Source organism: Pinus tabuliformis, chromosome 9, assembly GCF_031772625.1.
Source record: "Pinus tabuliformis cultivar Carrire ecotype Pingquan chromosome 9, CPIR1, whole genome shotgun sequence".
NCBI classification, from domain to species: domain Eukaryota; kingdom Viridiplantae; phylum Streptophyta; class Pinopsida; order Pinales; family Pinaceae; genus Pinus; species Pinus tabuliformis.
This window is the reverse complement of record NC_142307.1, coordinates 1,591,339,878-1,591,411,966: the sequence shown is the minus strand read 5'-3', so window position 1 is coordinate 1,591,411,966 and position 72,089 is coordinate 1,591,339,878.

The window sequence follows — 72,089 nt, the reverse complement described above, 5'->3', positions numbered from 1 at the left end:
AAACACAATTATATTTGTTGTAATGGATCCAATGCTTCCTTTTATATTCAAAGGAAGTAGAGGACTTTAGTCATGTTATGTATTTACTTAGAATAGTAGCATCATGACATGAAAAAGAGTAGAATTACAATGAAAATAATAGGAGAAGAACCATCATATGAGTAGAAAAATAACATCACAATATAAATGGAGTAGCATCACATTGTTGTAATTGACATAGCAATCTACTTATGCCAAAATAATGTGGGGAAACAACTTGTTATACACCATTTCTGTAAGTGCAAAAAGGCATATTTATCCTTAATACAATAACATAATTCAACAAATGATATGAAATGTGGTAAAAGTGTGGCTTAGAAAAAATGCATCATTATAGAGAATGGTAAGCTCAAAATTTCTTTTCAGTGATAGAAAAATGTAGTGAAAAGATAAAAAAAAGGTGCATAAAAAGTGGCATTTCTAGAGTTGAACGTGTACGTCGATCTAAGGGTGTTATGTGCACTTGTCAGGCCAAGCAGTAACTCCTAAAAGCAATTCATGTATTTCATTTAGGTTGGTGTTTATTATATACATGAGGGAGAGATTGTTCATTTCATCTCCTGGTGACTATTCATATTCTCTATTATTTATTTACATCAATTTTAGTTATTCACCCAATCTTGATGATTCAGTGTGAACTTGCCCCCCTTAATATGAAGGGATGTTCGTGAGTCCAAGCATCGTTCTGAATCTTTCAAGCTTTTATCTTCCAAGCGCTTTGGTGAAGATGTCTGAAATTTGCTCGCTCATGGAACAATGGCAGAGATGGATTGTTTTGGCCTCAACATGATGTCGAATTAGATGATATTTAGTATTGATGTGCTTCGTTTGATCATGGAAATTTGGTTTCTTGGCCAACTTTATTGCAGAGGTATTTTCAATCATTAGTGGAGTTGATTGTACTTATTTTATCTGCAAATTTTCAAGAATTTTCCTGAGCCACACAATTTATTTTGTTGCCTCAACTGCTGCCACATATTCTGCTTTTGCTGTGGAATTTGCTAGAACTGATTGTTTGCATGATCTCTAGGAGACAGCTCCTGATCCAAGACTCATAGCATATCCTGAAGTAGATACCCCAGTTTCTTTGTCTCCATTGAAGTCTGAATCAAAGTATCCAATCAAGCTAAAGTCGTCCACCTGTGTATACTTGATTCCAAAGACTTGAGTTCCCTTCACGTACCTTAAAACTCTTTTTATAGTAGACCAATGTCCCTCACAAGGATTTTTCATAAACTTGGAGAGGATTCAAACAACAAACAAAATGTTTGGTCTGGTAGTAGTTAGGTAGTTGAGACGTCCTACAAGCTGTCTATACTTTGTTGCATCCTCAAATTATTTTCCTTCAATAGATGTGAGCTTTAAGTTTTGTTCCATTAGAGATTGCATTCTGTCATGTCAAACCTGTTCAACAAATCTCCAATGTACTTCTTTTAAGAAAGAAATATGGACTTTGCATGTTAAGTTACTTCAATACCAAGATAGTAATGAACATAGCCCAAATCAATCATTTCAAAACTTTTCCCCAATTCCTTCTTTATGGATGCAATGTAGCTTTCATTGTTCCCTTTCATCAAAAGATCATCTACATATACCATAAGATATACAAATGTTTTGCCAACTCTCTTGACAAATAAAGTTGCATCATCAAGATCATAATGTTTGAAATTGAGTTTTAGAACATGCTCAGTTAGTTTTTCATACCAGGCTCACAATGCTTGTTTGAGGCCATACAAGGATTTCACAAGTTTTCATACTTTTTGTTCATGTCCTTTCACAGTAAATCCTTTAGGTTGGGACATAAAAACATTCTCTTTTCGATCTCTATTCCAGAAAGTAGTTTTTACATCCATTTGATGGACTTTCCAACTGTTATGAGTTGCTAGGGCAAAGAGTGTCTGGATGGTAGCCCATTTTGCTGTGGGGGAAAAAGTCTCCTCATAATCGATCCCTTCCTTTTGTGCAAAACCTTTTGCCACAATCCTGGCTTTGTGCTTATCAAGTGAGCCATCAGCTTTATACTTGTTCTTGTAGACCCACTTGCAGCCAATTGGTTTGGTTCCTAATGGAGGATCAACCAGCTTCCAAGTGCCATTCTTAATGAGAGCATCATACTCCTTTTGCATCGCTTCTTTCCACTCATCATGAGAAGCAGCTTTTTTGAAGGAAGTTGGTTCAAAATCTGTAGACAAGTTCAATTCACAATCATAAGAAACATCCATATCAATAGGTGAATTAGATTCATCTACATCACCTCCATTTTGCCGGTTTGAATTTATAGTTCCTGTCTTTCCAACCTCATCAGGATTTGAAAACTTTCAAGTGTCTTTATCAGCCACTTTGGGGGACCTTTCTCAGATGGTCTAGGCTTATCCGTTGATTGAGTTAGGACTGAATCAAGATTGACTCTCTCAATTCTACCAATCACATCACTTAAATGATCATCCGTTTTTGGAGTTTCATGCGGGGGAAAGAGTTCTTCAGAAGAAGATTTCACATGTTGATCTAGTATAGGAATCCCCCCTTCAAGATGTGGAATCTGATTGTCAAAATCTTGAAATGATTTTGCATTTGCAAATCTATCCAAGTAATCAAGTTTCCACTCAACAACATTGTCAGTTATGGATGATTCAAGAAAAATTACATCTCTAGATACAACAAATTTTTTATTGACTTCATCTTAGATATGGTATGCTTTGGAGGTGTTTGAATACCCTAGGAAGGTACACTTACAACTTCTTTCGCCAAGTTTGTTTCTATGTACCTTTGGTATCAAGGCATAATAGGTGGAACCAAAGACCTTGAGATGCTTTACTGAAGGAATGTGCCCATACCACATTTCATATGGAGTCTTGTTTCTAATAGCATTAGATGGACATCTATTCTTTATATATGCAGCACATAGAACAACATCAGCCCAAAACATTATTTTTACATTTTTGAAGAAGAGCATGGAGCGTACCATATTTAAGATTGTCCTATTCATTCTTTCAGCTACACCATTCTATTGGGGATTATAAGGTATAGTCGTTTGATGTTTGACCCCATGTTGGAGAAGATAGTTTTCAAATTCATTTGATGTGTATTCTTTTCCATTATTAGTGCGAATAGACCCAATATGAGATTGCGCGTCATTTTCAATCCATTTATGAAAGTTCTTGAATGTTTGAAAAGCATCATACTTGTTCTTCAATAAATAAACTCAACACATTCTGGTGTAGTCATCATTAAATGTCATCATATATTTATTTCCATTTGCAGAAGAAACAGACATTGGACCACATAAATCTGAATGAATGAGTTCAAGTTTTCTATGTGCTCTTGAATGTGAATCATTAAAATACTGTTTGCTATGCCTTCCTAGAATGCAAGCATCACATTGCTTAAATTTCCTAGGAATTGTAGGCAAACCAGCAACACCATTTTTCTTCAACAAGCGGAGGCTATCATAGTTCGAATGTCCAAATCTAGCATGCCATAATAAACTTGATGGAAGTGTACCTTCTTCATAATGAGAATTGTATGAGAAATGTTGTGCACAAGCAAAGGTACCTTACAGTTTGAGAAGCCTTTCTTCTTCTATTCCCCTCATGACAAGTCAGTGGTCAGATGATTTTCTCACCTCAAGCTTGCCATCAAACATATGAATGCAGTGACCTTGCTGGTGGATGTGGACCAAGGATAGTAAGTTTCTCTTTGGCTATGGGAGATATAGAACATGATGCAGAAGAAAGTATGGAAGACTAGGCAATTTAAGCCTAATTGTGCCAAGCCCTGATGGCTTGATTTTTGATTGGTCTGCAAAGTATACTTCTCCATCAACATTGTCAGTAAATTCTTCAAAAAAATATTTTCTATGAGTCATCTGGCAAGTGGCTCCTGAATCAAGCAACCAATCATTTTTCCAAGAAGTAAGTGAAACATTAAATAAATCTTCATTTACTCCAATATTACATTGTGCCACAACATAGTGAGCGGATTCAGGTGCTTTACCTTTGTCTGTATCATTATTTTTACCTTTGGGTTGATTTCTTTGCTGCTCAATTTTGTCCCAAGGTAACTTGCATGTGTGATCCATTTCTTTTGCAGCGTACGCAGTGCAAATCTGCCTTTTCTCCTTGAGAGTGTCTGCCCCCCCGCCTCTAAAATATCCTCTTCTTCCTCTTCGACCACCCCTTCCTCTGAAAGAATCTTGAGCAGGATGCTTTTCTTTATGAGCAAGGCACACAACCTCTTCAGAAGATTCAGGGGTTGTCTTCTTTCCAAAAGCTTTCTCTCTTTCAGCAAAGTTTTTCACAAGAGAGTCAAAGGTAATATCTTTAAGATTTCCATTTGCTTGTAATGACTCAAGATAATTGGAGTAAGTAGGCTAAAGCGCCTTGAGAAAAGTGATAAGAGGAATATCCAAATCAATATTAGTGGCTTGGATATCATGCATTATAGACTTTACATCGGATGCAAGAGAAAGAGGATCATTATTTTGTAATTCAAGAGTGAAGAGTTTAATCATGAGTTGAACAACTTCAAGTGCAGAATGTGAGTCATAAAGTTCTTTTAGCTTTTGTAAGGCTTCGAAAGCAGTTGAAAATGGCGTAATATGGTGACTCACCTCTTCACTTACAGATGATGCCATTAATGCATAGGCTTTGCTATTCTTATTTTTCGAAATGGTGAGATCTTTGTCTGAGGTAGGTTGTTCTAGCTGTTTGTCTCTGTCTCCAATACACACTCCTTTCCACAACTCATTGAAAATGAGGGTGTGTTTTAACATCCGGGACCACTCAGGATAGTTCTCCTTGCTAGTAAGAACTATTCCTACAATGGATATGATTGAATGCATATTGTAACAAAAACTTCTGTTGCAAAATTTTACTCTTAATCGGAAAAAATATAATTCTGATATGACTGGACAACAAATTCAAATGTCAATACGCAAGATAAAAAACTGTACAACGCATTTAAGTGGATAGAACTCCACTAGACAGCGCATTAAACTGAGGTATATATATATCGCTTAACATTAGGCAGCGCAACGAAAAATACAATGGAAGACCTTTGAATAAAATACCGTGGATCACAGCAATAAAATAGTGTCCTAATAAAATACCGTGGATCAAGGCAGGAGCTCAGCAATAAAATACCAATGCGAAGACATTCAATGTAATACATTCAACGTAATATGGAGCAGCGTATGCATATGGTGAGTGTAAATGTATGGGCAGCGCAAATATAAGAACTGTCGGAGCAGCATAAATATAAGCCAAGATAAACAACACATTCAATGTAATAAGCCAAGAGAAGCCCCTGGCGGTCTCACATGACAGTGATGAGTCTTCCGAAAGTACTGAGATTTCTCAGCCACGGGCTGTGGAAGGGAAGCGAATGGATAAGGACGAAGAACAAAAATTTGGGGATTCGGACTCTGAAAACAGATCGGAGTGGAGTGAAGAATCAATGGAGGCACCAGATAGCTCGGTTGGGAGAGCATATATCACACAACCTCGTTCCTTGTTGCTGCGTGGAGGCACTAGATAGTTCGTTCCTGCACCATTAAAATTTCTGACCCTTATCATAGTGTTCCAAGCCGAGGTATGGAGCAACGCCATCAACGTAATACCACAACATTCAATGAATTGCCGGGAGATATTTGAGCAATCCTCTGAATCGCAACGAGAATTTGATGGCAATCAAAAGGGTTTACGTATCAATCCCATTCAATATATCAAAACCCACAACCTCCCCAATTCTTTCCCTAAGGGACATGTCAAATGTTAGGAGAGAAGATGGTGGAGAGCCCAAAGAGCGTAGAAAGGATAATTATGCACAGCCTAGGGAGTGCAGAGGGCGCAGATAATGTCAGAGATTTGCAGCAGCGACTGTGGAGGGGCAGTAGACAAACTCCACAGGGGGCAGTGGACAAACTGCAAGAAAATGGCAGAAGGGAGTTACAAGACTAGAAGGAGATGCCAAAAAAGGAGTTGGCTCTGATACCATGTCAGGCCAGGTAGTAACTCCTCAAAGCAATTCATGTATTTCATTTAGGTTGGTGTTTATTATATACATGAGGGAGAGACTGTTCATTTCATCTCCCGGTGACTATTCATATTCTCCATTATTTATTTACATCAATTTTAGTTATTCACCCAATCCTGATGATTAGGTGTCAACAGCACTAATGAAACCAATGTGAAAAATTAAAATCATAATAATTATATGAGTGCCTATGATGAAGTTTGTTTATGTTGAAGGTATATTTTCGTTGCTCCCTATCTAGGTATTAACCAATGTTATTCTCAATATCTTTCCAACAATGTGATTCCATCTTAGGTTCCAACCTAATTTTCAAACTGATAATTTGGTGTAGGAATCCTTATCAAAAGGAAATGAAATTTTAGGCCAATCCACATAGGAACACATATTCTAATACATTCCACATATTTTTTGAACCTTTGAAATGCTATGAAAATATTGGAATAATTGAAAGCATCCATCCTTTTTGTCTCTTAGTAGGACTATCCCACCTGTGCCTAGAAGTTACCATGAAATCTTGTCTAAAATAATTAATACACACATCACATTAAGAGACTATCACTTGTTGATTTATAGTAATAATATCGATATGTATGAGAGATGTAGGAATTGCAGTGTACTTAAAGGACAATCTAACCACTAGGGTATTCACGTTTTACCCGAAAGTTGCAATCTTTCTAACTTTTCTTAGCAACATATTGAATGTATCTCCACCAAACTTGGTGAGTTATGAAATATGTAGTGAACCTAAATTCATTGACAAAGGATTAAAATTTCATTTGCAGTTGTGAAACAAAAGAATCTTACATTGATACAATTCACAAAACAATTTTTTATCTTTGTTGTTGCTACTAAAGAATGTTTCCAAAATTAATTCTACATAGTTCAAATTATGGGGCTTTCTTGTAGCCATGATCTTGATTTGAAATAAAAGATATTTTTCTTAAATAAAAAAAAAAAATGTAGAAAGGAGATGGCTTCCTGCAGCTAATGATGGAGTCAATGAGAGAGTTCATATTTCTTTTTCTTCCTTTAAGCTATTTAGTTTAGCTTTGAATCGTGGTACCTTTTCTTATCCTCTCTCCAACATTCCTATTTCGATTTGTATAGAGCTATTTGTTCGTACCATCATTTATTCAAGACATATATAGTTCCCCTATGTTATGTTCTTCTTGGGGAACCATTCCCATCCATAAGCCATGGATGTAGTCTTACATTTCAAAATTTCTTATGTTAACTAAAGGTAGTCATTTGACCCTCTAGAAATTACTTTTACTCGCATTGTCTAAACGGTAGATTCAACATACTACATTCAAGATTCCCCTAATTAAACACACATACTTTTATTTTGGATTAAAACAAGGACGTACTCATCCTCTTGAGTGGTTGTGTTGTGGTGGAATTAGTTCAAAATAATTCTAACTCTTCTTTAATAGTAGCATTACATAATCCTATTAAATAAGAACAAGGTAAGTGGTCTCCTGAAATTTCGTCATATACCTATTGAAGGTTGATTTGGTGCTTTTTCCTTAGATAATTACTATCTTTCTTGTGCATCCATTTCCGCTTTTGATCTTTATTTGCCTAGTTTTCAAGTTGGAGTCACTTGAAACTCTTCTTATGTCTGATGTTTACGTGAGAAAGCATGAATTACCTGGATTTTGTTCAACTCATGTTGAGAAAGATAAGTTAGAGAATTCTTAGTATATTTAATAGTTTATGCCCTGTGCTGCAAAGTTTTAATAATTTAATTAAGAACATTATTTTTTTAACAAATTAAATAATTTTAAAAAATGTCTTTTCAAACCCAATTGTCTTTTTAATTAATAAAAAGCAATTAAAAATAAAAAATAAAACACAGTAATTTTTAAAAATAATTCAAAATATTATTAATAATAAAAAAACAAATAAAATATATATAGATATATAACATAATTTGAAAGAAAATAAAATATCAAATTAAAGTAAAAATAAAATAAAATTTTAAAAATATATATACAAATATATATATTAAAAAATTAAATAAACCAATTAAAAACTACAATTTAAAAATTTAACACACTTAGTCTAAAAATGAGAAAATTTTATATATAAAAACGAATTAACGAACAACACAAGCAAAAGCAAAAGCAAAAAAAAATTTCTTTGGCCGAATGTGTAGATGGGCGCATCAACCACCATGATGATTCCATATTATTTGTTTTGGTTGGTTTGTGTCGTTTTTAATTAGTTTTTATGTTATTTTGTTTTTTTTTGGGTTTTATATATATATATTAAATATTTTTCCCCTTATAAAAATATTTTTTTATTTATTTTTATAAGAATAAAAAGTTGATTTTTTTTAATTGATTTTTTTTCCACGCACATTTTTAATTTAAAATATTTTAAAAATAAAGAATATTAAATAAACAAAACTTTTGTAATAGTACTCTTAAATTGATAATTAACTTCTTCTTTTTTCGATGGTACTAGTGGTTAAGGTTGTAAAGTCAATTAATTGGTAATTTTAATGGAAAGATAAAATAAAAGTTTAACAAATTTGAAAAACACTTAAAAATTGGGTATTAAAAAATAAGACTTAGAAACTTTAAGTGTTAATTTTTAGGGTTTTGTAATCATGATATTTTGTATTTGATGACATGGTTGAAAAATGTTTGCATTTAAACCCTAAAAAGGGGTGATGATGCATCACCGCGTTTGCATTTTAGCGTGTTTTTTCATGTCGTCATAGTCACAGTACTTAGATATTTAATGTAATTTTTAAAATATGTGTTAATTTAACCTTAAAATAAATAGAAGTGGTGTTATATTGCCACTTTTTCATTTCAAAGTGGTTTTTAATGTATTTCTAAATGAAAAAGGGTGATGTTGCATCACTATTTTCAAAATAAGCTTGAAAATCATGATTTCATGTGTCCTCCAAAAAAATGAGAACTCAATAAAGTGCTCATTAAGTTAGCAAAATTGTTATCTTTTGGAATTTTAAAAATATTCAAAAAAAGTTGGGATCAAAATATATAAAATTGTTATCTACATTCTCCAAAAAATCATGTGGAAAAATGCATGAACAAAACTCTTCTAGAGAGGAGCATTCTTAGTAATGGAAATTTACAGTAATATTGGTGTGTAGTAATCACTGCTACTTGCTATTTCATGAATTAGTCACTATAAGTTATAATAGATTGTAAAATTTGTGAAGAGGTATGGACAATCCATCCTTTTGATTACTCAAATTTCAATGTTTTTGGTTGTGAACCTTATGCTCTTATTGTTATAAAATAGAATTCTAAGTTAGACCCCAGATCAAACATGTATATCATTGTTGGTTATAATGATGTAGTTAAGGGATATAGATTGTAGGATCCTACTATCCACAAAATCATCATTAGTAGAGATGTGGTATTTGAGGAATCCTCTCTCATGAAATTATACAATGTAGAAGTCCAAGTGAAATATGAATAGGTACCACAACATCAAAAAATTATGTTTGAAAATCAGCCATCCACAAAAACAAGTAAGAAGAAGCTTCCAAAAAAAGAAGAAGACAAGGATATAGAAATTATATAGGGAAATGTGGAAATGCTACAACTAACACTAAGGATATCCACATGCAATAGAAATACTCTTAACAGGTATGAAGAAAATTTTTTATCGGTTGCTTTGATTACTAACGATAGGGAACCTTCATGTTCTCAAAGACAAACAAATGGTACTAATAGCACCAAAAGGAAAATAAAAATTAAAGAAGACATGGGTACCTTGAAGAAGAATAAATTATGGGACCTAGCAGAAATCCAAAAAGTCAAAAGTGTTGTTGGTGCCAATGGGTCTAAAAATTGAAGAAGTGTGTTGATGTAAAGTTGAGAGATATAAAGAAAGACTTGTTGCAAAGGGATATTTTCGAATGGAAGGTATTCAATTTCATGAAATATTTTTACATCTTGTTAAACTTGTTTTTATTCATGTTGTATTAGCATTATTTTATTTATTTTACCTTGAGTTAAGGTATTTAGATGTTAAAACAATAGTTTTACATGGACCTTTATATGAGGATATATATATATATATATATATATATATATATATATATAGATATATATATATATATATAGATATATATATATATATATATATATATATATATATATATATATATATATATATATATGGAAAAGCTAGAATTATTTCTTCAATATTGCAAGAGAATATTTGTTTGTAAACTCATGAAGTCATTATATGGCCTAAAACAATCTCCTAATCAATTTCACAAGTTTGATTCATTCATGGTGAGCCAAAACTTTACTAGAAGTGAGTGTGACCATTATGTTTGCCTCAAAATTTTAATGACATATTCATTATCTTTGTGTTATGTGTTGACTATATGCCTGTTGCAAGAAAAATCATGGTTGGGATCAACAAGATAACAACTTAGTTGTCTAGGAATTTTGATATGAAGGACCTTGGAGTAGAAAAACAAATTTTGGCCATCGAAATACACAAAGATAGGAAAAATTGTAAGTTCTAGTTATCACAACATAAATATATGGTGAAAATACTCATGAAATTAGGTATGAATAATGTGAAACGTATAGATATCCATTTTTCACCTCATTTTAAGTTTTCTTCAAGATTATGGCCTAATAGTAAAGAAGAAAAGGATTATATGTCTCATATACCATAAGCTAGTGTAGTAGGATATTTGATGATCGTAATGGTATGTACAAAACTGGATATTTGACATGCATTTGGTGCTTTTAGTATATAGATGCCAAATCTAGGAAGGGATCATTTGGAAATAGTGGAATGTGTGCTTCACTATCTTAGAGCTACAAGTAATTATTGCAGTACCTTTGAAAAAAAGGACATCTACTTCAGGGTATGTCTTTACTCTTGCAGGAGGATCTATAACATGGATATCAAATATTCAAGAAATTGTTTCTCTATCCACTATTGAAATAGAATATATCGTCATCTCACATACATGCAAAGAGGAAATCTGGTTAAAGGGTCTTTTGGGTGAGTTTGGAAATAAACCAGACAATTGAAAGCTTTATGTGATTTTGAAAGTGATATATATTTGGCTTCTAATACATCTTATCATAGAAAGACTAAGCACACTGATATTAAATACCATTTTGTAAGACAAGTTATTGAATGTAGTGGGGTAGATCTCAAGAATGTTCATACTTAGGAACATTGTGTAGACATGTTGAAAAAATGTATATTAATCGAGTTTAGGCTTTTGTGATCCATATCTAGATTATGAAAAAAAAGGTGGTACTTATCACATCAAGAAATATTCACTGACATGTTTTGAACCAATCAATGTGGTTCATCATCAGGTGAAGATGAAGAATCAGATCATGGCATCAGGTTAAATAGATAGACAAGCCATTCGAATGGCTATAAAGAAACAACTAGTTTTGACTGGGTCAAAAAATAAGAAACGAATTAATTTTTTATAATTTAATTTAAGTAAAACATATATAACTTAAGGGGGAGAAATCAAAGGGAAACAAAGAGAAATAAAAAAACTTAAGGGGGAGAATTCAAAAGAAACATAAAAAAAAGGAAATAAAAGGGGAAATCAAGAAAATCGACACACCAACTAGACCAAAAAGGAAGGACTAAGAGGAAGGGGTCGAATCCAGCAACTACTAATTTTCCATCCATCATCCCTATTTAAATTACTTGACCTCCTTTCAATTTCAATGGCTTCCCTAAACTTACGGTGATGAAAATGAGAAATCTTCACAATAACTTTAGCCTCCTCAATGCATATATGATTCTTTGTCTTCTCAGCACATTAAACTAAAGCTAAATAGTGGGTCCTCCGATGCTTAATTTTAGTTGTGTGTTCCTCATCTGATTTATGGACCAGTCAATTTCACCAATGTATGAGGTTCCACAAGAACACAGGATAACATAAACACCTTTCATGTCCATGGACCCAACGTGTCTTTAACAAATTTCAAGGAAATTATAATGTTGTTAATGGATCTAAAGGTTGAGGAAACATTATGCTTCCTTAGGATTCTCGCAATCATGTATGTGGTGCCTTGGATGAAAGGGAGATGCACCCCTGAAATTTTATCATTGGGGTTTTTCTTAACATTACGACCTTTAAAGGAAAAGATAGATAACTACTCGTATATGTATTTTCAACTTATCTTCATATAGGTTTACTTAAGTTTTAAATGTGGGTTCCTGTTAGATGTGGAATTAGATTCTCCATCCGATGGTTGCACACTCTACATACTTTTGAGTAGACCCACACCAAGAAAAAATTGAAAATAGATAAAAAATACAAGAAAGTAACATTTTCCCATGTACTTTCAATCTTTCTAGGTGTCGGTCTACTCAAAAGTGCAGAGTGTGTATTCCTTGTATGTAGATATTAATTCAACAACTAATGAGTTCCCACACTTGAAAGTTTGAGTAAACCTATAAACATATAAGTAAAAAATATGACTAAAAAAGTGGCTTTATCATTTTCCCTCCAAAAATTTTTGCATTGGGGATGACATCAACAACTTGAATCCTATTTATTCTTTTAAATATTATTTTATTAATATAATTTTTATTTTGAGGCCAATGTTATTCCCTCCATATTCCTCTAATGTAAGCCTTGGAAAGACAAATCCCCAAAAATTTCTTGAGCATTAAGATCAAATATCCTTACCCGATGATGAATTTATTTTAGTATTTTGCTTCATTTATTTGTTCTAATTTATTTGGTTTTAATTTCTTGTGTGTGGGTTGTGTATACCAATTTTTTTTGTTATAATGAAGTTGTTAGGTTGCTAAAACAACCTTGTTACAATATTTTTACTAAATTATTGCAACACTAATATTACAATATCATTGTTAAATTGCTGCAACACCCCTGTTATATTCTTGCTATTATATTTCTACAACATCCTTGTTCTAGTCTTAGTTTTATTGTTAAAATTTTTCACCACCTCTATTACAATGTTGTTATTAAATTTCTACAACTTCTTGTTTCAATATTGTTGTTATACTGATGCAGCACGCTTGCTACAAAAATGATATTACATTGTTGTAGCACTGCTACTATTAGAATGTTGTTACATTTCTACAACAATGAAGTACTCATAAAATAGGTATTGGTTACACCTATTTTTAAAGAAGCAATGATTTAGAGAATAACGAACACACATTGATAATGACGATGAGAACTATTACTAGCAATTTATTGATAATAAGATGAAGAACTCAAGAGAATGAGAACCATTTTAATAAGTATTATTAATAAGAGCTAATTAAAACCCAAACAAGGATGATTTTTAGTAATATTTAACAACTGGTTAATAACGATAACCAATTGAGAATAAGAATTCCTTGATAATAAGAACAATTATTGAGAATACCAACCATTATTAACAATTTATTGATAATGAAAACTAACAAGACCCATAATTTTTTTAATAATGAGAACTCACTAGAACGAAAGTCCTTATGGTTTGTTTAATAATCTATAATAACCAGAACCATTTTCATGATTTTTTTGACAAGAAAAATGTTTAGTAACATGTTTAGTAACAAGCTTTAATTCTTAACAAGTTCAATAATAGAGTTCAACATTCAATAACGAGTTTCAATGTTGTTCAATAATGAGATTCAATGTTTAATAACAATATTATCAATAACAAGGTTCAATATTTAATAACAAGGATGCTTAAAAACAAAAATGATTAATGACAAATAACAACAGGAACATTTAATAGAAAACGTTGTCCAAAGCAAAAATTCAATAATGTGGCTTAATAACGAGGTTTAATGTTCAATAATACTTAATAATGAGATTCAATGTTTAACAAGAATGTTTAGTAATCAAGCTATTTGGGTTTGACTGTGGAACTCCACAGTTAAGCGTGCTTGAGCTAGAGACGATCTGGGATGGGTGACCTCCCGGGAATTCTTGGTTACTGGGTGCAAGCCCTGGAAGTGATGATTGATGCTATGTGAATCAGTTCACTAGTTTCAATCCCACTTCTTCACCCCTTTGAGTGTCACCCGATGCAATGAGTGATAAGTGGACTTGTTGTAACATGATTTAGTTTTCATAAGTTAGTTGTTATTTTATCAAAGAGGGTATGGAAAAAATAAAGAAAATATGAAAATATGAAGTAATAGAAAAATAAAAAGAGATGAAATAGAACCCCATCAAAAGAAAAAACAAAAGATTTGAATAAGTGTGCTTGTTTAAATCCACTTCATGAATAAAATTCCATTTGTAATAAGAAAGTTTTGTGTGCCACTTGTTTTTTATGCCACAACCTTTTCTTCTAATATGAATCAAATTGTTTAATCTTGATCAGATCATTTAAATTTTTGTTCTAGACTAGAGAATAAATTCAACCAAATAGTTTAATCTTGGTTGAAAATTAGAAATTAGGTTAGATTAGGACAAATAAAAGGCCTAATATGCTTAAAAATTGGCCTAAAGTCATATAGATTAGGCTTAGATTAGTTAAATAGTTTAAAAGGGTAGCTAGTCTAAATGCGCCCTTAGTTAGATTAAATTTCATTATTGTTTAATTACCTTCCTAAAAAGGTGATTAATTATTGTAAATAAATATGTTTTTATGCTTTAAACCAAAGTCATAAACGACAAAACTCTTTTGTCGGCAAGTGTTAAGCTTTGGGCGGAGATCAACGGTTATTAGCCTCCCTACCCAGATCAATGGTGGGGAAGCTCTTCGCACCCCCTCGCTACGAAATGAGATAACAGTGGGGGGGGGGGGGGGGGGGGAGGGTGCGAAAAGCAGTTTTTCCTATGCGGGCCCCCTCACCTATGTCTCACTCCCTCAACACTTCGCACCCCCCTCGCTCCAAACCACTTACCACTACCCCCCCCCGAAATCTAGCATTCACACTCCCGTGGTTCCTGATACCACACCAATGATCATTCCTCCTGTGCCATCCTCATCCAAACACTACATGGCATGTTCCATCACCTGATATATCTTAATTGTTGCCGCGTATTTGTTGTTGCCATAAATTCCCTTCCCATTACTGTTATTCCTTCCCGTTAATGCATTGATTTTTTGATTTGCTAGAGATCAACGGCCTCTAATGTAATGATCATCCTAAATCCTTGTTAAATATCCATTTACCTTGTTAAATTTGCCCTCTTCTACATGTCTTTCACTATGTCTATTCACTTTTCTTGTCTGCAAATTTTCTGTTTAGCAGAGTTTGTAACTAGAAGTATCCTTTAGCTACCTTTGTAGCTTTCTGCCCTGCACCATTACAACTCTGTTATACCCATGGATCCAAAGAAAAAGGATAAACCCTCTTCCAACTTCTTTACAACTCCAGAAACCCTAAAGGCCTTCGATGCCTTGGACCTAGATCATATCCCATTAGTCGATCAATACTTCAAAGTTGCAGACAATGAAAGTGAGTTTGACTTGTTCGAATTACCCAACTAGCTGAAGAAGACCTACTTTGATTCTAAGGATGAAATAAACCTTTGGGAATCCAATTTACCCTTGTACATGTTTCCCCAGACTTATTCCTTTCCTGACCTAGTTATCTGGTGCCAATCCAAATATAATCCCTCACAGAGAACAATTATAGGTTAGAATGGAGACATTATGAGAACTATTTCTGCATAAACCTTACAATTTTTTTTATTGAAACGTAACAATGACTCCCTTAGTTTTTTCTCCACTGCATCCCTAATTGACTTGTATCACAATCTGACTTTCCCTTAAAGAGCTAAAATATTTGAGATCTTTCTCCTTGAAGATGTTGAGCTCCCCAAGAAGAATCCTCCTTACCCAGCATATATGTTCCCTGAAAGAGCCAAACACATAATTTCCCTCATTTCTTTATTGTCAGGCTATCAAGCAGACCAATGGGTAGATGAAGCTATCCTAGGCTATCTATCTATCTTTTCCAAAGAAAATAAGCCCGCCTTCATGTATAACTACCGTCAATTTTTGGCTGAAGCTATGTATGAGATATTAATGAACCTCACTACTAAAGGAGTGTTTAAATACTCCTCTATTCTATTTCATATGTTTATTTTTTAGAAGGGAGATAGGTTTCATATTGTTTTGCACAAGAAGGATGATCAACATCATAATCAATCAGTTATTCACTATACTTCATTGATTAGAATTCACCCAATTGCATATTTCCTGAGCAGTCAGAGTGAACCCAAGATCAACTTAGAAATTAAAAGGATTGTGCACCTCAGTGATCAAGTCAGAATAGGATTCTGGTACCTTTACCAGAACTACACAAACATCAGAGTATATGGTTGCGAATTGGCTCAATATAAGTTGCTAAAATATGTTCCAATGAGAATCTTTTCTCTGGAATATATTATGCGGATGATGAACATGGATGAGACTCATTTCATTTTAGGGAAAAGGAGATCATAATTTAAGATAAAGGCACAGGTGGGATCATTCATCTATAATACTAGATCAATTGGTTTAGAGGCAGATGCCATTTTTAAATAGATGGGTTTCCAACCTAGCTTTACCTGGTACTATAATCCATTCAACATCATTTCAGACATAAGGGTGGAACTCAAAACCAATCCTTATAATTGTACACCTACGCTAGAGATTGAGAAGTTTAGAAATCAGGAACAATGGGAAGAGAATGCTCTTCAAGAAGCAGAAGAATAGGTTTTACCTCCTACTCTTCAGACTCCTATTTCTCAAACTAAACATGACAAGAGGCCTAGGGAAGGATCATCATCATCAACAATTGGAGAGAAGGAATTCATTCATTACCAGAATAAATCAAGGATTGAATCAAAGGGCACGACAACTCAGGGTCAGAAGGGGCCTATCATCATCAATTTAGATGATTCACAGGTTTTTGTAGGGACAGAAGAACCTGTAATTACTATTATTTATTTTTCTACTTCACCAAATTTTTTGGAAATTACTCAATCATAAGGAACAAGTGAGATAGAGGCGTCAAATGTTTTCACTAACTTCCTTGAAATCAAGCAGAATAATGAAGCTTTGAAAGCTAATGTTTATGCAGATTTTTGGAAGAAAACTTCCACATCACAACACATCTTGTTGATAGCATTTGACAGTGAGAAGGGAAGAATACAAATGGCCTTTCTGTATTCTCAATCCCCTTTTCCTAAAGGTTCTTCTAATTATAAGAAAATTGTATTTACATTTGATGCAAATTAGTTACATCCAATTGATCAAATGAACATGCATAGGAAGTCTAGTGAGATGTTTTTCTCAACCATGACCAACACTATTATGGCATTGTCAAAGCTTAAAACTACTCTATCAAATGTGCAGTCACAGTTGAAGATTGAGAAAATATCATCTTTAGCTAAAGACAACAGGGTTAAGTCATTGGAGGACTTGGTAATTAAAATTGGATATGACCCTAGTGATGTCAAAGTTGTTGAAGATATTATGAGGAAGAAAAACACAGACATTGCATTATTGAGAAAACAGTTGAAACTGCCTTCTACAAAGGACCCACAGACCAAGGAGATAGGAGAGAATCAACAACACAAGGAAGAAATTCTCAAACTGATAATTGAGCAAAATGTACAGATTAAAACCATTGAGGAGCATATTGAGAAAATTCATAAGGAAAAAGAGTAGTTTACTCAATTAGCTATAGCTCCCATTTTTGCTATTCCTATTATAGTGTCCAGAATAGCTAGGGAATCCACATTAATCACAAGGGAATATTCATCGATAGAACAGGATTTGAAGAAACTCTCACAGGAGCTCACTCACCAGAAGAAAGAGAATGAAAGACTTCATAAGAAATTTCAAAATATGGAAGCTCAGAAAATAAAGAATGATGATATGTATGTTGGGGAAATGTTGAAAAAAAATAGGTTAAACAAAATAATTGAAGAGTTGTAGAGTCAGTCATTGATGGCTTAGACCTTGACCCAAGCCCAGGAAAGTATATGGAAATATATCAATCAGGCCATGACTGACGTATGACCTTCCATTTAGATGATTTTTGAGCAAGAGGAACTCATAAATAGATTTCAGGTAGTCATTGATCAAGGGAAACAACTACTCAAAGATAAGCCAAGTGAGGGTGCAGACATGATTAGAGTTCTTAACTCAAAAACCAGGGCTGAATTGGAGTAGATTCAAATTAAGGATAGAACAAAAACCATCCTGGAAATCAAGAAGGTGTTGAAGAAGAAGAATTTAATGACTCAGTTAGAAACCAAGTGTCAAACATTGAACAAATCTATCCAGAGGTTTCATTTTAAGTTCAATTTACTGAATCAGAGAGGAATGCCAGGATTAGTGGCTCCAAATGATAGGATGATCAGTCTAGAAAAATACTGTCAAAATCTTTATGCCATAGCCACCGATAAATCAAAATTTATAGGTATAAAGGGGCATATTATAGAGAAACAAGCATTATAAGCTTTAGATTTTGATTTGACCATTAACCATGAAATTAAACATATTTTTGTAAATAAGCCAATTTTTTAGAAATACACTAAGGTTGATGAAGTTTACAGAAAATTGGTAAATCTTACCATGCCAAGTGAAGACCGATGGATCACTTGTGTGACGTTATTGAGTAAATTTCATCAACAACTAAAGGACAGTTGGGCAACACTTTTTGCGGACCACACCATCAACATATTCCTAAAGGATAGTGCCAACACTTAGCAGTTTTCAAATTCCTACAATTTGGTACTATTTTTTTAATTTTGTTTCGAAAATATTTAGTAGAATTTTTTGTATAAATAACCCTTCCTTCTAGTTATTAAGGGTTGAACCCTTGTATGAGCATTCAGAATAGAATTGTAACCAAGCTGGAGATTTGCAAAAGCTAATGAAAGGATTTTGAATTTGCCTACTATAGTTTTGTCTTCTTGTAAGTTTTCATATGTGCTCATTTCATTATGTATTTCTTCATATATTCAAGTCTTTATGCAGAGATCTAGGTAAGATCATATTGAGTATCAGTCGGTCTTAAACCCCCTGTGGAGTCATCAACAATAACTAGGGACTAGCTTATAAGACTATTTGTTATTATAAAATTGCCTATATCAATTAAATTGTCACACAAATATGCATTTGTTTGAATATATTTTTTTCTACATGAAACATTGCTTGCTTGTATTCTTTTCTTATAACCTATCAAGTATTATGTTTGAATATTTAGCAAGTTATACCATCACATATTTTGTTATTCATTCACTTTAAATCAATTAACTATAGCTACACAAATAGCCACCCTTTCATCTAGCTTAGTAATTGTTAAGGCTTAAGCACATGTTTAAAATAATATATATCATTGGTAATCCATAAAATTCAAAACCAAAAAAATATTTTAGATGCTCTAGCATGACTAACTAACCTAGAGTCACGTCAGAGGAAAACATTAGAGTGGCTTCGTTGTTGGGGAACATAAATTAAACTTTTTTCCTGGGACAATGATTAAATTTTTTTCTTTATGGTGAATAAAGAAATTGTAGGTTAAAAATCATTCACGTGGCGACTCCACTTAAGTAATCTGGCTCCTTAAAAACATACCAGACCTCCCTCTGTCTCTTAAATTATACCTCCTTTATCTGATCCTGAGAGAATGGTGAGAGAGACCTCATTTAGAAGGAGACTTGAGGCTTCTTCTTCTTCTTTTGTACCATTACAACCTGAAGATATTCCAGCTTCTGATCCCTTTAGCATTGTTCCATCCCAATTAGATTTGGTTGATCTAACACCTAAGGTTTTAGAACTTTTATCTAAATGAGTTGATTTGTAGTAATCTCTCTTAGTCCAATCCTTGGAATCTTACAAACTTCCTCAAATATTTTCACATTCTCCTAAGTCAGAGGAAGAACTAGATCTACATTTACTGAGCTAAAACCAACTGATTTTATCCCCCCCACTCATTATACATTCCCATCCACTTCTTCCCAACCTGAAGAAACCTTCTCTATATATTCAAACCCACTGTTTGAAAGTAAAGAGCAGGTTGAAACAGAGGTTCAGAAGTTAGTAATAAAAACACCTTTGAAAACTTTTAGATCTCCTCCACTTTCCTATTCTCCTCCTCCCACTTTTACACCTCCATATTAACTCGTTGCTTCACCACCTGCTTCATCATCTTCCACTACATCATCTCCTACCTCTTCTACTGAATCATCTTCTTCCTCATCTTTAGATATGGCATTTCGACCTATAGTTCAAGCTAGATATGCTACCCTACATCTTCCCAACTAGTTAAACAATTTTCTTGATGGGTATTTGAAACACCTACCCATGTTTAATGGTGAAATTGGCATCACTATAGAAGATAATCTAACTACATTTTAGAATTTGCAAATAATATGAATATAGAGCATGTGGATGTATACTTGCGTTTAGTCATTCTGTCTTTAGAGGGAAATGTTAGGATATGGTTTCGGAAACTGAAGGTTGATTCAATTCAGTCTTGGAATGATTTAACAACTATATTCAAGAATTAGTGGGCTGTAAAAAAGGATGCATTTTATTACCTTACTAAGTTTGAAGAGCTTAAAAGGAACCATGGATAACTTGTGGCAGATTTCATTAAACGATTGAATAAAATCTACCACAAAATGCCTCCTCATTGTAAACCTCCTGTGCAACAGAAAAGGTTAAATTTTCCAAAGCCTTTGATGATGACTTCACAGTCATGCTGAGGGAAAGGATATCTCCTACACATCAAGATATGCAAACTAAAACTACAGAAGTGGAGGCTAATAGATTAGCTTCATATAAACTTAAAGCCAAAGTTGAAAACGCTGAAAGAAAATTAAAGGCCAAGGAGGAAGGATCTTCCTCAAAGTCCAAAAATGATGATAAAAAATTAGATGAGATAACATCATTACTTAGATACTTATCTAATAGGATATATAATATTGAAACTCAGCCTAGAACCATACAACAAACTACTATTAGACCACAAAACCAATTTAGAAGAGACCCTCAAATTCATATTTTACAGAGGTCTAACACTGATCAACAGATGACCAACAACGATACGATATTGGTCGTCTAATTTTCGAATATATAAATATTTATGATTCTACATCTGTACATAATTCTATTTTCCCTCACCCTTCAAATCAGTTTTCCAAAACTCAAGAAGACAATCAAATTTCTAAATACCAAGCCTTCTCTGAATTCCTAATTGGTGAATTAAATACAATATATGATATTAGACCTAGGGTAGGGCCTGGTAGACCTCCAAAAGGTCCCATTCAAAATGAACCTCATATAAAGTCCGTTGAAACCCATACAACTATCATTCAACCCTTAAATCAAATAGGTGAAATAAGTCAAATTAATAAAACTATTTTACCAACCTTTAATGTTGAAAGAGAACTAGAAAGGGTTAAAATACCAATTCCCTTAGATGAACTATAAAAAAATCTATGGTATAAGATCCAGGTTTCAAAATGGATTTAGTCATCTAGTGTGGATGCTTAAGGGGATGTGATAAGCCTGTAGGATGAGAAACCCTCAGTAGTTTTTGGTTCTAGTTCTGATATGATAGATGAAAATATAATACTATTTTATGTGATTCTGAAAATTCTTGATTTCCTGTTATATAACTATATGGTAGATTTTGGGGCTTCCCATAATCTAATGCCTAAAGTGATCATGGACCAGTTGCAGTTATAAGTCACTAGAACTTACCATGATCTTTACACTTTTGACTCCAAGAAATCTCCTTGTCTTGGACTCATTAAAGATTTGGTGGTGAGCTTAGCTCAGATCCCTATCAAAAGTGTGGTTTTAGACATAGTAGTCACTGACATTTATCCAAAATTTGGCATTCTACTATCAAGATTTTAGTAAGCTAAACTAGGAGGGAGTCTACAGATGGATATGTCTTATGCCACTATTCCAGTTTATGGGGGCGAGCATCTCAGGCTATATAGAGAGTTCATGTTTATGAACATTGTTTATAGAGCTGATCAGGATAGGAATCATCCTATTTATGTTGTCGACCAATACTTTGGGTGTTTTAAACTATTTGTAAATAATTCACAAAATACTCAACTAACTTTTGAAAATATTGTTGATCAACCTAAAACCATTGAAACTGATATTTGGAAAATGTACTTTGATCATTCTTACTCAAAAGAAGGAGTAGGAGATGGAATTGTATTAATTTCTCTAGATAAAGAAAACATTACCCAATCATACAAACTTGAATTTGGTGTAACCAATAATGTAGAAGAATATGAAGCTTTTTTGCTAGGATTGGAGTTAGCAATAGGTCTTAAGGTGCATAACTTAAGTGTACACAATGATTGTGAACTTATTGTCAGACAAGTTAGGAATCAGTGTGAAACCAAGCACCCAAGATTGATATATTATAGGAATAAAATTTGGGATTCAATTGAAAGTTTATTTTGAGCATTTAATATTACTTTTATTCCTAGAGATCAAAACATGCATGCAAATTCCTTGGCTGTCTCTGCAATTTCCTTTAAAATCCTTGATAAGATGCTTGTCCAGTATCAAATTCAAGTCAAGTATAGACCATCTATTCCTGACAATCTTAAGTACTGGAAAATTTTTGATGATGATGGGCAACTAAAATCTTTTTTGCAAGTCATAGATGTAATCTCAACATGCAAGTTGAGGAAGAACCACTTGATAATCTTGAAATTGACAATGAAAATCAAAAACCACAATTTGATTCTACAACTGTTGATCATAACATTACCCAACTCTCTAATAATTTTATTCCAAAAGGGTTGATCCCTCTTGAAAACCTCTTTGATCATAATGATGTCCCCAAAATCCACTTTTGATTCTCTTGATGAAAATATTGAAATTTATAACATTGGATGTTCTGAAGAGATCAGAAGCATTAAAATTTATGTATCCCTATCAATGGAAGCTAAAGATAAATATTTGTACCTTCCTAAAGACTACAAAGATGTTTTGTAGTAGTCTTATAGTGAATTAAAAACCTATAATACATCTCTTATTGAACACAAAATTCCATTAAAACCAGAGGCAAAACCTTTGAAACAAAAATTGAGAAGAATTAATCATGTGCTTCTTCCTGTAATTGAAAAAGAACTAAAGAAGTTATTGGATGCTAAGATAATACTTCCATTACGATATTCAGACTGGGTAGCCAATCTAGTTCCAGTGAGAAAAAATAATGGTGAAATTAGATTATGTGTGGATTTTAGGAATTTGAATAAATATTCCCTGAAGGACAATTATCCATTACCTAAGAAGGATCAATTACTTTAGAAAGTTTCAGGAGCCTAGAGAATTTCCATGTTATATGGTTTCTCCGGATATAATCAGATTGTGGTTAGTCCAGAGGATAGAGGAAAAACTTCATTTACAACTCCATGGGGCACATTCATCTATAATACAATTCCTTGTCAGTGAACTAATGCTGGAGCCACATTTCAATGTGCTATGGACCTTGAATTTGTAGGTAAGATCAATTTTTTTTTGTTATTTATTTAGATGGTTTAACTGTTTTTTCCAATTATGATGAAAAGTATTTGAAGCATTTGAGAAAGGTTTTTGACAGGTGTAGAAAATTTGGGATTTCTCTTAATCCCATGAAGTCTTCATCTGCACTTTAAGAAGGAAAATTGCTCGGCCACATCATTTCCAAAGAAGGAGTAATCATTGATCCTAAAAGAGTCTCAGCAATTCACGCACTCATATTGCCAAGGAATGAGAAGGATGTCCAAGCTTTCCTTGGAAAAACTAATTTTTTAAGAAGATTTATCCCTAACTATGCAGAAATCGTTAAGGACATAACTAATACGCTGAAAAAGAATCATGAAATCAAATGGAATTTTCCTACTAGGTGTGCATTTGATCAAATTAGCAAGGCCATTGCAGAATCTTCCATCTTAGCCAATCCAGATTATTCCCAACCTTTAAGTGTCTTTTATCTTGCTTATGAAACCACACTAGTTGTTGTTCTTTGGGAAAGGAACAAAGATGAAGATGACCAACCCATTGCCTTTTTTAGCAAGGTTATGAGAGATGTTGAGCTAAAGTATGACATCATTGAAAAACAATCCTACTCTTTGGTTCAAGCTCCAAAAGCCTTGAGAGTCTATCTCCTCCACTCTTCTATCATTTCCTATGTACCTAATAGTGTTGTCAAAATAGTTCTAACTTAGCCTGACACTGATAGAAGGAGAGGGAGATAGATAACTAAAATTTTAGAGTATGATCTCCTCATCAAGAATACCAAACTGGTCAAAGTTCAAAGCCTAGCCAAGCTCTTTGCTGGATTCAATGGAAAAATCTTAGAAATAAATTATGCTTTTGACATCCCAGCTCTGAAGAATACACAAGAACCTTCTACAACCCTTACACAGGAGAATCCACAAGAACCTTCTGAGAGCCCAATTGAGAAGAATCCACAAGAACCTTCTAAGAGCCCAACTAAGAAGAATCCACAAGAACCTTCTGCATCAGATCAAACCATTTTGATTCACATTGATGAATTTTTTTTTTATCAGATTGGTACTTTGACATTGTGAACTTTCTTAGAGAATTTGAATGTCCAACTCAATTTAGTAGAAATCAATGTAAAAAACTGAAATTGAAAGTTGTTAAGTATTGTATTGTGAATGAAAATTTATATTGGAAGGATCCTCTTAATATCATTTTACTTTTCCTAACAAATAATGAAATAGAATGGATCAATGATGAATTTCATGCAAGAATTTTTGGAGGCCACTATGCTTGGAGGGTCACAACATACAAGATCTTAAGGGAAGGGTTTTATTGGAAAGAAAAGATTAGAATCTCTTGCATTAGTTCCAGTCTTAATCCAAGCACTATTCCTTCAATGGGGCTTGATTTCATTGGTAAAATTCATCCTCGATCAAGTAGTTAACATAGATGGATATTGACTACTATAGGCTACTTTACCAAGCGGGTAGAAGCCATTCCACTCAGGAATGCAACTGATACTGTTGTGATCAATATCATTGAAGAATATATATTATCTAGATTTGGATGCCCTCAAAAAATAGTGATAGACAATGCACAAGCATTCAACAGTACTAAGATGATTGAATTCTATCAGAAATATCAGATCTTGTTGCATCACTCTACACCATATTATCCATAGGGAAATGGACTGGCAGAGTCCTCAAATAAAAGTTTGGTTAAAGTAATAAGGAAAACATTGGAGGATCATAAAAGGAGTTGGGATAGTCATCTTATTTATGCACTTTGGGCCAATGGGATTTCACCCAAAATATCAACAGGTAAATCCCCTTTTCAGCTTGTTTATGGAAAAGAAGCAATATTTCCTACACATTTAGCTTTTCATGTTTTAAAGTTTTTGCAACAGCCAAATGAAGAGACTGATGGCTTCTATCGAAGAATAAATTAGATCATAGAATTGAATGAGGATAGAGATGAAGTACAATACAAGCTTAAGAAATATCAGAGTAAAATGAAAAGCTTGTTTGATAGGAAAGCCAGGGAAAGAGATTTCAGGTAAGGTGATTTGGTACTGAGATGGGATGCTAGGAGAGGAGACAAAGGAAAATATGGAAAGTTTGACAACCTTTGGTTGGGACCTTTTAGTATTGTTGAGGTCAAGGGTAGTAACACTTTCATTCTAGGAATTTGGAGGGAGAGTATTCATCATTTCATGTCAATGGGAATTACTTGAAGCACTATATTCAGTATTGAGAGGCTTCCATTTATTCTCCATTGTATTGTACTGGAGAGTTTTATGTATTTATTTCGACAGAAGACCCCATTAGCCCAAGGAGAAGGCACATGGATATGCATGTACTCTGCATCCTGCAGGAGGAAGAAGTCCATAGTTGGAGCTGATGTTGTAACATGCTTTATTTTTGATAAGTTAGTTGTTATTTTATAAAAGAGGGTATGAAAAAAATAAAGAAAATATGAAAATATGAAAAAATAGAAAATAAAAAGAGATGAAATAGAACCCCATCAAAAGAAAAAACAAAATATTTGAATAAGTGTGCTTGTTGAAATGCCACTTCATGAATAAAATTCCAATTGTAATAATAAAGGTATGTGTTCAACTTGTTTTTTATGCCACATCCTGTGCTTCTGATCTAAATCAAACTTTTTGCTCTTGATCAGATCATTTAAATTTTTGTTCTAGACTAGAGAATAAATTCAACCAAACAACTTAATATTGGTTGAAAATTAGGAATTAGGTTAGATTAAAACAAATAAAAGGCCTAGTATGCTTTAAAAATGGCCTAAAGTAATATAGATTAGGCTTATATTAGTTAAATAGTTTAAAATGACAACTAGTCTAAATTCACCCTTAAATTAAATTTCATTATTGTTTCACTACCATTCCTAAAAAGGTGATTAATTATTGTAAATAAATATGTTATAATCCTTTTATTTAAATTCATAAATGACAAAATTCTTTTGTCGGCATGTTTTAAGCTTTGGAAAGAGATCAATGGTTATTAGACTCCCCACCCTGATCAATGGCGGGGAAGGTCTTCGCACCCCCTTGCTACGAAATGAGATAATGGTGAGTGGAAGCATGAAAAGTGGTTTTTCCCACACGGTCCCGTCACCTACGTGTCACTCCCTCAACACTTCGCACCCCCCTCACTCCAAACCACTTACCACTACCCCCCCTCCCCCCCTGAAATTTTCCATTCACACTCTTGCACTTCCTAATATTGAGCCAATGGTCATTCCTCCTGTGCCATCCTCCTCCAATCACTCCATGTCACCTGCCCTTGCTCGATAGATCTTAACCGTTCCCGCGTATCCATTGCAAACATAAATGCCCTTACCATTTCTACTCCTCCTTCCCGTTAATGCATTAATTTTCTGATTCATCGGAGATCAATGGCCTCTAATGTAACGGTCGTCCAAAATCCCTGTTAAATATCCATTTCTGCCGTTACATTTTCCTTCTTCTACAGTTCTTTCACTGTTTCTATTCAGTTTTATTGTCTTATTTTTAGCCGAGTTTGTAATTGGAAGTATCCTTTAGCTACATCTGTATTTTTTTGCCTTGCACCATTACATCTTTGTTATATCAATGGCTCGAAAGAAAAAGGATAAACCCTCTGCCAATTCCTCTGCAAATCTGGAAAACCCAAAGGCCTTCGATCCCTTAGACCTGGATCATATTCCATTACCCAATCAATAATTCAAAGTTGCGGACAACGAAAGTGAATTCAACATGTTTGAATTACACAACTGGCTGATGCAGAACTAATTTGATTATGAGAATGAAATAAACCTATGGGAATCCAATTTACCCTTTTACATGTTTCCCTAGACTTATTCATTTCCTGACCTAGTTATCTAGTGCCAATCCAAATATAATCCCTTACAGAGAACAATCCAAATATAATCCCTTACAGAGAACAATTGTAGCTCAAAATGGAGCCATTCTAATAACTATTTATGCAAAAACCATAAAAAAAAAAATTGTTGATACCTGACAGTGACTCCCTTACTTTTTTATCCATTGCAGCCCTAATTAACGTGTATCACAAGCTAGCTTTCCCTAAGAGAGCTCAAATATTTGAGATCTCTCACCATGAAGATGCTGACCTCCCCAAGAAGAATCCTCCTTATTGTTGGGATGGGGTCCCCTGGGTCAGTTTTTGGGTTAAGATAACCCAAGTTTTGGTACAGTTTTTGTAAATAATGTAAAGTCTCCATGATTTGTGGATGTGGAGTGTGTAGATGAATAGGATTCAAAGGAGTTTAGCCCCTTGTTTTATGTAAAGTTTGAGTCAGTTTTGAGATTCACCCATGATCTATTGACCATGGCATTGTATGAAAGTGACTGTAAATAGGTGTTTCTTAAAGAGTCTAAGGCAGTGATAGGGAGAAGAAGTGGGTAAGGCAGAAGAAGAAAGGCTTTGCATGTGAGTGCGTAGAGGCCTAGGTAAAGTTCATAGCTGAGTGCACGGACCCTTGCAGCTCAGTGCGCATGGAATTTTTAAGTCTATAACCTTGAATTGAAGATTAATAAAGACAGTTCCCGAAGAATTCCTGAGTATTTCTATTTATCTTTGTTAATGTTATATACTACCGATGAATGACTTATTTATGAAATATTGACCGAATGTTATGTGATTCTCTTGAATAAATATTAATAATGTATTCAATACATGTTTAAGTACTTTTGTGAAGACTCTGAGGAATTCTCTAATCTTTATTAATAAATTAAGTAAATCTGAGCGAACCCTAATTTAGGACTACTCTCTGAGCCGTGTAAGTAGACAAATCGATTGTTTAAGATCCACAGGGATTGATTGTAGACCTTTGTGAGGGTTCGAAGGTTGTTGTAACAGAGTTGCAACAACATGCCCTAAGAGTGTATCGGTCTGCGAGAAGGAAAATCTGAGGCACTGGAAGACATCACACTAGTCTTTGGATGCAGAAATTTGGTTCTTGCATCCCCCCATATTGCTTCGAGTGAGACTGTAGTCATCACTACGCAGGTTGTGGCCAAAAGGTCCAGTAGTGTAGCATTTGCAGGTTGGCACAACTAACTCTAAACATGGGTCAAGGCGCCCTAATCCAACAAATTTTTCTGTTTCCAGGACCAAGATCTACTTAAAAGAGATGTGTGATGTCGCATCCCTCGAATCTGACCAAGAAAGAAACTGAAAAGTGGTTGGATCGGAAGATTCACGAGTTCGCAGTGCAAGAAAATAGGAATCTATGCCTGTCAAAGGAAGAGTGGTTGAACAGGTATTTATATACAAAGATACATTGGATCTTCTTCTGCACTTTTCCCATTGAACTCTATGAGAGGTTAGCTAAATTGAGAGACAACCAAGGAAGGTGGAAGTTGGATAGTCTTATAGTGTGGAATCCAAAATTAGTGCAACGACTAGAAACCTCTGAAAACAAGATCATGTGGGTTGTTGATCATTGGCTCGATCGAATTCTAGGAGGATTTGTTACAGAATTTTCACTAGATACCTCAGTTAGCTATAACAAAGTGAAGCAACAATTTTTCAAAGCACCGTGAGGTAAGTATTTAAGATCATTGAATACTTGGATTAAAAATTTTTTATGAGAAAAATGGGTGATTCCATTACCTTGATATTCAGAGCTATGCGAAGTGGACGATTCTTCAGAAATCGTGAAGGATCAAGACCGGAGTATAGTCCATTGATTGGACCTCCTTTAAGTGGTGACGAAGGGGTGGAACGGACTCCGTCACAAAGCACTGTTCAGATAATCACTCAGGGGATTCCTCGAGCAAATCATCCTCCGACTCCACCTCCACCCCCACCTCCACCTCCACCACCACCCTTTAGCATGGTGAACATGATGAAGATGCCGATTTTCAGGGGAATAGGGAGTGAAGATGGAGAGCAGTTTTGGTTTGTTGGGAATGTTGTTTGGATAGTGCAACAGATTACTGATGACAATATAAAGAAGGCACAATCAGTTACGGCTCTACAAGATCGTACACTGACTTGGTATATTAAATGTTGTTTTTATTATCCTCTTATGATGCTAGTAGAGACTAAGGAAACTTTAAACAAGGAGTTTAGTAAGCCTAAGTTTGACTCACAGTCAGTAATTGAATTCAAAGAAATCATGGCGAGGGTCGATGAGATGCCTTGGGAATTAGATCAAAGGTTGAAGTGTCAGATTCAAGAAGCTAACATGCAGCTCATAGATAGTCAACATCGTGAATGGTTTATAGCTTCACTTTTGCCCCACCTAAGAATTGCTCTGTCACAACAGAGGATAGCAACACAAGAAGAAGATGTGGAAATTGCGATGAGGATGCATGCATCACCTATTCAATATACAAACTTGGGGGTATAATAGATCCACTCACAATTAGCAAGCATACACCTAGAGCTATAGAGTTTGAAGAAATAAAAGGAGACTAAAGTAGAAGTGCGCATGGAAGTCTGGTGTTTGAAGTGTAAGAGCTAGGGGCATGATAAGGATCACTTTCCCATGTATGTGAAATATATTACAGGAGGGGGACCAATTCTGCTAAAGCCAGAAGCCCCATCAGGGCTGAGCGTGGGTGTTGCACTAAGGCGTGCTATTTGTTAGGTTGTTGGACAACACTCAACAGATAATTTTCATTTACTTCAAAAGTTCGTCTAGACACCCCAACAGTTGTTCTGTAACTTCTGAAAATCGATGGGCCATGGTGAGCACCACTGTCGAAGTTATGAGTTGACGATTGAAAGAACACCTACATACCAGATGCAAGTAGAAAATCGGCCTCTAGAGCAGGGCGCCGAAGGAGCGTGTGGAGGTTATCATGGACGAGGATGGGTCTAAGGAGGAGGAGGGCCTCATAGAGGTCGTGGTTAGATCATCTGCTACAGCTGTGAATAGCCAAGGCATAACGTGTGAGAGTGCTAAAATCATACACACATGTCATATCAATACGGCAGAGGGTTTGACCATACTATAGAAGAATTCCTAATACTAATAGCTAAAATGCAAGAGAAGAAAACACAACCTCAACAACCTATGCAGAATTTACAGATGATGAGGGCTGAGCCTCGTGAACAAGATCAGAGTGTCGACATTATGCTAAGAAGTGAAATGACGAATGGCATTGATAAGGGTAAACAACCTGAAGAAGAAGGATGGGTCCAAAAAGCACTAGAGAAAGAAGTTGATTTTGATCTAAAGCATGCTAAGGAAACATTTATGGAAGCCAAAAAGAGCTTTGTTGTGGCCTCCACCTTAGGATGCGGGGACAAGGTGCAAGAAACCAACGCGCCTACAGAAGTTGACCCCTTTGTACTCACTACATTTTGGGAGACCAGCATAAAACTGTTGCGTGATAGTAAAGCTATGGAAGGCGTGCAGGAATTGATAAAAAAATGTGCCAGCAAAGAGAAGGTCCCTGATGGACACTAGATGGTCAGAAAAATTGGCAAACATAAGGCACGAATAGGGCATGAGACGAGAGTCACTACACAGATAGGTGATTTTTCGATGGACAAGGTCAACTTGGATCTGGGGTTCGATGCGAACGTATTAATAAAACAAACATGGGAAAGAATTGGGAGACCTATGCTGCAGTTCTCTCCGATTCAACTCAGAATGGTGAACCAATAGAAAATCACCTCCATGGGATGGTTAGGTGGAGTAACAATTGACATAGAAGGCACGAGCGCGATGGCCAACTTTGAGGTTATAGAATTCATCGATGACAATAATCCCTACCCCATGCTCTTGGGAATTGGCTGGGCTACTGATATGAATGGCGTCATCAATTTGAGGAAGAGGACAATTTCGTTTGAAAGGAAGTTGCTTTGGGTTAGAGTACCATTGGGCCCTGTAGAAGGGGCATGATATACTAAACCAGTCTACGATTATGAAGAAAGTGATGATTAACTCGATCAAATTTATAAAATAAGAGTACAAGACCAGGAATGGATCAATATGATGGCAGATGGATGGATTTCATGGGACTAGGAGAGTTCCTACACCTCTAATTTAGATGAAGAGTTGGAGCACTGGCAGAATCACTTACATGAAGTGTCTACATTGCGATGCAATATGATGACAAATTAACTGCACTGTGTTTCATTGGAAGTAAGGAAATTACCCTATTATGATGGTTTAACTGATGTAGATTTGTTTTTGGATGAATTTGAGTGCTAAGTCCTCGATGATCACCACTTCCAAGAATTAGAATTGGTATTGTGCACTATGCCTACACGAAGGTGGGGTACGGATAAGGATAGTTTTGCTAGATGGCAAGATTACAAAAGAATGATGAAGTTGTAGATTGGGTGTGTTAACACTAGAATGATTAAGAAATATAATGGAAGGGATGATCCACATGATCACTTAGCGAAATGGACTAAAACATGGGGAACATAACCATAGCCAGAGTGGGTACACATATTTTTCCATACTTTGGATACAATTCCCATGAAGTCGTATCTTGAAATGGAGCTCTACCATGGCACTGTGAAATGGGATATATTGAAGCAAGGGTTCTTATTCACCTTCAGCTTTGAAGGCGGCTTCACAAACATCGACGAAGCTCTACAAGAGATTAAGGTGGTCATCTTTAGAACACCGGTGGTAGCTATGGAGTGGACCCAACCAGCTTGGAGCACATAGCTGCGCCATGCACTCGAATGATATAATGTGACTACTGAAGAGGAGGATGAAGATCCGAGAAACATTAATATTCAAGAGGCAGAAGGGCATCACGAAGTCGAAGGCCCACAAATAGAAAACCTGGACATATCCACGCCATTGAAAACAAACCAAGTAAACATTGGCACCGAATAAGAGCTGAAGTTTGTGAAGATTGGAGATTATTGGGACAACACTACCATGGATAAAGTTGTTGAGTTACTCCGCGAATACCAGGATCTCTTCCCTACTAAGTTTTTAGATTTGAAGGATATAGTTGGCGATATGGGCGTTATTAAGATAACTCTAAAGACGGATGTGAAGCCTATTAAAGAGAGGTTGTATCACCTTAATCCTAAATACAAGGAAAAGGTTCGCTAAGAGTTGGACAAGATACTTGAGGTGGGAATCATAGAACTGGTTGAAGAATCTAATTGGGTGATCTTGATGGTGGTTCAGGAGAAGAAACAAAAAGGTGAAATAAGGATTTGCATAGATCTGTGGAAGCTTGATGATGCATGTGTCTACGAATCATTCCCAACGTCGTTTACAGATGAACCATTAGATAATGTTGGAGGGCTGGAAGCCTATTCCTTTACTAATGGATTTTCTAGGTATCATCAGATCAAGATCGCGACTGAGGATAGGAGAAAAATGACCTTTACAATGGAGTAGGGTTGTTTTCAATACATTGTGATGCCATTTGGGCTTAATGATGTGCCTGTGATATTTTCTTGCATAGCCATAGCAGTGTTCAAGGAGTTCATTCATAAGTTCTTGGAATTCTACTTTAATGAATTGACAATGTTCAGACTAGTAAAGCGCCATGTAGAAACCCTGCACTTGATGTTGGACATGTGTCGCAGATACCAAATCGTGCTGAATTTTAAGAAATGCATATTATTTTTTCCCTTTGGGATCTTGCTAGGTCAGGTGGTGTGCAAGCAAGGATTGATGGTAGACCCTACAAAGATTATGGTAATTGTGAATTTGGAAGCTTGTAGGAACATTCAAGCAGTTGTGCGTGAAGTTGGGACATATGGGATACTATAGAAAGTTTATCAAATATTATGCTAAAAATATTGTTCTCATGGAGAAACTACTAAAGAAGGATGCAACATTCTATTGGAACGAAGAATTCCAGCGTATCCTAGATGTGTTGAAAGAAAGTATGGTCACTGCGCTGATCTTGATATTTCCTGATTGGAAGAAGGAGTTTCATGTACATGTAGATACCTCTTGCATTGTGTTGGGTGCAGTGTTCATGCAGGCTAGTGAAGGAGAAATGGACCATCATATAGCCTTCACCAGTAGGAAATTATCGAAGGTTGAGAAGAATTATTCAACGACTAAGCGCGAAGGATTGGCCATGGTGTATGCGCTGCAAAAATTCAGGCATTATCTATTAGGAGGGCGTTTCAAGATGTATACAGATCATTCTGCCTTGAAATGCCTAGTCAATAAGCATGTGTTGGGGGGGAAGATCTACAAATGGTTGATATTATTCCATGAGTATGACTTTGAAATCATTATGAAGCCAGGACGGCTAAATGTGGTACCTGACCATCTGTCGTGGATCAAAATAGGAGAGGAGCCTAATAATTTGGAGGAAGGGTTTCCATATGCATAGCTCTTTACGATGCATGTAGCAGATGATCATTTTTCAAACATTATTCACTTCTTGACTATGGGGATGGCATCGGAAGGATATACGAGTCAGCAAAAGGAGTTAGTAGCGCGCGCTACTAATTTTTCCATTATTGCAAGACACTTGTACAAGATGGGTGTGGACGAAATATTGTTAAGATATGTGTCAGACTTTGAGCGGGATAGAATTCTTGCTGAAGCTCATGGGGGAGCCACGGGAGGTCATTATGTAGGCAATGCAGCTATGCATAAGATTTTTCACATAGGTCTATGGTGGCATGCCTTGCAAAAGGATTCCAAGGCATATTATAAGGCATGTGATCCATGTCAAATAAATGGTAGGTCATCGCGAAGGGATGACTTACCACTACATCCTCAATTATCTTTGCAAGCATTTGAGAAGTGGACGATTGATTTTTTTGGGCCAATTCAGCCCCCAAGAAAGAAACTAGGTGCGCATTATATTGTCGTCGTGACAAAATATCTAACCAGATGGGCGGAAGCACATCCGATTAAGGATTGTACAAGAGTTATGATAGCAAAGTTATTGTTTGAGTATGTCTTTACCAAAATTGGTTGCCTGGAAGTGTTAATGAGTGACAGAGGTACGCACTTTATGAATGAAACGATTAGCGTGTTGACTGAAGAATTCTAGGTCTACCATCAGAAGAGTACACCGTATCACCCGCAAGCCAATGGGACTATTGAAGCCTTCAATAAGATTTTGGAGAATTCAATGACGAAGATCTGCAATGCGGAACAAAATGACTGGGATGTGTATGTACGTGCAGTACTATGGGCTTATAGGACTAATTGTAAGAAGTTGATAGGTAAAACATCATTCAGATTAGTATATGGGGTTGAAGCTATAACACTAATGGAGTATATTATGCCTAGCTTGCACATATCATCCCTGACGGATATCTCAAGGCCTTGGAGGAATGACTTGTGCAATTGATGGAGCTCGAAGAGGATCAATTTTTGGTAGGATTTCATCAACAAGTATAGAAGGAACGTGAAAAAGCATGGCATTATCGCCATATCAAGCTTCAGACATTCAAGGTAAACGATCTTGTCCTATTATATGATGGTAAATTCACTAAATTTCTGGGTAAATTCCAGGTGCACTAGTTAGGGCCATATATTTTCAAATAAATTATAGTTGGAGGCACAATTCAACTCATGAAGCTGAATGGGGAACCCTTCCCGGGAAGAGTGAATGGGAGTAGGTTGAAATTATATACAAGGGATCCTGCGCAATGACTATATGATAGCAAGATAGTCTTAGTGCTCTAGGAAGCTGGAAGGGAGTGCAAGACTATAAACTACACTGTTGGGTTTGGAGGACAATGCAGTGAGCAGGCTACGGATAGAATGATGAAGATACAACCGATGAAACTACTCTTAGGAAGTTGTGCCATGGAGGGAGGCACCGCACAATGCAACCGGAAAATGACCGTTGAAATTACTGTTCATGACTTGGTGGCCAGAGGATCATTAAGTGGAGTGGGGTGGTGGCATTTAAGGAAGAAATATTTGAAGATCTGTCGCCAAAACAACATTTATTGTCAGAAATTGGGGGGAATGGTCAGATTTGAATTCAAACCCCCCTATAAATTACTCGTGCTAGTCCAAAAAAGAACACTTTTCGGTCTAAGAGTTGTTAGTGAATTTCGATGTCTATTGCCTATGAGCCGAGTGTTTTGGGAAGAATTCCTATCACGAGCAAACATTTCTTCCCAAGCCCATGAGTTTTTATGCAAAGAGTGATTGCCACCAACCCACTAAAGCCCCGACTTTATAAGAAGTTGTGTTTGATGCACCAAGACCAGAAGTGTCAAGTGTAGAGGCTACGCTTGTGTTTCCCAAGACGCTGAGGTCACCTGGGTCGAAACAGACCCTGACAAAAGACCAAAACCCTGCAACTAAAGAGAAGCAACCCACAAAAAATGAAAAGCATAAAAATTTGGTGTGAGTGCATGCATGCCACCAGGAAGCATACTGAAAGACAGAAGCAGAAGAAAGAAAAGCAGTCGGAGAAAGTAGTGGACCTAGAGGCAGAAGAAGCCCATGGAACAGAGGATATTGATGCTGAAGGAACAGAACCCATAACAAGGCTACCCAAGTATATCCCTCCATAGAAGGGAAAAGAAAAGGTCACGAAGGACCAGATGCCGAGAAATTTACAATATCCACGCCCCTGCTACTTGAGTAGGTCCCTTTTGAAGGCCCACGGCTCCCAAGGATCCCTCTGTTGAAAATGGAGGATTGGGACCTTGCAGACCATGCAAATTTTCCACACTTGGCGATGGAAAAGTATATGTGAAGGGTGTATTATGAAAAAACAAGTGTTACAATGCTAGAAACGGAGGAATGGGTCCACGGTGTCGAGCATTATGGGTTGCTCAATTTGCTATGGGTGTCACATTATCACCATACCCCAATTAATACGATATGTGTGTGCCAACTCCTCACATTGGTGCATGATGGAGGTTTATGTCTAGGAGGACCTATCCCCTATACAGACATGCTCATTCACAGAATCACGCACCTACCTTATAAAGGCGTGAACCCGGCTAAGGAGTTTAGTGGAAAGATTGGGGTGAAAGACCTTGTACAAAGGATGAAGAGGGAATATGGCCACATCAAGAAATCACGAGGGTATTCCATTATTTCCATAAGAGACCAGGAAGTTCAATTGGCTACCCAGAGTTTAGCAAGGAAGGTGATGAGAAAATGCCACGCAGACAAAGTTCTGGCACCTGTAGTTTCCCTTGCTGCATAGTGCGTGAAAGACATCCAATTTAATTGGGCAAGATATCTTTTTCATGAGTTCCTAGTGAACTTCTAAGAGGCCCAGGATGAAACCAAGTCGTTTCACTATGCTTGGTTATTACTATCAATTATGCTCATTTTATGGAAATTGTCGGAGGATAGCCAATTTCCTCTGCTTGAGGAAGGATTTCCAGAGGGAGTGCAATTCGCTTCCTTATGGTCCACAAACGATGTCACAGGGATTTCAGAGACGAAGATATTTTCGGTTCTTATGGAAATGGATCTCTACATGGCCATTAATCAGCATTTGAGGTTGTCCCCAACCTTGTTCACACAATTATCAGGATATGCAACATTCAAGGCTGACTTCCACAGAGTCTATATTCATGCATGGAAGGATCTAGAGTAGAAATGGCACCAGTTGTCTTATTTGGTGTCAGAACCAGATGTGCAAGAGATTGTATCTAAATGGCCTGCAGAGTGGCACACCCCATCAGACTTAGCTATTGGATCAAGCATGGGTGCAGAAAGTTCTACTATGCAGAAATGCAAGGAGGCTGCTAAGAAGGTTGCGCATACCCTGGAAGAACAGAAAAAGAAGGAATCCACAGAAAAGGCTCGCATAGAACAAGAACATGCTGCTAAGGAGCAGGCAGAAGAATAACATTGCAAGTCACAGAAAGGTGAGAAGTCAACTTCGTCGGAGACGAAGGAATAAGAGCTTTCAGGACAAGGTGATAGAGGAGATGAGGGGCAAAGCACCCCTATTATTTTGAAAATACATGGCAAGGAGAAGAAGGGTGGTATACAGAAGAAGAAGAAATCTCATAGAACCTAAGTTGATCCCATGGTACTATCAAAGGGCGATTTCGATGAGATCGATGATAAAATTCGAGATACTGCCACAAAATTTCTACATTAGCTCGAGCAACAATACATGTAGACATTGGGGGGCATTCAAAAGGATCTACAAGAGTTGTAGCTCCAAGCTACCCAAATATAGGAAGATGTTGGGAAAATGAATGGGGTGCAAGCCAGTTTGGCATGAGGAAAGAACAAATTCGTAGAGATGGCCTAGCTGCAGGATGTGAGAGTCTTCCCTTTACTTGAAGGGTTAGTCAGCATTGTGTTGCAGCCTCAGAATTCTACTGCCAAAACATGGGGGATAACCACCAGGTTCGGACCTTAAGACAACTCCTTTTTCGTTTAAAGTCGTGGCTCCGACTGGGGATAATGGGACCAGTTTCTGAGAGTGGGTTTTAAGATGAGAGTGGGTGGTTTATGAGTGCTTTTTAATAGAATAATGATAATCTAAGTGACCTATTCTACAATTCAATTTCTATAACTAACTTATTCTAATATAAACCTGGGTGTTCTTCTGTGATATGTGATCTACAAGGATATCTATTGTCATGTGATAATAAAGATTGAACACAACTAAACAGAGATGATAAACTAAAAGATAATTCCTTTAAATAAATAGTTAGTGAAAGAAATTTATAAAATATATCGCATATATGATGAGTTATATATGAAAATCACAACCTCAGCTAGGCATCATATAAAACTGCAACTAACGCTTAATAGAAATAATAAATCTCACATTTAATCCATGAAAGTAAAGTTTTTCCACTAATTAAATGTAAACAGAGTCAATCATACATGATAACAATACCATATGTGTGAAGTCCTACTCATTTGAAAAATGACATAGACCAACTTCTTTCTTCAAATCAAATTGTCTCCCAAGAATACAAAAGTGCATCAACAAAGGAAAGTAGTTCGATATCTAAAAGAAACGATCATGTTCCATCATTTCACGAAATCATTCACAAACTTAGAATAGTTCGTTCTTTGCAAATGTTTTTGATAAAATTTTGGACCCTTCTCTAAATGCATGAGAAGGGTATAAATACTACTCTAACTAAATGTAAAAAAATAGATTATACAAAAATTGAGGAGGTTTCAAACAACCTTCCTCCTAACTAGGTAACTAACTCCAAAAATAAACATAGGCAAAACAAACAAAACTAAGAGGATGACTTGTTGTCTTCCAGCTTTTCCTTTAAATCGCAAATATCGGTCATCAATTGAATTTTAAGAGGTGGCCTGAAATCAGTCCTGAACTGTCCGGTGAGATCGCATTGGTAAGGGGTGGCAACATCCTTTAAGTCATGTGAAGGGAAAAGTTGAGAGTCATAATCTGCCTATGTGCCTTAACCAGATACTGCCAATACGACTCCCTAGTCATCATGGTTAGTTTTGCAATTGCCTCACTCTGAATCCCCACCTTTTCTTGCCAATCTTTATACAGAGCAATTAAACTAGGCATTTCTTTCATATTTACTTCCTTGATGAGATTGGTAGTGAATAGGATATGGTTCACTGCTTTGATGATGTTCTTTGATACTGCAGTTGCCCTTGTGACTACTAGATCAACCTGTTTGATTCTAGCATCCCAATCTATAAAGAGAAAGTCTTTATGAGTTTCTTCAATCTTGGGTAGATTGGCCTTCTTTCCATCTTCTACTTCCTACCACTCAATGAACTCAGAGATTTTGGTGTTTAAATCATTAAACTCCGTTCTTTGGTTGATTGCCTTGTCTGTCAATTGGTCACTAGTAGTTAGATAGGGAGTAATATGTGTCATATTTTGCCAGAAATACTCTTGTTGTCTCACCAGAAGGGAATTTAATTCCAAGACCTCTTTGATGAACTCCTGAGTAGTGGGAATATCCTTGTATCTTTCCATGGATTGCTACATTTCCTGGAGTTGCATGCTTTTGGCCAATATGTCGGCCTCATGGCTTATTTTCAGGACCTCCCTTTCTTATTGAAATTGCTTTAGTTGCTCTGCCATATGCTTATTTTCACTTGCTTTCTCTGCCTCAAGGTCTTGTTCCGGCTGTGCAATTCTCTCCTCTTTTTCCCTTAGCAGAGTAGAGACCTCAGTAGCCTTGTCCATAGTGGCGATGCGTATGCTCCCGTGAACTGTGATAGTCTAGGTAAGTTATTGGTTGGATTGAAAGGAATTTCGTTCTAGACAATGTCCATGGGCTCATTTCCGAGTGGGAATTCAGGTGCATCTACCCTTCTCCTTTTTCTATGCCTTCTAACTACAGCTTTGTGGAGAGGGCTATAAAACACATCAAGTGGAGGTATTTCAGTCACATTAAGAACAATCTCTGATGTGGTCAGAGCAGGGATAATTTAAGTATGTTGGGACATTGTTTCTCGTTCCTCCATAGGTGTAGATTGTCTGTCAACAGACTTGGGCTCTGTATCTTTATGAAAATGTGGAGGAGTTTTGAATTCCTTTCTTTCTTGGGTATTTGAGGCTTTGGGAGCGCCTTGCAATTTCTGATTAAACTGATCCCCCTACCGCATTTAGTGTTTGAACCGATTTATGTAGCTCGGGTGCTCATCAATTACTTCTAAGCTTACTTCCTACTGGACTCAGCTGTGTTGTTGTCATCTTGGGGCTTCCCTGTGTCTGGTGTCTTCTTAGTGTTTACCTGAGAGTCTATTTGAGAGCTAGGGCCTCCACTATCAACAATGACGCTTGGAGTATACTTATTCTTGGGTTTTAATAGATGCATTGGGATCACTCGGAGCCTCTCATCTCTAAATTCCTGAAATATTTGAAAATATTCAGGTTTTAGATTTGCTTTCTCCCATTTGAATGCTTGTTCGAAGGATACGGCTAAATGTAACAAATCCTCAAAATTATTATCGTCATGATTGTTTGGCTTGAGTTTAACTCTAGTAGTAACATTGTATGCCATTTTGTTTGGATCAAATTGCATGTTAGGCAATGTATGAAGCCCAAGGGCTTCCATATGTGCTGATTCCTTAGTGGCATGAAAAAAATTGGATAAAGAAAAAGAACCGAATTTGACATGGAAAATGGGCCATAATGACTTCTTGCCACCTTTGAGAACTTTAGTCAGGCCCTTTCCCATAGTCTGGTAGGAAATATTTGTTGGAAATAATACTGAGAAGGGTGTGAATCAGTATTATCAGATCAATAATTTTATTTCCCAAATGGATTTATATACACTACTTCAGTGAAGTGAACTAGTGTGTACACACAACTTTGATTATAGAAACTAGTGTATATCCAGAGAACTTGTGATTTAGACAATTTATCATGTGTTAATCTTAAACCATTGCATCAGTCACATATTAGACAGTGCAATAAAAATAGAATAAAGCATCACACATAAGAAACACACATGAACAACAAGATTTAAGGTGGAAACCCAATGTGAGTGAAAACCACCTGTTGTTGTTGTCTCTGTCTTCCTTTAATAATAAGAAAATCTATTTACAATCTTATACTGGTGCAAACTCATACCAATACGCAGGCACCCACCTATAGAAGGCTACAACCTTCTCTTGCTTTCCATATTCTACTGGAAGGGAGCTACAACCCCCTAGCTCTTGTACTAGCCAGTTTATTTACTAGTACATAGGTGTCAACCTATAGAAGGCTACGACCTTCTTTCTTCCTCTAGGGACCACGTTTCATGAATTTTTAGACTGGATACTCCTAGAACACAATACCACAATTTGAAGGTGACGTTTCATCCAATTTTCATACTCAACCCATGAACAACTTTTAAACTTAAATTGCATCAACCAACATTCAGTTAATCTAAACAATTAGATCACTAACACCAGAACACTATGCTGAACCCAGAAACCTGCATCATCATTCAGAACCAACTGTAACCTCAAAAACCATGCATCAGAATGTATACATTACTTGGTTGAACCCAAACTACATGTATATGCTACTTCTGTTAATCAAACCTGCATATACCTTCAAAACTACTGCAAACATAAACTTTTGACTCAAGTCTGTACCAACCAGAAATATATTGAACATCTACTATCAACTTACAGAGCTTTACACAGGTAGAAACAGAGATCACTTCTACAATCAATCAATCAAATATCAAACTCCTTATTCATTCAATTTTACATTCAGATCTAAGAAGACTTCATTGATAGACAATAGTAAACCAGTAGCACTAATCTGATAGATCATTCATCCTTGAGCATCAAGCTTTTCTTTTGCATACGTTACTTGGAAGAATCGAACCAGTATGTATATGCACCTTCACCAAAGCGAACCAACGTACAAATATACAAATATGTACTTCATAACTTCACTGCACTTTCGGACTTCAGACAAACCCAGATCATGATATTTAAAGAATAAAACATGTGCACATAATCAGATCTAGCCCAATATTAGATCATTCAATAATAATTCATTTCAAGTCTCATGATCCTGATACAATATTGAATTCAAGGTGCACAAAGTATTTCATATCACAATCATAGCTCCTGCAACATAAAATATACTTCAAACAGAAGTATTCCTTAGAAACCCATACAATTGCACATAACACTTCATAAGATATTCATTACTTCTATTGCTTAGCCCTTGATCTTCTCCTCCTTATATACTTTGATCCTTTGTTAATACCTTGGACCAAATACCTAGGGTCAATAGCATAGACCAAATACCTCAAACCAGAACCTTAGTTTTCCAACATGTACACGCTTTTCTTCCTGTGGGAGTGCATGTATACGTATACAATCTTTTTGTTCTATGGAGCAGTGTGTATACACAGTTTTGACTAAGTGGACCTGTGTATACTTCTTAAATTTCTTTTTATCAGCCTTTTCCTTTACCTTCTTTATTCTGATTAGTAGACCTTAGTTCCATCTTCTTGTTCTTTTGTACCACTACCCTGCTACCTCTGAATATACCTGTTGTATTATGAGTTGCCTTTTACCAAAATTGAATTGACCTATGAGTGAGTTGGCATCAAGGAAAACACTTGTATCATAATTCCAACAATCTCCCCCTTTGGAATTAATGACAATCATGATGGTGTTGATTATTGAAAGTTGTAGAAATTGTTAGAGACAACATGCAACACCAAAATACTCTCCCCCTTTGACATCAAGGACAAAGGGTGGACCAAGTAAATTTCCTCCTTTGATATACATTATGTTGTTCATGCTGCCCCTGAGTACATGCCAAGTCTGCGGGGATATGAATCAAAAGAATAACATGACTCTATAACTCAACTATGTGAGTTTGACCTTCCTATCATCAATGACTCATACATACATCAATCTCCGAATCAAATGGGGATATACCAAATTTGACTCATCCACCCAACCAAGTGGGGATATACCAATTGTTTATACATGACAGAAATACAATAAATATTACATCATCCATCCCATGCAAAGTGGGGATACAAATTACATCACTTGTCTAATAGGACTCATGCAAATGTATGAGAAGTCATATCACATCGTAGACTTTTACATGACTTAAGAAACAAATGGTATAAATATCTAAAGAAATAGCTGGACTCAACAACCATAATGCAAACAATGCAGAATGCGATTGAAGGCTAATGCTCCCCCTAAACCTGTGCTACATGTGCATTTTCAACAATTCATTCATCAATGTATATTTGTTATTCATATAAAAGGTAATGAAGAAAAAATATCGTCAAACTATAATCATCAACATCAGACAAAGCACCCAAATCAAAGTCTAACCAACTGTTTTTCTTGTCAGAAAAACATATACACTTCTTCAGCCATAGAAACCCACGTGTATACGTTATTATACTTCATGAAACCTGCTTATAATAACCTTCCTCTGAAAAACTGGATTTAACAGCAAGATGATGCAACAACTACTCCCAACTTTTGTCTAAGATATTCAAATGTTTCTCTGGGCAGTGGTTTATTGAATATATCAGTAACCTACTCTTTGGAGGGTATTACAGGGAAAGTGTCTATATAGAACTGCTCTATCCCACTAAGGTGTGACAGCTGCCTTAGAAACAAACAGAGTAAAACTACTTTCATTTTTCCTTTATGAATTATAAATAGAGAGGAACAAGAAGACCAACCTCTGTCTTGCACTAGTCTCCTGATTTGATTCCCCTCTTCTTTGATAGTCTTTCGCTACCTACTCCCTTGCACGCCCAGCTTCTCAAAGTACCTGTAAGATCACAGTAGCATAGTACTATACAAAGACATGGATCTATAATCATAAACAATCTAGGATCAGATGTAAATTGACCATACAAATGCAACAAATATCAGTGACACAAGAGTATGGAGGAAAACTAGAATAGCTTTTTATTGATAAACAAGAAAGAGCCAAGAAGAGTTACAACTAGTTGTTTTGACCCAACATCAACCTCTCAGCAAAAGAAGCCCCTCTTCACCTCATACAAAGCTTATATCACCCAACAATCTGATGTTTGTCTCAAGAAACCAACAACAATTCCTTACAATATGCAAAATTCCAGCACCTAGATCTCTGGGATGAGGGATCCATATATAGATATCTGTAATGGAGATGAGTTAGCTTATGATTTGATTAGTGTCTTCCCTTTGATAGTTCTTGCTTCCACTTGGAGATTGATGATCTCTTACTCATCCTTGGTCGAATTCATTGAGGCAAGTGTCACAAGAGAAGTTTCTGGAAGCTTCCATTGCCTCTCCACCTCGTGGAATGACACTGCCATTTTTCATTTCTCGCCCATCGCACCCCATAGAAGGGATTTTTGAAATGAAACGCACCCACACAGTGTATTTAGGTGAGATGCAATGCACTTGGCTAGTGGAGCATCTGAAATGATCCTATTTTGACCAATTCTGAGTAGTTTTTCATGGAGAACTTCTAGGAGAAGCTGTAATCTGTTGACCTTGTTCCTTTAGGGGTTAGAACAACACTTTTAGGGACTTAGGAGCTGTTGGTTTATGGAAATTTCATGCTTGGGGTTGTAGTGCCAAAAAATGTCTATAACAGTTTCCGCCTAAAGCATGAGGTCGTTAATCTTTTGATGTAAGGTGAAATGATTTATTATGAGGATCCGAAATTCTTTCATTGTTGGGAGGAGACCTGTAATAAGATACAATACAATACATTATCTTCATAATATTTTCATGATCCAGCTGAGGTGGGCATTCCCATGCTCATATTTATAAATTCATTTTCATGTACATAGGACAGACAATTGTCTGAGTGAAGACTGATGATTCTGATAGAGCCATCATCCCTTTGATTGGATGATTATATGTGCAACCATGATGTACATTTGATGTTTTTATTTTCTTGAATGTATATTGCAGCCCAGATGGATGAAACTAGATCCGGGGTCTTCAATCTCGTTCGATCTTCACTCAAAGTACAAGTCTATCCATATGAGAAATGTTCTAAAGTCGAACATGGAAAGACATCGCTTGATTACTAGCCAATGATGTAAGCTGTTAACAAGTGCGAGAGGAATCACCGATAATGATAATGACCCTCAAGGTACTGTAGTACAATTCACATGGTGTGAATAAAGGACTTGGCATCGAACACCACGCAAAATCTCTCGGTCGAAGGTCATTGATGTAAACCTGTCGCCGGAAGTGAGAAACTTGCCATTGAGGCATGCAAGCTTCAAAGTACTGAATGGGGTGTTCCTAGATCAACTTCTTGGATAATGAGCTGATGTCGACAAGAAGTGATCTGTCATAGGAGGGCCTTAATGAATCCCACATCAATGACACAGAATGGAGCAAATGATTTTAACAGAGGTGAAAACGATCTGGTGATATAAGGTTCAGGGTGGCGGTCATGAAAGAATGGAGTAGAAATGTATTGTAGTGGGTGAGACACAGGTGAATTCTCTAAATGACTTCTCTTGAACATATTGGCGACACTGACATGATGGATTGGTAGAATTACCCCAAATGTGGATGGTGTGATGGGACCATGGTGATGTGACCGGTGAATGAAACAACCCAACCTGACTTGGATGCAGAGCAAAAGTGTCATGTCCAAGAGCGACTTGCTACCAACAAAGTTTCTTCAAGTTTTCTTCCCAATTTTCCCCAGTCATTGCTGACCAGTACCTCTTTATTTTTATCAAGCTTGAGGAGGATAACATATGCTTGTTCTATAATTTTCCCTTATGGCAAACCCATCGCTATGTTTTAACGAGCCTAGTGATAGTGAAACTCGTTCTCGTCTATAGACAAGTTTGTCGCTATTAAAATTTTAACGAGTTTAACGACAAAGATAACTCGGTCCTTTTCAATTTTAGAGAGTCTGAAAAGGAACGTAAAGGTAACTCCAAAATTCCTTTTTCGTCATCTAATCCCTTAAGTCTGAAAAAGTATAAAACAATACAGAAGGGATGAATTTTCGATAGTTTTAACGAGCCGAACAAAACAAGCGCTCGATCTTTTTGTGTAATAATCTTTCAGGTCCAAAAATATTAAAATTTAGAGGAGGGATAACACTTCCAGTTCCTTTAACGAGCTAGAGAGGCCAATGGCTCGACAATCCTTTCATATTTTACGAGTCAGTTGAAAAGAGCTTAAAGGAGACTCGTCTTTGAGGAACGAGTGATAAAATGGGTAGCAACTGATTCCAGGTAAGGTTTGGAATTTTCCAATCACGACAGTGTTACAAAGATGGCTAGTGAGATCACTCTTCGTAGCTGTTCCTCAAAATGGGTAAACAATCAAATGGAGGTGAATGATCGGCCAATGCAAAAGTGGAGGTGTTGGTGCAAGCACGACCAAGGCTTTAAACGCTGAAGTATTACATTCACGATGGTTATTTACTGGAAATTGGTTCATTTTTTAATGAGCTTAAACTCTGGGGGAACATGTGCTCATTGCTTATGTTTATTTTTTAACGAGCATGAAGTCCGCACTAAAACTGCTCGATTAATCCAGTCGTATAATAAGAATGTCCCATTTAAAACGGCAATTTTTAGAGTTTTGCCCCACATCCTTTCTTAATGCAAGTTAGGAAACGACCAATCCAAAAAACAGATAAATGATCGCTCTTTGCTTGCACACCAAAAGGTTTGCATGCCCCCAGGTATAAAACAGAGTTTCAAGGTTACCCCTTCTTCTTTCCGTTAAAACATTTGTTTTACCGAGAGAGGTCTACCTCCTACAGGTTACCAAAGATTGCTCTATTTACGGCGTAAAAAATAAAACTTCTTCGATGATGTTTATCGAAATAAAAAAAGGTGAGCGGAAATGCCCCCCAACTCACATAACTTTGACAAGAGGATCTTGTTCCAGAATAACCCCTTCTTCCAATCACGGACAGGAGTATAGACTAGTCATATTCTCTCGTGGAAACCTACCCTATACTCGAAGTTTTCCTACCGAAGCAAACCAGGGTGCATGCCCCCTGGGTTTCAGTCATGTCCCCCGAATCACTTGCGCTCATTAGGCGGGCGGACTGGAGATTGAGACATTTCTTGCGTGAAAACACCATTCAGGGATGGTATATGACTATTTTCTCTGTGTGATCCGGGAAATGAAAGCTGGTCTACGAGCTTGACCACTCTTCCTTTGTGTGGAAAACACATTACTCTAAAGAGTGAGGAGATAATTGCTCCCATGCAATAAATATAGTCTCGTCCAAGGAGTAGATTATAATCTAGGGGTCCTTGAACTACCATTACGTTCATGTGAATGGTTTTCCCCCTCAATGTTATGGGCACATTGGGAAGGATCCCTAACGGTCGACTGGTTCCTTTATCAAAGCCTGTTAGATTTCTCATCTCAGGCAAAAGCGATGGCGAACCAAGCACTTTCCAAGCAGTCGAGGAAAGGATACTCATAGAAGCCCCCTCATCTATGATGGTACCAGCCATAACCATTCTATATATTTGAACAATGATTCAGAATGGTAAACTAGCTGGTAAACGGGGTATGCCTAGTTGATTCCAGTTGAAGGAGACAACTAGGTTGCTTGGAGGTGGGACCGAATAGACGGCCAGGTACGACTTTGACGAACTTCCTTCCTGTGGTAAAGGAACGGGTAAATTGCCCCCATGTTCATTGGAGTCTATGCTTATGAAAAGAATTTGGACGATGTCATCCTTGTTCTCTTCGGTGACTGTATCATCTAAAGATGGAACCTCTGCAGGAAAGACCGGGTCAACTGCCGCCTCGACCTTTTGACTTTCGTCTGGTATGGGTTCAGATGGTTTGTCTTCAATGATAGATGCTTCAGCCGACCACCTGAGCGGGCCAGCCGGATTTTCAACTAGTGATAGACTCGGCAAGAGTTTTTTATATCCAGGAGGAAGTCGTAACGGTGAAACCGGACGATCGTCCAAAACTCTTTTAGCTTCATCTAAGAAGGGACAACGGTGGACGGCATGATCGCCTTCACACAATTTACAAGGAAATCTATATTTTCCTTTTTGTCCTGGGGCTTCACTTTCACTAGTCGACGGTGTGTTTTCAACATGATCATCAGAGGTTGACGACACCGGGTTGTGCAAACGAGGAGACCAGTCCCTTAAGATCCGAGGGATGCAAGGACAATCTCTATGATAGTGGTCTCCTTTGCAAATGACACATGGCAATTTAGGCCTGGTCGGTGTAGTGTGTGGATTTTTGCTAGACGACACTCATTTGCCCCCATTCACTTTTGGCTCCTTCTTCTTCTTCTCTTTCTTCTTCTTTTCCTTCTTCTTCTCAGGTACTTGACTTTTGGCTTTACCAACCCCATCAAGCGAAGAGGAAGGAGGAGAGGAAGAATTAGAGGAAGTAGAAGGTTGGTGGGTAACTCTGGACTCGTCTAGTTGCTGATTCGATTGTTTAGGAATTGTGGTGTTCTGAACGACAGAGGTTGAGAAGAGCCATACAGGCAAGCCGATTGTCAGTCCTGGAAGCAACAATGTGGCCATATGGGGTGCACCAACATCTCCCAAAGAGGAGAAGGGACTAGGATTTCCTCCAAGGGGAATTCCTTGGTTGGTGGATTCCATTTTCTCAACCCAAGATCAACGTAGGAAAGGGGTAATGAATATTCCGTTTAAAATAAATTTTAGACGCTTTGACACAACTTGTTTTTTCAATTTTTAAGAGTCGAGAAAAAACAAAATATGACTCTAGTCTCCTTCGATTTTTAATGAGCTTGAAGTGACAAGTGCTCAGATGGACCTTTTCTGTTAAAGATTCTGAAAAGGAATGAAAGGGACTGCTCTGGAAATCTAGGTAGAGGGATTACCAAACCAATCACAAAACTGCAGAATACTTTTTACGGTACGACAGTCAATCTTCCCGAATGTTGTGTTCAGTGCATTGCGATCGATAGGGCAACAGACACGGCTTCCTATGGATAAAGGATTAAGCCTATTGGGGTCTCCCAAAATATACTCGATGGTACCTGGGAGAACACGTCCGTACTGGCACTTATCGTCTGAAAGTGGAGGAATCACCCAACCATTAGTGAGAACAATAGTTACCAGGCTTTATGACGCCGGAATACGTCTCTAGCCTAGACTGCTAAATGTTGTGCGTTAAGTTCCAAAGCGTTGTTAGATTCATTGAATTTATTTTATAGTTGATCTTGTTTATGAAGTTTTCCTTTCAGGTTCACCGTGAGATGTAGATGTAATTCCTAAAATGCAATCTAAGATGATAAACAATCTTTTTATCTTCTTTGAGCAATGAAAATCCTAGCTACTAAGGAAAGAAAGACAGAATCTTTTCACAAAGAGCAAAGAGCACACTTTAAATGCACTTTCCTAAATCAAACCAATCAGACTGTCTATATGCAAATGCACATGCATGTATTTGTTTTCGACTTTCTTAGTATATGAATGATAAAAAGAAAGTTGATGCACAAATATGAATTTCTTTTCAAGCGACAAATATCAACAAGTTTCTTTTCGAAATCAAAAATGGAGACGATCACAACACCTTACGATTTTGAAATGAATACTTGTTCTTGACACTAGAAAATTACAAATCCAGACCAAAAACAATAGTAACAGGATAATCGACCATCAACAGCAATCAAACTCTTTCCTACGATTGAAATCGACACTTGCGACAGTTTCAAATCAAAGGACGACAGTACGATTATGCTACTTTTGCAAAGGAGAACTGAAAATGACTCAACAAACACACAAAAACATTTACAGTTCTTTTGTACAAAGGAGGCAGAATAACAGCAAGGAAAAGGGGTTTCAAACAGACATATACTGATCACAGGTAGCAAAATTCAGGAATAGAACTGGAAAGAATGAATCACAGAAACCAACACTGCACAAAGCCTAGTCTGATCAGCGCACCTGCAACACAGAGAATTTGAAATGCAGCACACCTTCTCCACTCGGGAAGTGCGCTGAAGTTCAGATTCTCTGAACAGTACCTGCACTGGGCCAGAAATGAGACTCTGTTTGGGTTCCGGGTCACAGTTTGCAGTTCAATTCATGGGTTTTGGCCGAGCAAAAGGTAATTAGTAATGCAACAATCAGGGGTAGATCTAAGGAGGATCTAAGAGGTATCACAAGGGTAATCAAAGAGTTTGTGAATCAGTTGTTTAAATCATAAACAGATCCAGTAGATGGACTGAAGTAGCATTTATCTACTTTGCATTTGCTATGGCAAATGCAGTTCGAATGCTACCTGTAAGTTTATGAAATAGACAACAAGGAATGATAAACAAACAAACTAATTCGTCCCCAGCAGAGTCGCCATTTTGTTACAGGGAAAAGTGTCTATATAGAACTGCTCTATCCCACTAAGGTGTGACAGCTGCCTTAGAAACAAATAGAGTAAAGCTACTTTCGTTTTTCCTTTATGAATTATAAATAGAGAGGAACAAGAAGACCAACCTCTGTCTTGCGCTAATCTCCTGATTTGATTCCTCTCTTCTTTGATAGTCTTTCGCTACCTGCTCCCTTGCACGCCCAGCTTCTCAAAGTACCTGTAAGATCACAGTAGCATAGTACTATACAAAGACATGGATCTATAATCATAAACAATCTAGGATTAGATGTAAATTGACCATACAAATGCAACAAATATCAGTGACACAAGAGTATGGAGGAAAACTAGAATAGCTTTTTATTGATAAACAAGAAAGAGCCAAGAGGAGTTACAACCAGTTGTTCTGACCCAGCATCAACCTCTCAGCAAAAGAAGCCCCTCTTCACCTCATACAAAGCTTAGATCACCCAACAATCTGATGTTTGTCTCAAGAAACCAACAGCAATTCCTTACAATATGCAAAATTCCAGCCCCTGGATCTCTGGGATGAGGGATCCATATAGAGATATTTGTAATGGAGATGAGTCAGCTTATGATTTGATTAGTGTCTTCCCTCTAATATTTCTTGCTTCCACTTGGAGATTGATGATCTCTTACTCATCCTTGGTCGAATTCAGTGAGGCAAGTGTCACAGGAGAAGTTTCTGGAAGCTTCCATTGCCTCTCCACCTCACGGAATGACACTGCCATTTGTCATTTCTCACCCATCGCACCCCATAGAAGGGATTTTTGAAATGAAATGCACCCACACAATGTATTTAGGTGAGATGCAACGCACTTGGCCAGTGGAGCAGCTGAAATGATCCTGTTTTGACCAATTCTGAGCAGTTTTTCATGGAGAACTTCTGGGAGAAGCTGTAATCTGTTGACCTTGTTCCTTTAGGGGTTAGAACAACACTTTTAGGGACTTCAGAGCCCTTGGTTTATGGACATTTCATGCTTGGGGTTTTAGTGCCCAAAAATGTCTATAACAGAGGGAACATACTCCAATTTGACCTTTTGTTTAAGCACTTGTTCTCGTAGAAAATGGTACTTGATGGGTATGTGCTTGGTCTTGGAGTGTATGAGTAGATTTTTTGAAATACAAATGGCACTTGTATTATCACATATAATGGAGATGGGTGGAGTATATGTGATCTGAATGTCTTACAAATTTTGCATCATCCAAAGTAGTTGTGTGTAGCAAGATTCAACAACCACATATTCTGCTTCAGCTTAGATAAAGCAATCGGACTTTGTTTCTTACTAAACCAAGATACTAATCGGGAACCCATATAGAATGCACCACCACTAGTGCTCTTTCGATATTCAACAATTCTTTCCCAATATGCATCTGTATATGCATGAAGAGTAAGGTCTATATCTTTAGGATACCATAGTCCAAAGTCCTCAGTTCCTTGAAGATGTTTGAAAATTCTTTTAACTGCCTGGAGATGTGATTCCTTTAGATTTTCTTGGAACCTTCCAACAATTCCTATTTCATTCATGATGTCAAGTTTGGTACCTGTTAGATAAATAAGACTTCCAATCATAGATTTGTAAGTTGGTTGGTTTACTGCTAGTGATTCATTATGAGAGTCTAGACTACATCTTGTTACCATTGGAGTACATACTAGTTTAGAATCTTCCATCCATACTTTTTCAAGATCTGCTTGAGATATTTGGTTTGTGAGATAAAGATACCATCTTCCATTTTCTAAACTTGTACACCAAGAAAATAAGTAAGTTCATCAAGTAAGGACATCTCAAATTCTTACTGCATTACTGAAGAAAAATTTTGACTCATGGATTCTTCTTTGCTACTAAAAATGATATCATCAACATAAACAACAATAATTATCAATTTATCATTTTCAATATTTGTATATAAATTGCTATCTGTAGAACCTTTTGTAAAGCCTTGTTGTTGTAGATATTTGTCAAGGTAGTAATACCAAGCCCTTAGAGCCTGTTTCATACCATAGAGAGCCTTTTTGAGTCTGCATACAAAGTTTGCATCATTTACAAGAATGAATCCTTCCAGATGTTCAATATAAACTTCTTCTTCTAAATCTCCATTAAGAAAGGATGATTTTACATCCATTTGATATAATTTGAAGTTTCAAAAACTAGAAAGAGCAAGAAACATCCTTATGGCTTCAAGTCTGGCAACAGATGAAAAAGTTTCTTCAAAATCGATACCTTCTTGTTGACCATATCCTTTGCAAACATGTCTTTCCTTGTTTCTAATAAATTCTCCATTTTCATTCAACTTATTCTTAAATATCCATTTTGTTACTATAATAGTTTTATCATGAGATCTAGGAGCTAACTCCCAAGTATCATTCTTTTCAATTTGATCTAATTCTTCATCCATGACCTTGACCCAACATTTATCTTTGTAGGCTTCATTTACATTTTGAGGTTCTGTGGAGGATAGTAATGCTAGATAACTTGAGGTTCCTGTAAGAGTTCTTCTTTTCTATACTACAGACCCTTTTTCTCCTAGAATTTGAGATTCTAGATGATTTTTCTGAACATACCTGGATGGAGTCTTTTCCCTATCTGCTATATCTTCTTCTGGTGCTTTGTTGGTTTCTTCTTCAATATAATTTTGATTTGATGTGGGAAAGTAATCACCATCTTCCTCATTGTCACATTCCTCCATTGATTTCATCTGTTCTGGATTTCTGCATGCTTCATCAAGTACAACATCAATGCTTTCAACAATTTTCCGAAGTCTTTTACTGTAACATTTGTATCCTTTACTTTTGGAAGAATAACCAAGAATAATACCTTCATCTACTCTAGGTTCAAACTTACCAAGTTTTTCATCAGTCCTTTTGATAAAAAATTTGTTTCCAAAAACTTTAAAGTATTTTACAGTAGTAGGCTTACCATACCAAAGTTCATGTGGAGTTTGTGTGCTATTTACCTGAACTTTTGCTTTGTTGAGAATAGTCACGGCAACAAATGCAGCTTCACCCCAGAAGGTTGCAAGAGTTTCGGATTCATCTAGCATAGCTTGAGCCATTTTCTGAATTGTTTTGTTCATCCTTTCTAATACGCCATTTTGTTAAGGAGTTCTTGTGGTGGAGAATTGCCTTTTAATTCCATGTTGCTCACAAAAGTTAAAGAATTCATCCAATATGAATTCTCCCCCTTGATCAAATATGAGACATTTGATTTTTTTATTTGATTCATTTTCAACCAAAGCTTTGAAGGCTTTAAAATTTTCAAATGCTTCATATTTATGCTTTAGAAGACCTGTCCAACACATTCTAGAAAAATCATAAATAAACAAAATAAAATATTCTTCTCCACGAGGTGACCTTTTCCTTGTTGGTCCACATAAATCTGTATGGATGTGTTCAAGAGGCTTACTTTTCGACCCTTCCTTTTCAATGAAGTGAACTTTGGTTTGCTTACCAATTTTACATGGTCTGCATATGGTATTTTCTGGGATGATGATATCTGGAAGATCACGAACTTCCTTGAACCTGCATGATTTTCTTATTTAAGAAGCTTAGATGTCTCAATCTTCTATGCCACAACTAGTTTTCATCTATTTTGCTTACATAACATTATTATTATCCTCCTTTGAGTATTTATAAGTTGTTTGGAGTTCTTGTTAATTTGATCATTGTCTTTCCTGTATCAACCTCATGAACAACACATCCATTTGATCGAAACACCAATTCATTTCCTTGATCATACATTTGACTGAAACTCAACAGGTTATGCTTTAAACCATCTACATCCATATCATTTCCAGCTTTAACCTTTTCTTTCAAGAAAACATAACCTTTACCTTTAATGACAGCTGGAGTTTCATTTCCAAATGAGACATTATTTTCTTTTTCTAAATAATTATATGAGTGAAGTTTATCTTTATAACCTGTCATGTGTTTGGAGCATCCACTGTCAATGTACTACTAATTTTCTTCTCCTTCTACATACAAGGATTTATCACATCTTGTTGATTGAGATTCCTTCCTTCTCCATATCTTGGGATTTTATGGCATTTGCTCCTTTGGTCAAAATTTTCTCCTGCATTCATATTCTTCATGACCAAAGTTGTTACAAATCGAGCATTCTATTTCATTTTCAAGAAGAGAAAAGTTATTATAGGAACTTTTCTTGATTCCCATTACACTTCTTTGATTTCGTGCTTCTCTAGTCATGATGGTTTTGTAAGCAATGCATTGAGTAGCCTTGTGTCCAATGTTATGACATGAAAAACATTGCCCATTAAAGAAGTTTTTGCGACCATTGAATCTTTTGACATTTTTTACCTGTTGGTTGCAGATTCTATTGATATTCATCCTTGGAGTAAACGGAGTATGATTTACCTGATAATTAGTTTTAGGCCATTGCTGATGATTGATATATTGTTCATTAGTCTTTGCTTCATTGAGATAGCTTCTAGTGGAGGTTGACGGATTCTGTGATTGAGATGGTTCTTTAGTATATCCAAGACTTGTCTTTATCAGAGGAGAATGCTGAAATTTGATAATTTCATTTAAAGTCTATGATCCTTTAGAAAATTAAAGATTGAGAGATTTTGTCTTTTCAAGATATTTTCTGCAAGTTGGTGTGTCAAAGTATCTATGATCATATTCTTTTCTTCTAAACAAATTTTGAGTTTAGTGACTTCTTCATGAAAGTATTCCTCTTCTAATGCATCCAAAAAATCATCATTGTCATAAGTCATGAGAAGTCTATAATCTTCTTCAGTTTCATCTTCATCACTATTAGATAAACCATCACTATCTTCATGCGTATAGTAACTCCTTATATTCACAACCTATTTCCTATCGCCTTTTTCATATTCCTTCCCTTTCTCATATTTATCTTTATGAGGAAATTTGGTAGCATAATGACTGGCTCTACCACAAACAAAGCATTTGAAAGGTAGCTTACCTCTAAACCTTCCAAAACCCTATTGAAGCTTCTTGACAAAAGTTACCTCATCTTCTTCTTCAGAAATGTGTTTGAATTCATTGTTCTCTTCCTTTTCCTTTCCCTTTGCTGATGCTTTAAATGTGGCTTCTCTCATATCTGATGTACATCCTCTTCTCATTTCAAAGGAAGTTAGGATTCCATGAAGTTGAGTCATAGTGATGGTTTGAAGATCCTGTTTTTCTTCTATGGTAGACACCTTTGACTCAAATTTAGAAGACAAAGATCTCAAAATTTTCTCAACTAAAGTAACTTCCTTTATTTCTTCACCCAGATTCTTCATACAATTAACAATCTCATATATATGTAAAAAGTAATTGGCTACGCGCTCATCATTATGCATTTTAAGAGTTTCATACTGAATTCTGAGAGTTTGAAGCTTAACACGTTTTACCTGAGAGTCTCCTTCATAACTCTTAATGATTTTGTCCCATATTTCTTTAGTTGCATTGAGCTATATGAGCTTGACAAATTTTTATTGTAACAGACTTCCTAGTAATGTATTGACAGCTTTGGCATTAGTTTCGTATAACTTCTTACCTGCAACATCTGTAGGAATTTCTGCTGGAAATTGATATCCTCCTTCCACAATTTCCCAAACATCAATTCCAAGAGATTGTAGATAGGATATGGTTCTTATTTTCAAATATACTAAGTTTCTCCCATTGAATATTGGTGGTCTGATGGATCCCATGCCTTCGTGATTGTTTGTCAGCTTGTTGGGGCCTGACCCAGGTTCAGAGGTGATTTTTCCAAACAAATCCCTGTACTACTAGCCCTTTCAGCAACAGTCCACAGAGCGCAGACTAAGGTCTCACTCGAAGTAGTATGGGAGGGTGCTAGAACTAGGTTTCCGCACCCTAGATATGTCTGATGAGTTCAAGTGGTCCGCGGTTCAACCCTGTGTGCACGTCGCTACACACACTTATCCGTACGTCACAACCTGAGATATTGCCTTTGTGCTGCCATACTCGGGGGCCGAATGTTGTTATTACCCAAGTCCTTACTAGTATTCCACCATTAGTTGATTAACTTAGCTTACTTGCATGTGTAAAGTATACTTAGAAATATAAATCATTCATACAAGTGTGCGCAATAAATAAATAGTATATTTGCAATTGATATCAAACATGTAATAACTCAAGAACAAATACACAGAATTTGGATAAAACTTCTCTTTATTATTCTCTTCTTCGGTTATAGACTCGACTCCACCCTGTGCATTCAGCTGTAGGGGTCCACACGCTTAGCTGTGGACAACTAGGCCTCTACGCACTTAACTGTAGAGCCTTCTCTTCGGTTATAGACTCGACTCCACCCTGTGCATTCAGCTGTAGGGGTCCACACGCTTAGCTGTGGACAACTAGGCCTCTACGCACTTAACTGTAGAGCCTTCTCCTACTCTACGACCCAAAGACACACTTAGACACTTACGACTCAATCCCTTAGACTTGTTATCTCTTTAAACTTAGAGCCTCACTCTGTTTATATAATCCCATGGTCCGCGGACCATGGGTAGGCCGACATTACATTACAAACTAGGGCAAATAACCCTATGACTCTAACATACTTCCACGTCTGCAATTCGCAGGGCTTTACAAAATTATTTGGTAAAAACATGGGCTTTGAGCCCCAAAACATGCCTCGGGAGGATTCCATGCCCAACAGGCCCCCAACACAAACATCGTGACTCGCCCTCGAGTCACTCTGTCGGCGCAGTGATCTTGGCACGGAGTTCCTCCATCTGTCCTCGAACTGTGCTGATGTCGACAACGCATTGTGCCTCTACTTGCTGAATCTGTTGCATCCTCTATTCTGAGGCATACATGTCTAGGGTGCTTCTCTGCATGAACATGTGCATCCCCTATATGTCTGTGAGCTTTCCTTCTATTTCTTCCATGATAGTGAAAGCCTCGTCAATCCATGGCTAGATGTGCGCTTCAAGAACTTCCTCCTTATGTCCCATCACATCCACCTACTCCTGCAGTGCCTTTGCTTGTTGTATCCTCACAAGCCACTGAGTGAGGACTACTGTCTGCACAGTTGCTTTGACACTGTCTTATTGCTGCTGAAGTTCTTGCATGTCTGTCTCCAGGTGCTGGATGTTGTGGTTCTCTTGTAGAGTTGTGAGGACCTCAAGTGCTTGCTCCAACAAAGTGGCACAATCTTGCACTGCACCTCCAATTTCTTCCAATCACGTTGCGACAGCGCTAGCACGCTATTATCAGACTTCTAGGGGAGTGGAAGGTTGTGCCATTAATCGCATCTCGATGATTTGAAGGTTTAGCTCCAGCTGAACCTTGGTCATTTCTTCTCTAGCCTCGTGGACTTCGGTTGCCCACCTATGGATCCGCACCTCTACTTGTAGATCTGCTGGGATGGCTAGCTCTGGGACACGTCGAAAAGTGTCATCTACCACCTGCACCAACTGTTGGTTCTATGACACCAATTCATCTCACTGTAGACTAAGTTGTTCCATGTTTATCTTTTGTTTGCTGAGAATTTAGATTGTGCGACTCTCCCTAGTGCGCAACTCTTTCTTTATCCCATCATGTAGTAGATACAATGTCTCTCACAAAAGGGCAGCCAAATTAAGGCCAAGGCCTTTGGTCATGTTAACCAAAAATCTGTCGGTCTCATTCACTAGTACTAGGGCCCCTTCTGGTAACACTATTGTGTTTTCCATCAGTGCGCGTAACATTTTCTCTGCTTTCAAGGATCCTGTTGCGAGGTGGGTCGAAATGGTACCCACCTAAAGGGACCATACCTGTAACTCCTTTAGTTGTCTAGCATAAAATCTTGAAGGGCCTCACTAGTGACATCACGAACCATCTCGCCGATGTCATGGAGGTCACCTTCATTTAAGGTGATCAGGTCAATGGCCAACTTTGAGGCCTTGACCTTCTTCCTCGGTCCTGCTCTCTCTACTGTGTGTGGGCACTTTAAATGCATGGATACGGTCTCTGGGTTCATGCTCCCTTCTGTTGTTTCTGCTTCCTCTGCCTCCTACCCTTGTGAGGAGGTTAATTGGTCCTCATTTGCCTTCGTTGTTGCTTCTTCTGCCACCTGTGCTGCTACTGCTGCTTCTACAGCATTTTGCTGCTGTTTCTTCTGCAACATTTTTCTTCTCAGTGACTTCCTGTGTCGCTTACTGCGCTGCTTTTTCCTTAGCTGTTGTTGTTTCCTTCCGCCTTTTCTCAGCCATTTGTGTGATGTGCAGCTTGGCATCATCCTTGCTCTTCTGTGCTGCTACCTTCTCAAGTTCTGCCAGATTTGGGGCACACCATTCCAGAGGCCATGTCTCCAAGACAGTAAAAATAGCATCATCAGTGGCTACAAAAGGTAGCTTCGTTCACTGTGTCACTGGATCCTTACACACCCTGATAAAAATGTTGTGCATATCAGCTTTAAAGTCTGCAAAAATTTGTAGACTATTGTACACTGTGGGAGACAGGTGCTGCCTCCAATTTATGCACATCCGTATGGTCATCTCCATGAGCACCCAGAAGATTTTGGTGTGGCAGATCACTTTCGCGTCCTTTGTGGCCCAGAGCGAAGCGTACTTCGCAGCCTCCGGTAATTCTCTGTCAATGTTGGGGAATTGACTGTCCTCTGGCAGTTCCCCTGCTACTAGCATTATGGATAACAACAACCATGCATAGTGGAAGGTTTTACCCTGCTCTTGGGCTTCCTGACAGTTCTTCAAAAATTCTGCATAGAGGAATTTAGACCAGTTGAACTGGACCCCCTGCATGCACTACTCGGCAAGTGGGACCACCGATGTGGGTACCTCATCGGCGTGGCACTTCCCAATAACTTTACCGGCCAGGATTTGGGTTGCTACACATACCCCTTTTTCCTTGATGTTGGAGATGGTGTAGCCCCTCTTCTTCTTCTCCAGCTTGTATTTTGTCTTCATGGATTCTACAAGAGCCAAATCACTGCCCTTTCCTTCGGCTATGGTTGCAGGGTTCTTTCCTTTGCAGGGGAGCCAAGAAATGCAGTGGATTAGCTCTGCCATGATGGGGATAGGCTCCTCTAGCCATAGATACCCATCATGCACTAGGCAAAGTAGTTACCTGATGACGAAAATGGTTATGGGCGCGTGGTGGAAATGCAGTACCCATAGTAAGTGTAGCAACCCATCCTTTTCCACATTGCGTAGCCACTTCTATAGCTCTAACATTGTCACCATCCCCTCAATGTTCTGCTTCATGAGGTTCCTAGTGTCTAGGTGAGGGAACTTTTCGCGGTTAATGAGATCACAATCTTCAAACTTCATGGTTCGCACGTGGCCCAGGTGTGTGCCTTCAAACACTATGCCATCTGGGAGGAGCGAGGTCATGAGTGAATTCTTGGTTTTGTCCACATCCTTCAGCACTTTGGTCTTCCCTTTCCACGAAGGGACATATGCAGGCAGTTTTGTTGCAGAGCATGTAGGTGGAATATCCTCCTCCATGCCTTCGTCTTCTTCCTCTATGATTTTCAAGGCCTGCAAATATTCTTCTTCATCATCTATGTCGATCGTGACAACTTTCCCTTTTTCTACCATTGATAGCTTGCTGCGTAGTGGGTTCCTCGGGAGCACATGTACGAGGGCCATTACTTGTTTATCCTTCTTAGGCCTTGGCATTCACAGTGATTTGGGGATTTTTGCCACAACCCTGATGCCTTCTGGAACATCCTCCACCATTGGGTTCTACGCAGCCTCACCAGCGGTTACCTCTTCAATTCCAAACCTATCCTTAGTTGTTGTCATAGTATCTAGGTTGTATTCTGTTACTTATGAACTTAAGGGCACAATTATCGCTCGACTCTCAATGCTTAGTGCTTTGCGTAATCGCTCATTTCTCAATTGACCAAGTGTTGTTTGTTGGGTAGCCCTTTGTGTTTTATAGCATCTTTTGAATTCAAATTCGATCATTCCTCCCAATTTTGGTCCATTAATGCTTTCTTGGCGATAGATTTTCCCAAATCTTACCCATAAATAACGTCTTAAATGCCCACTGCCCACTCCATTTTGCCTCAAGTCATCCATCCCATCATGAATAGTGACCTTAATGGTCACTTTCTAGCCAATTCGCATAGCAGCGCAGCCCTTCGTGCACAGATGTGGACCCTGTGACGCTCCTCTTCTGCACACATTCCCAATATCACGCAACTCCCAGGAAGAATAGTTTATAGTCCCACACTCCCTTTCAATTGCCTAGAGTGCTAAGACTATCCTTCCTGTGGCTAGTCAGGTGGTCGCACCACCCGTGTGGGACTCCATCCCATTCTCCATCGTGGTTTGCAGAGAATCCCCATCTTCCATTGTTGTGGTCGACCTCATGCACTTTACTACTTGCAACGTGCTACCCTGGTCACTACGTTTGGTGATATGTGGTCTAAGCCAAGCCAGCAGACTAACCAATTTACGGTGATAGTTCTCAAATTTGTCAGCATGATCATATGCAACTTTCCTTATCATCCTAGTTTTCGTGGTGAGGAACTCTTCCTTTCTCTCGTCCTCCAGCATCTTGACCTCCGCATCCATCAAAGTGCTTTTCTCCCTTAACTGTACCCCTTCTTTTTCAAGTTCACGGAGTCTAAAGTTTCCCTGTTGGATTTCTTCCTCAAGTCCTATTTGTTCTGACTATTGTAGTTGTGTGATTCTTTCTTTCAGGGCTACGCGAACCATTTATCCATGGGTGTTGTCATGCATGGACTAGACTTCGCATGCTCCATAGGGATTACAGCCCCTACTTCATTCTTCAGCTTCAAAAGTGCTTGTGTGGTCAGGGTTTTGCACATGGTCCTATAAGCCCATAGAACCACCGTTACGTGTAGGTCCCAGTCAGTGCATCGCACATGGTGGACCATGTTTAGCGCTGAGCACACCTTGTCAAAGGCTTCCCCGTGGATAATATTTGGCACGCTTGGTCTTATCATACTTCATCATTCACGCCCTCGTCCTACCCACTCCTTCTTGTTGTTCTTGTTTACTATCATGAAGATGGTGTGCATTTGTGCAGGTTGCGTACCATATGCCTGTACCCATCTAGAGAGGTGGGCACACAGGCTATTTTTTCCATCATACCCAATTTCCATCTACAACTAAGGCTTCCTAAACCATATAAGTATCACCCTTTTGCATTCATGCCAGTCCTCAAAATGTTGCTAGTGCTTACCCCACCACCTTGCGGGCGTAGCACGTAGTGCCCATTTTAGAGCATCGAACTGCTGTTGTTCTAGCACATCGCTTTAAAATTTGTTCAGGAATTCACCCACTTCGCCCAACCCATGATACATAGGTAGATCCCTTACCTCCATTGTCATGCAACACAATTATCTTACCATCATGTTGCAATTGAGCGTGGTTACCTCATGTAACTGGTTCTTCCATCGTTCTATTTCCTCATCCAAATCTGAGGTGCAGGAGCTTTCACACTCCCATGAAAGCTTGCCATCCACTGTTGGATTCACCCAGTACTGCTCCCAAGTGGTTATCTTATAGATACAATCTAGATCATTGTTTCTCTCATCATTGTGCACTGACCCTATGTAGTCTGATCCTTTCGCAGGGTCTAAAGGTACCACTACGCGCAGTGACTTTTTCTCAAAAATAATTTTGCGCTTCTTTAGATTTATCACTCCATTCATGTCAGTGGCCCAATCTATTCCCAGTAGCATGGGATAGGGATTGTTGTCATCGACAATCTCTATCACTTCGAAATCTACAAGTGCACTCACACCTTTGATATCTACTGTTATTCCTTACAATCTTCCCATTGGTAAGATCTTCTCCTGGTTGGTCATTCACAATTGAATAGGAGACCATTGCAACGTGGGCCTACCCATGCACTCCCATGTCTGCTTTCGAAGTACGTTGGTGTCTGATCCTAGATCCAGAATCACTTGATCCATTTCATATTCCCCGATTTTGTAGTCAATCTCATCTCCCTTCCTATTCGTGTTGTGTGCTTCCTGAGTGTCTGGACTACGTAGTTCTCCTGGCCCGACACACGTAGTGATGAGTACCTACAATCCCTTTACAGCCTTGCTGTTGCACAATATCTTCATGCATGTCTCCAGAACGGTAGTAAGCATTGATGGGTCCATCTCTAGTTCTAGTTTTCCTTTACTACTTGAAGTGGAGGCTTTCGTGAAGCTCTTCTTAGCTTCCATGAATGTCTCCTTCGCGTGCTCCAAATTGAACTTTGGTTCATTTGTTGGAGCCTTGCGAACCCAAGCACTCTCTTCAGGTTGCTTTCCCTTGTCATCTCCTGTCATGATACTACTTCGGAGCACAATTTTTACATTCGGGTCCTCTTTGCACGGCTCAGACCTCATCATTTGTAGGTTCTGAGTCGGGGGAGGCTGGAGTATTCCTTTGTCGCGCATCCTCGTTATCAGTGTAGGGAAGTCCTCCATCTCATGATCAAACTGTGTATAATATAAACATGATGCTCTCGTCATATTTGTACAATTGTAGGTATAATGCCCTGGCCCTTCGCAATTGTAACAAATTAGTTGTTCGCAACCCCTTCCTGGTCCCATTCCACCTCGACCTTGTTCGCGCCCCTGAAATCCAATGTGCACCATCCCTGCATTTTGATCGAGGGCTCACATTTCAGTTTGAACTCTATAGGTAGGAGTCTAATCCATCATCAATTCATAACTTCTACAGGTACACTCATCATGGCCTACTAACCTCCAGAAATTACAGAATAACTGTTGGGATGTCTGTGTATATTTTGGTAATAAATGACAATTATCTATAGTGTGCTTCCATCCTATCTAAAAAATCATGCACCATAATGCAGATGTCGCGCTCGGTCCTACTTGTGCCTCTTGTCTCAATGGCATTGGCCCTCCTCCCGCCAAGTAGTTCATGAAGACTAGAAAATGGTCCTTGTCATGTCCCTGGCCTTTGCACTTTATGCACCATACCTCCTCACATGCCTCCGGGTGAGTTGTCCTGTCCTGTTTCAAACTCCACATTTCCAGACACAAATTTTCCAGTTTCCCATGGATGTTTTCGAGTCCTAAGCTAGGATCTTGTATTGGGGTCTCGTGCAGTCTCATTACAATGTCCAAAGCTTCAGCTTGGGTGGATAAATTCTGTTGTGACAACGCCATCCTTAGATGCAGTGTTAGTGACGCTACAAACCATGCACGATGTTGCCCATCCATCAAGGTCATGTTAGCTTCACTAATCATACCCTTTAGTCTCTGATCCAGCTCCCAGGGGGTCTCGCCAAGAAGCATCACGATTTCCTTAAACCTGATAATCGACTTTGCCTCTGATTTTGGCCTACTAAATTCCCTGTTTAGTGTGGCTTGGATATCCATGATCCCTGCGTTTGGATTGTCATTAGAATGCTTAATGTACCATGTCATTGCATTATCCTACAACACACTTACCAGCATTGCATTCTTTATGTTGTCATTTGTGACTCGTGCTTCCCATACAGCCTTTACCATGAACAAAAGTTGGTTCAGATCTTCGTTCCCTACTCCTTTGAACACTGGAAACTTTATTGCGCTCACCATTTTGAACTGTGGTGGTGGTGGAGGTGGTGTGGACGGAGATGGGGGTGAGGATGGTGAAATTGGTGGTGGTGGAGGTGGAGGTGGTATGTACGAAATTTACTGCCTTATCAAACTGATCACACTTCTTGGTGAAACTTTCGCGAGCTCTTACTTGCTTTCTCGCTAAGGCGAAATCAAGGGGCTATTCTCTATCTTGCGCTACCTTCATTTCTATAGATCCTCCCACTTCCCGTAGCCCCAAACATCAATTTATTTGCATAACCTTCTTTTCACACAATAGCATTTTAATCCAAGTGTTCAAAGATTTAATGTACTTACCTCGCGGTCCTTTGAGGAAGCATCATTCTACCTCGCTGTAGCTGACTAACATGTATACCACGAATTTGGTTGTAAACCCTCCTATAATTCAATCGAGCCAATGTTCCATAGTGCACGCGATGTTATCTTCTGAGGCTTCTAGTTTGCACACTAAATTTGGAGTCCACATAATCGGTTTGTCGAGCCTACACCTTCCTTGACTGTCTACTAGCTTCGCAATCCACTCGTACAACTCCGAGGGGAAGGATGCAAACAAAATTTCATGAATTTCGGTATATAAGTAGTGCTATAACCACTATTCCTTCTATACTCACGGATTCTTGTTTTCTTGCGCTGCGAACTCGAGAATTTTTCTATCCAACGACCCTTCAATTTCTTTCTTTGTTGGATTCCAGTGAAACAACATCAGAAATCCCTTATGTAGATCTCGGTCCCAGCAACAAAACCATTTTTTGGCTTATTGGGGCCTGACCTAGGTTTAGATGTGATTTATCCAAAAAATACCGGTACTATTAGCCCTTTCGGCAATAGTCCGCGGAGCGCGGACTGAGGTCTCACCCGAAGTAGTATGGGAGGGTACTAGAACCAGGTTTCTGTACCTTGGATATGTCTGATGAGTTCAAGTGGTCCGTGGTTCAACCCTGCATGCACGTCGCTATAGGCACTTCCCTGTACCTCGCAGCATGAAATGTTACCTCGGCGCAGCCCTACTCAGGGGCCGAACAATGTTATTACCCAAGTCCTTACTAGTATTCCACCGTTAGTTGATTAACTTAGCTTACTTGCATGTGTAAAGTATAATTAGCAATATAAATCATTCATATAAGTGCATGCAATAAATAAACAATATATTTGCAATTGATATCAAACATGTAATAACTCAAGAACAGATACACAAAATTTGGTTAGAGACTTGACTCCACCCTGTGCACTCAGCTACAGGGGTCTGTGCACTCAGCTGCGAACAACTAGGCCTCTATGCACTCAACTGCATAGCCTTCTCCTACTCTACGACCCAAAGGAACACTTAGACACTTACGACTCAATCCATTAGACTTGTTATCTCTTTACACTTAGAGCCTCTCTCTAGTTATACAATCCCATGGTCTGTGAACCATGGGTAGGTCGACATTACATTACAAACTAGGGCGGACAACCCTATGACTCTACCATACCTCCGCGCCTGCAATTTGTGGGGTTTTACAACATTATTTGGTCAAAACATGGGCTTTGAGGCCCAAAACATGCCTCAGGGGGATTCCATGCCCAACATTGTTCATCTTGAGAGATCTACCTTCAAGCAATCAAGATTCTTCTGAAGGACCTGCTCTGATACCAATTATTGGAAATAATACTGAGAGCAGGGTGAATCAGTATTATTAGATCAATAATTTTATTTCCCAAACTGATTTATATATGCTACTTCAGTGAAGTGAACTAGCGTGTACATGCAACTGTGATTAGAGAAACTAGTGTATATCCAAAGAACTTGTGATTTAGACAATTTATCATGTGTTGATCTTAAACTAGTGCATCAATAAGATATTAGATAGTGCAGTAAAAACAAAATAAAGCATCACACATAAGCAACACACATGAATACCCAGATTTAAGGTGGAAACCTAATGTGGGTGAAAACCAATTGTTGTTGTCATCTCTATCTTCTTTTAATAATAAGAAAATTAGTTTACGATCTTGTACTGGTGTAGACTCATACCAGTACACAAGCACCCACCTACAGAAGGCTACAACCCTCTCTTATTTTCTAGCTTCTACTGGAAGGGATTTGCAACCCCCTAGCTCTTGTACTAGCCAATTTGTTTACTAGTACATAGGCACTGACCTACAAAAAGCTACAACCTTATTTCTTCCTCCAGGGACCACATTTCATGAATTTTCAAACTCGATACTCCTGGAACACAACACCACAATTTGAAGGCCATGTTTCCTTCAATTCTCATACTAGACCCATCAACAACTTTTAAACTTAAACTGCATCAACCAACATTCAGTTAATATGAATAATCAGATCACTGACACCAGAACATTGTGCCGAACCCAGAAACCTACATCATCATTCAAAACCAACTGTAACCTAAAAAACCATGCATTAGTCTATATACACTATTTGGCTAAACCCAGACTGCATGTATATGCTACTTCCATTAACCAAACCTACATATACCTTCAAAACTATAGCAAACATAAACTTTTGACTCAAGTCTGTACCAACTAGCAATATACTGAACATCTGCTATCAACTTATAGAGCTTTACATAGGGAGCAACAAAGATCACTTCTAATCAATCAATCAAATATCAAACTCCTTATTCATTCAATTTTACATTCAGATATAAGAATACTTCATTGACATATAGCAGTAAACTAGTAGCACTGATATGATACATCGGTCATCCTTGAACATCAAGCTTTTCTTTTTCATACGCTACTTGGAAGAGACGAACTCGCATTTATACACACCCTCACCAAAGCGAACCAGCGCACATATTTGAAAATACTTACTTCATAACTCCACTACACTTCCGGACTTCAGACAAATCTAGATCACGATATTTAAGAATAAAACAAGTGTACATAATCAGATCTAGCCCAATATCAGATCATTCAATAATAATTCATCTCAAGTCTCATGATCCTGATCCAATATTGAATTCAAGGTGCACGAAGTATTTCAAATCACAATCATAGCCCCTGCAGCATAAAATATACTTCAGATATAAGTATTCCTTAGAAACCCATACGCTTACACATAACATTTCATAAGATATTCATTACTTCTGGTGCTTAGCCCTTGATCTTCTCCTCCTAATTTACTTAGATTCTTTGTCAATACCTTGGACCAAAACCACTTAGGGCCAATACCTTGGACCAAATACCTAAGGTCAATACCACAGACGAAATACCTGGGGTCAATACCACAGACCAAATACCTCGGACCAAAACCTTGGTTTTCCAACATGTACGTGCTTTTCTTCCTATGCGAGTGTGTGTATACGTATACGCTCCTTTTGTTCTATGGACTAGCGTCTATACATAGTTTTTACTAAGTGGACCTACGTATACTTCATAAATTGTTTTTTATCAGCCTTTTCATTTACCTTCTTTATTCTGATTAGTAGACCTTATTTCCATCTTCCTGTTCTTCTGTACCACTTCCCTGTTACCTCTGAACATAACTATTGTATTGTGAGTTGACTTTCACCAAAATTGAACTGACCTGTGAGTGATTTTCCATCAAGGACAACATTTGTATCATAATGCCAACAATCTTTCTTGCTAATAACTGATTAGAGACATATAAAGGAAGGACGTGTGGATCAACTGTGCTACCAAAAACCCTAATATAGATGAACCACTCTTCAATAAAATACTTGCCAATAGTAAGCAGGTCTGTTGCAGCTTCTTGAGAGAACCTATGGGTTGACTTATTGAAAATCATTTGATGTAGGGTCAACACAAAAGGATGGAATATCTTATAGAAGTGAGGTATGTAATGTGACTCCCATATTTCTTTATGACTGAGATGGATTGGGTAAGGATCTTGTAAGGTCCATTTCCAACCCATGGTTGGAAATGTTGTGCAAAAATAGATAGCATAATGTAGGCACTAAAATAGAAGGGAGGGAGGTTATCTAAAAAGGAGGCTTTCTTCTGTCAATATTTGGCAATGGTGGTGGCTAGGTTATCAGATAGGATGAAATGCCAATTCATGATATGGGAATTAAAACAACCATCAATCATAGGAATCCATTCTATTGAAAACATAGTATTATTGGGTAGCCCATACAATCTACATAACATGGTTGCTGCATAGTTGTAGGGGTTTGCCAAAAAGGCTATAGCATACGTACCAGATTTTTCATACTTGAATTTGTTATGTAACACCCTCCAACCCTGAATTAGTTGTAAGGGGTCTGGATTCTTATTTGTGAAGTTAGCCACAAATGTTCTGTCATAGATATCCAGGAATCAGGTATGTGGTACATCTTCTTTAGATCCTCTGCTCTGAAAAACCCTATAAGCTCCATCTTTGAATTATTGAACTTCCTATATTCAATGATAAGGTTTTTAATCACCCACCTAATCATGTTTGTATAGGGGAGGATTTTATCCCTTGCTCCTATCCTAGGAAGGAATGAACAAGAATCATCCATACATTAAAGTTCTGAAGGCCTTTTTGAGTCAGTTGTTTCTCTCATAACAATGATTTTAGGACGCTCGTCCTCGAGCCTATTGTAAATTACTTCCCAAGCTGTTGTGCCTCCGGCAGCATCACAAATTGTATCAATAAAGATAGGATCCATCTCTGTAAACTCAACTTCAACAATGGTCTGTTTCCTCTGTTTCTGCATCACCTTACTTAGGGACATGTCTTTTGTCGCTTTCCTAAGATATACAAGATATATCAGCATAGACGATATCTAGTAATTAGGATTGAAGGCTTCTATGAAATCACTTTGGATCATGAGAAAGGTTTTAATGAGATACTCAATTATAACAACCCATAACCAGGAAAATGATTATCCTTCCTCAGGCCACTAAATATTTAATAACCTGTCAACTCGTTTGTTTTAGCATTTAAAACATAATTATTCCACATGTTTTACCGGACTTAATCACGCATCATGGTCTTAAAAGGGATACAGTATAGTGTTACCGGATGTATTAAGTGAAATGCAATTGCGGAGATTGCAATATCTCATTTCGCAAATTGTTTGTGTTTGTTCTAATGGCTTGGTCAAGTTTCTTGCAAACTATGTGAAGTGCGAAATGCGATTGCGAAATGACAAGGTGATGTTATCGCAACGGGAGACCTAATCGCATATCGCACTTTTGTAAAGTTTTTTTAACATGGTCATGTGGAAAAGTGTGATTTGCAATCTACGATATGGATTTCATCCTTAGTTAGTTTTCCAAGGTTTTGCTAGGAATTTTCTTAGAGTTAGGGTTTTATTATCCTAAGCCTAAAAATTTAAAAGGGTCCCCATTTACTATTCTAAGCCTAGCTATTGTTTTTTATAAATGAGGGGGTTGTTTCATAGTACAACAATTGGCGATTCACTTGGGAGAACCAGTTATCTTTGAGTGGTTTTCTGAAATTTCTAAAAACTTTCAAAGTAACTACGGTTATAAGAATAATGATTACATGAGCTATAAAGAAAACAACACGTCTCTGGAATCATCATTACTTTCTCATCTTTTTTACTTAATTACTTTACTCTTGTATTGATAGAATTATAAACATTTGCATCAGCCAATAAAGTTTAAAAAAATATAGTAGGTTCCTTTTATAGATTAGTTTTTTGTAGTTTACTCATTTATCATAGATAGAGCCTCTATTGCTAGTAGGCGTTCATGGCCTCGATAGGGTTATCTTTTAACCAGCAATGGTTGATTATCTCATCTGTATGAATTTTCAAATTTCAAAATGATATTCACTTGGATTGAATCTCACTTAGACCTTGCCCTCTTTTTCCTTTTTTGAATGTAATTTTTCTCTTTTTTGGTTTCTTAAAAGACATTGTATAGGCACAATAACCTACTAATGAAAATGCCATTCACTGGTTGTAACTAAACTGAACAAGCTGGCTCTTGATGAAACCCTTTGTCTTCTGATCGAGGAGACCATTAGCTATTACCCTGTTTGTTATGTAGTATTGGTAATATATGTTTAATCACTTCCCTATGAACATGCTAAACAAGCTCATAATGAGACTTTTTATATTTTAAGTTTTTTTAATATTTTAGAATTACACTCTAAAAAAGGAAAATTTTAATAGATGGGGTGGATCATTGGCTCTTTTGAGAGTTTTGGGTGATAATGATAGAGTTTTTAAGAATGTTGATTGTTGGGTGTGGAGCTTGATTATCTTCTGTATTCAAGGGTATCGCCGCATTGGACCCTAATTCATAATGGGGCGGCAATGCTGCCCATAAAATATTCGTTGTAGGGGGGGTATAGGGGGTTTGGGTGCGACCTTTGGGAGCTCCCCCCCCCCCCCCCCCCTCCCCAAGTGGGGGGATCAGGGGCAGCGCCGCCGAAGCTAAAAATAGATCTAAAATTTCCTTGTAAAATGTTGTAATTTCATAGTCAATCTGGGTCATTCATTAGGCAGAGATCTGACAATAGAATTTATGTTTAATTTAGGGTTTTTTTCCCTAGAAGGAAATGCCTCGCTATATATGAGGGAATTGTATTCTGTCTATGTAGATTTGTATTCTAACTGAGGAAGAGAGAGGAGATTGAGAGCGAAGAGGGAAGTATAGCAGATCTGTTGTAGGTTGTATCTCTTCAGTTTGCTAGATAATATAAAAGGAATGACTGGTTGTTTCTCCATGGACATAGCCCAAACTGGGTTAACCATGTATATCTGTGTCTCTATTGTTTTATGCATTTTCTATGTTTATATTTCTCCAATATTCTATGTGTTCCATTTATCTGTAATATATAATTTTCTAGCACTAATCTGCAAAAAATCCTTACTAGGTTAAAGATTATTTTTTGTACTGATAACAAAACCCTCATATTCTATAAAGATAAGAGTTTGTTCGTAAAATAAATTTTTTAAGCAAGGTCAAGTTTTTCCAAATAAATCAAGTTTTCTTTAGTACTCAAATGTCCTAATTATTCCTTTTAACTCTTACTTTCTTATAAATGAAAAAATACAGAAATGTTATCAAAGATTTTATTTTGAAAAGCCAAAAGTAAATACTATTTGACCATTAATTTTCTAGAAAGTAATATGTTACAAAATTGGAAGAGGTTATCTCCCAGGAGAAGTAACTTTTCAAAATTTTCCCATTAACAGGCAAAGAATCCTTCTTACTTGATAAGTCTTGTAAAAGAAACGTTGATTGCCCAATTTTTTCAATGATATGAAAAGGACCAAGCCATAGTCTTCAGAATTTGGTATGTCTACCCTTTTCCTCGTGTGGCTTATCCCATTTTAGGACCAAGTCACCTACTTCAAGATTTTTATGACTGGAAAAAGTTGTATCAAAAGAATCTTTGACTAATTGTTGATGATGGAAGTGGGTTGCTTTAGCCTTTTCTCTTTCTTCTTCAAGCTTGAGAATTTGAAATTGTCTAGCCTGGAGAGAAGATGAAGGGTTTTCATCAATAAATTGCACTAGGGCAAGAGATGGGATTGCTACGTTTGTGGGAAGAACAACTTCTTTTCCATAAACTAAAGCAAAAGGAAAATAACCAATAGAGGTTTTATGAGTAATCATGTCTACCCATATAGAAAATGTTAATGGTTTGTGCCAATTCTTGTGATTTTGATCAATCATCCTTTTTATAATTCTAATGAGGTTCTTGTTTGTTGAGTCTGTTAATCCATTACCTTGCAGATAATAATTGGTTGCATATTTCAACTTGAAACGCCGTTTAAGAGAAAATTCTACCATTGTATTTCCAAAAAAGTAAGATGCATTGTCAAACAATGAAGCTGAGGGTAAGCCAAATCTAGTAATTATATACTGATCAATGAAGTCTGTAATATTTTTTGTATTAGCTATCTTTAATGGGACAGCTTCTACCCACTTATTAAAGTAATCAGTAGCTGTAAGGATGTACCTATGCTGTTTGGAAGAGTTAGGAACAATCTCACCAATTATGTCTACTCCCGATTGTTTGAATTGTTATTAGATGTTAACTGGTTGTAAAGGGAATGATGGCTTTCTTTCTCTTTTGGCTATGGTTTGACAAGTTTTTCACTTCCTTGCATATTCATATCTCCATATAGACTACCCTAGTTCATATAGACGACTGGTAATTCCTTTAGCCTCCCCCGGTTGTTATAGAGCCGACCGCATAAAGCCCCCGCATACACCCCGCATTAGCAACGATACCTCAATACCTGCGATCACACTACATGTGCATCTTTAAATACTATTGGCCAATAATACCCTGCATGTAGGATTTTGTGAGCCATGGTATTTCCTCCAAAATGTCCTCCACCCGGTCCATCATGTAATTCCTGTACGACCTTTTCAGCTTCAGGTTTCTCTAAGCATCTCAACA